Raw genomic sequence first — 66,936 nt, 5'->3', positions numbered from 1 at the left:
AGAAACATAAATGAGAAGCATCATGTATTTCTTCTTGCTTTTTTCTGGCTAATGGAGAAATTATACCACATCTTAAGCTGACTTCTGTATAATTAATCAGTTGCCATTTTAAGTGATAATCCACAGTTGTGCAGAAATTAGAAAACTGACCCACACAGAGAAACTAATTGTGAGAACAAATATCCTATACCAAATTCATTTGACAACTCCCAGAAAAGTGATAGGTTGATTGCTGTGTTTGCTTTTCTTAAACACATAAAATGGAAAAGTTAACCCGTATAGAATGCAATGGTAAAATAAGTGACATATCAGATCCAGAAACTAATCAATTTTCAATTAGGAGGGAGTTGAGGTAGGTTGTCTGTGCTATTGAATGTACATAAATCAACGGTTCCTTAAATGATTAACAATAAAGAAACAACAGTTAGTATAATAAAGAAAGCCCAGGCAGGACACTGTGGCTCATGCCTGTAATCCTAACACTCTGGGAGGCCGAGGCGGGTGGATCACTCGAGGTCAGGAGTTCTATACCTCTGAGCAAGAGCCAGACCCCGTCTCTACTAAAAATAGAAAGAAATTATATGGACAACTAAAAATATGTACAGAAAAAATTAGCTGGGCATGGTGGCACATGCCTGTAGTCCCAGCTACTCGGGAGGTTGAGGCAGGAGGATTGCTTGAGCCCAGGAGATTGAGGTTGCTGTGAGCTAGGCTGATGCCATGGCACTCTAGCTTGGGCAACAGAGTGAGACTCTGTCTCAAAAATAAAATAAAATAAATAAAAATAAAAAAAAAGAAAGCCCAGAAAGAGAGCTAAGTTTTGTCTTATAATAAAGATATATTCTCAAAACATAGGTGAATAAACCCATATACAGTGAACAAATAATTAAGATTTTGAATAAAAAACAAAAAATTAGATTTTTTTATACATAGAAATTTGGATACATACATTCTAAAATAAATTAATTAGATGAAAATATTTTTAAATTACACCATAAAATAACTTGTAAAAATATAGACTAAATTTATATAATTGTAACATAAAATATGCAACTTTAATCAAGGAAGCAAAAGCAGAAATCTTAAAAGAAAGATTAGATTTTATGAAATTAAATATAGATTTTCAAAAACTAAAGGCAAAAGAAAAGTGGAAATAAAATGTGTGCTTCATATATGATGTTAAATAAATATGAATAATAAGTCATTATATTAATAAGCACACCATTTAACAATTTAAATGACATACATACCATATATCTGTAACTGGTAATTAAATTTATGTAACCTCAAACAAAATGTCATTGTTGGCTATCATCAAATATCAAAATGATTTGGATTAGGATGTGGTGAAATGGGTATTCTCATAATAGCTTACAAAAGTGTTCATTGTTAAACCTAAGGTGCGAAACTATTAAAATTCTAGAAGAAAATGTGGGAAAAACTCTTTTTTTTTTTTTTTGAGACAGAGTCTCACTTTGTTGCCCAGGCTAGAGTGAGTGCCGTGGCGTTAGCCTAGCTCACAGCAACCTCAAACTCCTGGGCTCAAGCGATCCTCCTGCCTCAACCTCCCGAGTAGCTGGGACTACAGGCATGCGCCACTATGCCCGGCTAATTTTTCTATATACATATTTTTAGTTGTCCATATAATTTCTTTCTATTTTTAGTAGAGACGGGGTCTCGCTCTTGCTCAGGCTGGTCTCGAACTCCTGACCTTGAGCGATCCACCCGCCTCGGCCTCCCAGAGTGCTAGGATTACAGGCGTGAGCCACCGCGCCCGGCGGAAAAACTCTTATAGACATTGAGCTAGGCAAAGAATTTATGAAGAAGACCCCAAAGGCAATCACAGCAACAACAAAAATAAATAAATAAGAACTGATTAAACTAAAAAGCTTCTGCACAGCCAAAGAAACTGTCACGAGAGCAAACAGACAACCTACAGAATCGGAAAAAATTTTCACATGCTACCCATCCAATAAAGGGTTGATAACTAGAATCTATAGAGAACTCAGGAAAATCAGCAAGAAAAAAATCAAACAACCCTATCAAAAAGTGGGCAAAGGACATAAATAGAAATTTTTCAAAAGAAGACAGAAGTATGGTCAACAAACATATGAAAAAATGCTCAACATCTCTAATCATCAGGGAAATGAAAATCAAAACCACAATGAGATATCACTTATCTCCAGTGAGAATGGTCTTTATCAAAAAGTCCCAAAACAATAAATGTTGGCGTGGATGCGGAGAGATAGGAACATTCATATACTGCCGGTGGGACTACAAACTAGTGCAACCTCTGTGGAAAGCAATATGGAGATACCTTAAACAGATACAAGTAGACCTACCATTTGATCCAGCAATCCCATTATTAGGCATCTACCCAAAAGAACAAAAGACATTCTATAAAAAAAGACATCTGCACTCGAATGTTTATCGCAGCACAATTCACAGTTGCAAAGATGTGGAAACAACCCAAGTGCCCATCAATATATGAGTGGATTAGTAAAATGTGGTATATGTATACCATGGAGTACTGTTCAGCTATAAGAAACAATGGTGATATAGCACCTTTTGTATTTTCCTGGATAGAGCTGGAACCCATTCTACTAAGTGAAGTATCCCAAGAATGGAAAAATAAGCACCACATGTACTCACCATCAAATTGGTTTCACTAATCATCACCTAAGAGCACATTTAGGAATAACATTCACTGGGTGTCAGGCAGATGTTGAGGGGGAGGGGATGGGTGTATACATATATAATGAGTGCGATGTGCACCATCTAGGGGATAGACACCTTGAAGCTCGGATTGGGGGGTGAAACGGGCCAAGGGCAATATATGTAACCTAAACTTTTGTACCCTCATAATATGCTGAAATAAAAAAAAAAAGAAAATCCACCCAGGGAACATTTGAGTTTAGTAGAATATAATTATGTGATACTCTTCTGTGTATATTAAGTTATTGCTGGCCTTCTGTATGTAGGATAAACCCATCCCTCCCTGCAATTCCAGAACCAATTTGGTTTTCTTTTACTTGCCTGAAAACAAATTCTCTCATCTTTGGGGCTTTGCACTGGCTGATCATTCTGTATGAAACTTTTATCCTTCATGCTTTGCCTATTAATGTCATTCTTCAGTTCTCAGTTTCATCATTTTACCAGGAAAGCTTCCCTGCATGTGCCTGAGTCCAGAAGAGCTCCTTCCTCTATATATTACTCTAGCACTACCTATTACCACTTTTGTAACATTAATCACACTCATAATTTCTTATTCAATGTAAGTCTTCCTCATTGCATTTTAAGTTCCATGTGAGCAGGACTGTGTCTGTCATGCTCGCTGCCATCACATCATAAACCTAACAAAGAGTAAAAACTTTGCAATGTGAATAATTTATTGAATTGTGCTTCAACTTTCTTCTTACATTCAATCAAAGGTCAAGTGATTAAAGAACTTCTTTCTCTTTTTATTCTCTTTTCTTTTCTCAATTACTTTCTTGTGCCTCCATCTTCTCCAAGTCTCTGGGGTGAAATCCATGGATGGGTTCCTTTTGCAGGTTTAGGCTAATTCAAATCTTCAGCCAATATCAGCTGAAGCAGCTTGTAAATTATTTATCTCAGTCCTCTCTGGTACTCCCAGGTCTCATGAACCCTACATTAAAAACCTCAGCTCCTCTCTTGTCCCAGAAGACATCTGCTGCCAAACAAACCCGTGATCCATGCCCCAGGAGAGAACCCTCAAACCATAGTATGCTCTGTACCTGGCTGGCCAACTCCCTAGGACTTTATTTCTGCCTAGATTCTCCCTCATTCATCTTAATATGCTGTTCTGCCTGCTACCTCAGTCTTCCACTTAGAACAGACACATCAGGACAGGAGCACATTTTCACTGGAGAATGATTTTTAAGGCTTTGTATTGCTCGCTGCATTGCAGAAGAGACAGCTGTGAGAGCAGCAGGAGAAATTTCCCTCTCATCTCCTAAGCACTTAAACTGTTTTACCTCATCTTATGCACACAATGATTTGTGTAGCTGACCAGGCATCCTTATTTTTTTAATATTTCTGCCCACATTATCCTCCAGTTTTTATCTTGCTTATAAATTTTTAGAATGTCACTATTTTTCAAAAATTAATATTGGATCAACCAACACTTCTCATTCTAGTTCTGTTCTAAAGAAAATAATTTCCTTCATTTCTGAGCAAGAAAAAATGAAATGCAGCTCTAAAACCAATACAATTTTAAACCAAGGTAGGAACGCTGCCACTTCTCGGCCTCCATGATAACCTCAAGATTAGAGTCTCTATGTCTGCACATCAGTGATGAAGCCAGGCTTCTCAGTGAGATTACCAAACTTGTCTCAGTGGCTCAAAACAGATCCTCCCCCCAGGTAAACATACTGCCGTTACAAATAACTCCCTTTGGTTTTTTCGTTTTGTTTTGTTTTGTTTTTTCCTTTATGTTTTCTCAAGATCTCTGAACAAATTGACTCAATAAACTACAAGTTTTAATTGTATTCAATCAACTCAGGAAAGATAAAAGTCAAAAGCTTTCAAGGAGACCTTCGTCCCCAACACCCTAACGTTTGGGAACACAAGTAGGCATCCAGAGGTAAACATTTGCTGTAGTTGATAACAGGAGGAAGAGCCATTTATTCCCCTGTTGTCAATTATAGGCACTGTATTTACAGATCAGAGGTTCTAGATTTCTTCAAAAGTGAAGGTATGTCTGAATATATTTTCACTCCCTCAACTCAATCATTCCCAGCAATTCATACTCTAAAATTATCCACCCTAAATGGAGATTATTTTATACTGGCCAACAGAATACCTCAAAATCTTCCTCTTTCCTTTTGTTTCATCACCGGGCAGTCCTTTTGATATTTCTCTCTTGGGGAAACCAATGTGACTCAAAGATTTGGTCCCCAAGAGAAATTAAAAATGGGCTGGTTATTGGCCATCCAACAGCATCAGTGGGTCACTCTCCCGTGCAGCTAATTAGCTTCTTTCCCATGATGAAGGATCCTATATATAGCTTTGTTTTCAGGGTTATTATTTACAGAACTGAAGACTAAGCTATCTGAGTTTCTCCTTCTAAAAATGCACATTCTATGACTGAGCAGACAGGTAAGAGAGATGCTTTTAATTACAAAACTGCCCCTGTCATGGTTGCTTCCTTCTTTCTGTTGCTCTATACTCCCTTTCAATTTCTGCCCTTCTACAAAATATTTGTGTCCAAGATTTTCTCCTTTCTGAAATACTTTTGTCCTTTCATTACACACCATCTCCCTTTCATTTTCAAATATCAATCATTGCATTGTATTGTGTCTTATAAAACTTCCCTTTGATATTTTTAATTTGTCTTCTCAGTGTGAAGATTTTTTAAGATTCAGGTGTTTCTGACTTTTGTGCTCTCTGACTTAATATAGACTTCATTTTCCACTGTGCAAAACAGACATCTGGTCTCAGCTATTCCTACCCTATTTGAAAATGAGATTCTGTTGTAAAACTAGAGAAAGTAAATCTCAAATTTTGACCTCTAATATTCTGGTGTGATTCATTCTCTTTTTGTATTACTTTTCTCCACATTTGAAGGCTCCAGCCAGTGCCCAGGCTGAGGGGCTGTGCTCAAATTCAAAATGATTCTAGCCCCATGCCAGGGAGTGGTATAGAGTAGCTGACAGCTATGAGTTCCGAAATGGAACTGTTTGAAGACTGGCCAGTTTGTTTGAAGAAATGAGAAAGGGAATTGGGAAAAGCAATGTCCTGTGAAAAAGAAGAAATAGTCCTTCAGGAAGAGAAGGCCAATTTTACTTTAAAACAAATAAGAACTCGAGGAATAAGAGAGTCCTACCAATAGGTTAAAGTGATCCTATCAACCAATAATACTTCTAGCTTGTTTATGGCTGTTTCTACTAATAGGTGTAGAGCATTGTTGAGGAAGACCAATGGACTGGATTTTGGGGGTCTGACTTCTGATTCTGGCTCTGTGAATGTATTGCTATGAGCACTCTGGATGCCATTAACCTCACTGGTTGTTTCTCTACTTGCAGAATGAAGGGACTGGATGAATTAATTTCAAAGTTCTTTTCTGCTTCTATACAAAACTATAATTCTGATAATCCTTTCTGTTCAATACTTGTCTGCATATCCTGTTTATAAATATGTCTCCCCAGACCCTGAATTACTGAAAAATTTTAAATCACCGATAGGAAAGATGACAAACTTTATGGGGACTGGGCTTCTGAAGAATTCCCAGGAGCTTCACAAAGTCATCAGTGTTTCCTAAGAAGGCAGAGAAGCCAAACACGTGGTCTTTTTCTCCAAACAATCTCTCAAGGCATGAAGATTTCTTCAATAATAATACACCATAATTCCAGATATTTGTAATAGAATGGGTGGGACCTTCTTCACTTATTTAAATACTCCTTTTTTATATGACTGAGTTATCAGGAAGTACAAGATTGTGGAGAAGTATTATTAAATACAACTTTCCTATTTATTTGTGAGAGCTACTATTTTGTTTCTGATATGAACAATTACTACCCATTTTTAGAAAATTCATCCATCAAATATTTCTTAAGCTTTTTCTACGTGCCAGCTACTGTTTTATGGCATTGGTAGTAATATGGCATTGGACAAAGCAAAATTGTTCCCTGCACTCATGAACTTTAATTTTACATTTATGAAGAACTATAAATATTAGAACTAGGGTAAATAAAATACTGCCTGGGGGCTAAAGGCATATTTTTATTAGTTACTTCCTAATTTTTTAGGAGATGAATTACCTGTCAGTTAGCTGAACCACCACCAGGGTGTTCAACTACCCACTCCATCCCACCATTCCTTACTGTCACATCTGTTCACTAATATGCTTAAACTCTTAATTTTCTTTATATCAGTGAACTTTTGCTACAGCTTTTCTATTACTTTTTACTCTTCTGGTTACAATATATATAAACAGTGTATGAAAACTCAATCAAAGTTCATTCTCTCAGGTATTCATAATGTATCAATGTGTATTGATTGCTTTAAAGCATGACAGGTAACCTAAGCAAAGTGTACAATGTTCCACCAATGCTTCCTCTGATCATCATTTTATCTTCCTTGTTTGTTCTTTAGGATTCTTCCTTATTCCTCCTCCTGTCCCTCCTTTCATTCTCTAACACTTTCCAATTCATCTTCATTCTTCTTTTTTCTTTAGGTGTTCTTTCCTGCCTGTTCTTTAACCATGCTTTAGACTCTGCCTCCACCACATTGTTACATTCACAGTTCCATATTTTGGATTGTAATTGTCCCAATTTAGAATGATTAAAGGTCATGAATAGATAAAATTACATGTTATAATGGAATTTTTTAGTCTTTAGACTAATAAGATCATGTAGTTTGGGATTTCCCGCTTTGAAAAACTTAATTCTCACTCATACTCCAAGAAAAACACTATTTCAGCAGTAATAACCTAATAGTAATAGGAGTTTCCAAATCTGACAAAGTAATTCAGAAACTTGAATTGCTTTTAATTGTTTTAAAATTGCTCTTATTAAGATGAAATTCCACTTTCATGATGAGAGTGCTAGAGTGCTTGGTTTGTATATTGTGTCTTAGTTAAATAGGGAAAAACATTTGATCTTAAGCAGTCAACATGATTCTTCAGCTTCAACTTTATTTCTTCATAAATAAAAATTTATGAATTGGATGCTGAGCTTAGTAAGTCACCAAACACCTTCTGCTCAGCAAAGTAAAGGTCATTGCTATGAAAACTCCCAGGGATGATCTTATTAACTGTATAATGCTTCCCAGATTCAGTTCCCACCATCCAAATCCTTTGTCCTTACACCTCTATGACCTGGATATCTAAATATGGGTGAGAAGTCTAAGTATAGTAGTATGAATGAATTGAAAGTGTTAAAAGATAGAAAAAAAATATGCAGATAGAAAAAAATGTGCTCCTTGACTTATTATGGAGTTATGTCCTAATAAACCCATCATAACTTAAAATTATCATAAGCTGAAAATGCATTTAATACACCTAACCTACCAAACATCATAGCTTAGTCTAGCCTACCTTAAATATGCTCAGAACACTTACATTAGCCTATAGTTGGGCAAAAACCTAACACAAAGCCTATTTTATAATAAAGTGTTAAATATCTCATGTAGTGTACTGAATACTGTACAGTTTCTACTGAATGTGTATTGCTTTCTCACCATTGTAAAGTCAAAAAAAAATAAGTCAAGACATCACAAGTCAGGGACTGTCTGTATACAATTCATTGAGAAAGTACTAGAAAGAGTATTTAGGAGAACACGTAGGTGGGAGAAAGTAGGAAACAATGAAGAAATTCATTGAGAGGCAACAAAAATAATTGCAGATTGTAGAAATGGAAAAGGATTAAAACCTATGTGTCTCCACCTACTATATTCTTCCCAAAGAATTTTATATTCTTCTTATCCATTGGACCTTATTGCCTCTATTTCTTTGACCATTTATGGTGTATCGCTTCATATTCCCACTGAAACATTACTAACTTAACTCACTCTCAACTTGATAAGGGCACCAAAGAATCTGTTTTCCTTATAGTTATTTCATGATGACCAGATTCATTCAGCCTGGCCAACCCCGGCCAAAGTAAAGCAAGGGAGATGCCTTGCACACTGCCTGGATGGAATATCCTAAGAAGTTTCAATTTTATGGTAGTTTTATACAAAGTCCAAGAAGTTTCCTCAGGACACTTTACATATTTAAATATATCTCCCTGAGAATCTCTTGTATGAAAAAAATTCTAGCAGTTTATGAAAATGAGTGATTGGATGAGGGAAGTAGTGGAGTTCTTTATTCAGTTGGTTTGTCCTCTTATAAGTATGAGTCAGTTCTGGTTTTCAAACATTCTTCCTTCAATTTTCTGTGCCATTCAATGTTTTATCAAAAAACCTAATATAAATATGTGTACTGAAAGATATCTCAAAATCTAAAAGGAGAGCTTTGGAGCTTTTAAAAGCACACACACAAAAAAGCAACTATGCAATTTGCTTACCTTTATTACATTTAATATTCTAAGAAAAGTATTTCTAATGCTATATAAGCACTTCCATCAATATTTATTACTGTATTACAGTTAATTATGTACATACTTTATAATATACTTAAACCTAATGTTTGGTATTTAAATTATTTCAAGGTTTTACCACGGTTGATACAGTATGATGAACATTTTTGTGCTGAAAACTGCACAAATAGAATTCCAGAAGGAGTATTATTGTACCAAAAGGTATGAATTCAAAATTCTTAATACATGATTTCAAAATGCTTTCTTTAAGGTTTAAATCAGTCTCTATTTCTTCCAGCAATGTATGAGAGTGACTATTTCACTAAGCGTTTGCCAATATTGGTAATAATAATGTAAAACTTTTTCTGATTTAATAGGAAAATAATAGTATTACAGTTTATCATATTTCTTTAATTTCTAAAACACACAAACATATATGCACACGCACACATATAGCCTAAATTTCTTAAGTCTCCCTTCATATTATTTGTTCATTTATTTATTAGGGCTTGGAGGTTTTATTGAATGGTTTGAACTCTTTCATATGTTATGAAAATATCAACTTTTTGTCTCTCTACAGCATTCAAATTCAAGTATGAGTCATGTGTTAGTTGGAGGCAGATTGTTTTAAGCACCTTCAGAGGTGTCTTAACTGTTATTATGCACTTATGTTCTCATTTCTAATTTTTAATTTTTTTACTTTTGATTACATTTTTAAAGGTCATCTATTTTTTATTCTTTTGAAACCCATTTGATATGTTTGCATACAATCTTCCAATTTTATGCCTTTTCACATTTCTTTATTTTTTAACCTTTATTATTTCTTGCCTGAAATTTCTTGCATTTATTTTATGTATTCTTTTCTAACTTCTTAAGTTGCTACTAAGTTCACGTATGTGAGCAAATGAGAGCATTTAAAGCAATACGTCGCCTCTGAGTGTAGCTCTGTCCATACTACATTAATCTTTCATATGCTGCGTTCCCATTTTTTGTAAATAGTCTACTATCAGTTAAATGAGAGATTTGTTAATATAATCCATTTTAAATTGTTAACATTTAACACATTATTTTCAGTGCCTCTAAGTTGATTCCTTCCTTCTTTTCCTTCAGGTCACTTCAGAGTCTTCCCTTCCTTCTGAGTCAATGGGCCACGTAAATGACTCTGTGGTAACTGAATTTGTATTACTGGGACTTGCACACTCCCTGGGAATGCAGTTTTTCCTTTTTCTCCTCTTCTCTTTATTCTATCTGGGAATTATCCTTGGAAACCTCTTCATTGTATTCACAGTGATTTTTGATCCTCGCTTACACTCCCCTATGTATTTTCTGCTGGCCAACCTATCACTCATTGACTTGGGCCTTTCATCTACCACAGTCCCTAGGATGATCTCTGATCTTTTCACTGATTGTAAAGTCATTTCCTTCCACAATTGCATGATACAAATGTTCTTTATCCATGTTATGGGAGGAGTTGAGATGGCACTGCTGATAGCCATGGCATATGACAGGTACACGGCAATCTGCAAGCCTCTCCACTATCTAACTATTATGAATTCCAAAATGTGCGTGCTCTTGGTAATAGCTGCTTGGGTCATTGGAGTGATTCATGCTGTGTCTCAGTTTGTTTTTGTTATAAATTTACCCTTCTGTGGCCCTAATACTGTGGAGAGCTTTTATTGTGATTTTCCTCGGGTTATTAAACTTGCATGCATGGACACTTACAGACTAGAATTTGTAGTCACTGCCAACAGTGGCTTCATATCTATGGGCACCTTCTTTTTCTTAATTGTGTCATATATCTTTATTCTGCTCACTGTCCAACAACATTCTTCAAATGATTTATCCAAAGCATTCTTCACGTTGTCGGCTCACATCACTGTAGTGGTTTTGTTTTTCGCTCCATGCATGTTTCTCTATGTGTGGCCTTTCCCTGCTAAGTCATTGGATAAGTTTTTTGCCATTGTGGACTTTGTTGTCACCCCTGTCTTAAATCCTGCCATCTATACTTTAAGGAACAAAGATATGAAGGTGGCAATGAGAAGGCTGAGTCGACAGGTTGTAAGTTCAAGGGAGATAACCTAACAGATTTCCTTAATAAGAGCCCAAGATGAATGTCATGAACCATCAAGACCCCCATGGTCACCGTCAACACTACAGAATGTGTACGTTTTTATTATTGCCTTAAAAACTGAGAACTCTTCAGAAAATGCAGTATTGAATCTAAGAATTTTATTTCAGATGAAGTTGCAGCAATTTTTGTTAATCATAAAAAATAAAGTGTTATATATTTCTATCTAACCTGCGTACCAAATTGTAGTTACCAACTATGTCTACATTCACTTATAATGTGGTTATTTTATATCTATATATGAATATATATGCATGTATAGAATTTATCTCTATCAGTATCTTTATAATAGACACCATTGGAAATTAATAAATATTTCTTATGGAAATTATGTGGATCCAATGGATAAAATATGGGTTTATGCAAACCAGCAGATTTAAAATCAAGGAAGAAACAATCCTTATTTTAATTGTACTTTAAGTTAGATAAATAGGATGATAGACACTATGTTACAACTCTGTTTTTGCTTTCAGTTTGATTGTCAATATATTTTGTACAATGTTATTTTAGAAATTGACTCTAGCACTTTGTATTATGCAAAATTTATCTATGTTCCACTTTTTTAACAACACAATGCTATTTCCTTTGCAGCTTTCCTCAAACATTTCTTGATTCACTCTAACAAAGCATCTATAGTTCTAAAAGTATTTGAAGGGACTTATTTCCTAAAGGAGGGGACCCCATTGAGATCTCAAAAGCTTACTTAATGTGCCTGCTCTTAAGCTAAGGTACTTAGGACAAAGAAGATGATTGACATCTTTCTGATAAAACCTGGAAAACCCGGTGGTCAAAGAACACAACTGAGACATCATTTGGATGTATTTCAAGAAACATTGATTGTGGTGAATCAGCTCATTTTTAACTACTGCATGGTAATTGAAGCTACAAAATAAAATGACATTATAAGACATGATACTTGAGGTATTTTTTATTATTGGTTAAAGTATTTTTCCTATATTTTCTCCACAAACTGTTCATCAAACTTCTAAGCTATCCTCTTTTTTATAAAATCTAAGTATTATTTACTATCTTATTAACCTATTTGGATTTTAATTTTACAACTTTATCTTATTTGTTTTACTAAAATTCTTTTAAAATCACCGTTAGACTCAGTGAGACAGTAAAAATATCTAAATGGGCCGAGAAACTGCAACAATATTCATTAACTCAAGATTCTGTGTGTTTTCTCTAATAGCCAAGGGAAAACTTGGGAGACTATAAGAGTTAGTTTCAGTACTCAAAGCTCGGGCTGACTATTCCCAGATCTCTTCACCTGGTCACTTTCATAAAGGGCTCTCAATTAACCAAGTGGTTTACCAAGGAGAACAACTCACATAAATACTGTTCTCTTGAAAATTTTATGCTTTGAGAGGGTACAAATAAAAAGGAAATCTGTACTCCTCTTTCTCTGCATAGCTGTAATCTCTTCCAGTTATGAAGAAGGTAGGTGGAATGATGAAACTAAAATATATTAGAACTAACCAAACTGTAGCACTTCATTGACAATGAGATGCTTCTACTGGTAGGAATCCATTCTGCAGAATTCAATTATGTGTTTATCTTCAGGGAAAATGGACGGATCCTACAGAGTTGGCTTAAATACTTAGAAGAATTAATATTAATAATGCTTGTAAGCATAACCCTTATTAACGAGTTACACTGGCAACAATTGTCAAATCCTTTGCCCGACTCTTCTGGGTTAATTTATTCTTTCCTCTCTATGTAGTGGTCTTTTTCCCCATCTTTCCCCAAATGCATTGTTTTCTTGCCCACCTTTTCCCCTCCTTTTTGTAATCCAATGAAACCTGGTTTTGAATATTTCTTTCACATAAAAGTCCAAACCATATTTTTAGAATTGTGGAAGTTTTGAGAGTTTTTGATGAAGTGAACTCATTTTTTAGAAAACAGAAAAACTGAGACCCACAGACTTTTTGAGTGACATGCCCAAGATCACATAGTGAATTTGTGCTAGACCCCAAGTCCCTGACTTCCACCTCAGTGAGACTATAGAGACAAGGGTATTTTTCTTTAAGGAGGGGTAAAAGGTGTTTAAAGAAAGCATATAAAATTCTGATGGTTGAATTCCAAGCTTACACTAGGGCATGGGGAAGGATTTTCTTTTTCAGTTGTGGCTGGCTCTGCATGGTTGATACAAGTGTGTAAGATTCTGGAGAACTCCTTTAATAAACCTAAACTTAATATTCAACCTAGAATCAATAACAATTCTTCTAAAACTTATTGAATCATTTTTAAAGAGTTAGAAAAGAGCTTTGAAAGGACTGTGGTGGTGAAGAATTCCTGTAGCTGAGGATCCTATATTACCACTCTCCCCTCAGCAGTATAAACTCAGGATATGAGATGTCCTAATTAAGTGAGCAAGAAATTCCTTTTGCTGAAGTATAGCATTCCTAAATTCTTACTTGCTACCTTGATAGAAAGTCTTTTTGCTACAGATGAGAAGAACCCTTGGGTTAACCATCATTCTTCATATATTTCCTATGGAGATGTAACTTCAAATTTGTCCTTCTCTATTGGTGAAATGAAATGGTTTTATACCACAAAATATCTAAGGTCTATTCTATTACATACTTTGATTCTAAAGAAACATCTCAACCAGTCATATCAGAAATTATCTCACAACAGGAATCCTATCTTCTGAATTTTTAATAATTAGTATGATTATATTTATAGCTGCATTAAGCAGAAGGGAACTAAAGTGAGTGTTCATGGCTTATTTCACTATTAGACTTCTCTTTATTCTTGGAAAGAAATTTAGAATCACTAAATTTTTATAGGATTTTGAAAACAGTAATGTGGTATTTAGGGTGAGTAGGCCTAAGGAATGAGGTTCAAGGTAATGAAGAGAAAAGTATAATTTCCAAGGGCTATGGAATAACTGCGATTAAGAAAATGTCAACTCTATAGAGCTGGAACCCATTCTACTAAGTGAAGTATCCCAAGAATGGAAAAACAAGCACCACATGTACTCACCATCAAATTGGTTTCACTGATCGTCACCTCAGAGCACATTTAGTAATAACATTAATTGAGTATCGGGCAGATGTGCGGGGGGGAGGGGATGGGTGTATACATACATAATGAGTGTGATGCGCACGATCTAGGGGATGGACATGCTTGAAGCTCTGACTTAGGGGGTGGGGGGCAAGGGCAATATACGTAACCTAAACTTTTATACACATATAATATGCTGAAATAAAAAAAATAAAGATGACCCTTAAAAAAAAAAAAGGAAAAGAAAAGAAAATGTCAAAACAGGCCGGGCACGGTGGCTCATGCCTGTAATCCTAGCACTTTGGGAGGTCGAGGCAGGAGGATTGCTTGAAGTCAGGAGTTTGAGACCAGCCTGAGCAAGAGCAAGACCCCGTCTCTATTAAAAATAGAAAGATATAGAAAAAATTAGCCGGACATGGTGGCACGTGCCTGTAGTCCCACCTACTCAGGAGGCTGAGGCAGTAGGATCCCTTAAGCCCAGGAGTTGGAGATTGCTGTGAGCTAGGCTGATGCCACAGCACTCTAGCCCGGGCAGAGTGAGACTCTGTCTCAATAAATAAATAAATAAATAAATTATTAAAAAAAGTCAAAACAAATAATAATATTCTTCAAAAAAATTTGGCAAGTATAACTCTGTATACCTTCATGTCTCCCATAGGACATTATCCATCAATTTCCACTTCTCTCTTTTACATCTTAACTTTCCCTTAACTCTTACACCTAATCCGGATATTAAGTATTCTCATGGCTATGCTTCACCTTCAAAATACCTTTCATGTGCTACTTCATTTCACTGTAAAACTTTTTCAAACAGTAGTTATTGTCTCCTCAATGCACCAATGAAATGACTCTCTCCACTCATGTCCAACAGTCACTGTTCAACCTCTCTCCTAACTACTAGCAACCAACAACGATGTTCCACAAATACTGCCACATGTCTAAACAATTATCACAATTCTTTACCTCCTTCTTAATTTATTCCTGCTCCTAAAAGTGATCTGTGCATTACATATTTTATGCTAGCACTTGTTATAATTATAATCAAAGTTAAAGCCATCAAATGCTAATTACTCAGAATAAAAACATTGGAATATTTTTTAATCTTCCACATCTTGCTGATAAATTTTCTGTTATCACTACCTTAATAATGGCTATGATATATTGACCACATACTATGTGCTAAAAAATTTTTATACATGGTGACATCCAATCCTCACAGCACTCCTATGAAGTGGTATAATTATCACTCATCTTTTCCAGATGTGGCCATAAGATTCAAGCCATTTAAGTGACTTGTCCATGGTCATCCAGCTACATAGTGAAGCCAGGGTTTGAACCTAGGCCTCCTGGGACACAAGCTCACATCTTAACCAGTATAATGTGTTGTTTGATGGTCCCTCACAAATCTTCACTCACCCCTTTCCTGTTCACACAACCACAACCTTCAGTCATTACCTATTGTTGAGCTTAAAACAATCACTTGGCTTTATTTCCAAGCTCCCCTCTTCTAATTCACATTGTGGCCAGAGTTAATTTATTAACCAATTGTTTATAATTCCTCAATAGGTCTTTATTGTGTCCATAATAAATCACTTACAAGCCATTCCAGAATCCCTTTCCAATTTTAACCCCTATTAACTCCTTCACACTTTCTCTCATGTAAACTTTGTTGGGTTTTTCTCACTCTACCTTTGAATTCCCATTCTTTTATCCTCTCTCACTTTTTCAATCTTATATTTCTGAAGTTTAATTTCTTATTGTTCTTTTCATTTTTTATCTTTCATTTTGGCACTCTCTTTTCCTCCTAAGAATGTTAATATCACCAAATGACATAAGATACATGCTACAGAATATAAACTGTCTTGAAGTTCAGAGAAAAAGGAGATTAGATGAAGGATTATAGTATAGACTTAATCTGGCAGACAGGATAGCATTTTTTAGGAATAAGCCTAACATGAGTGGAGACACTGAGAAGACTGGGGTAACTGAACTATAAAGCATAGCCAAGTATGGAATAGTATGGAATAAAATTATGAGTTCAGGTTGTTGAATTTTGAAAGCTTTTATGTAATGAACCATAGAAAGTCATTATAAGAGTGAGCAGAATGTTACAAAATGAGGATTTGAATTTGAATATAATAATTCTGATTTCCTTCTCATTCTCTTCTCTAAGGCAACTGCAGAGGCTATTTCCTGGAATGAATCATTGAGTAAAACAAATCACTCTATGGTGTCTGAGTTCATTTTACTGGGACTCTCCGATTCTTGGGAACTCCAGATTTTCCTATTTGTGTTGTTTTGTGTGTTCTATGGCGGAATTGTGTTTGGAAACCTTCTTATTGTCATAACAGTGGTTTCTGACTCCCACCTTCACTCCCCCATGTACTTCCTGCTAGCCAACCTGTCACTCATTGATCTCTGTCTGTCTTCAGTCACAGCCCCCAAGATGATTACTGACTTCTTCAGTCAACGCAAAGTCATCTCTTTCAAGGGCTGCCTTGCTCAGATATTTTTTCTTCACTTTTTTGGTGGCAGTGAGTTAGTGATCCTCATAGCCATGGCTTTTGACAGATATGTAGCGATCTGTAAACCCCTACGCTACACTACAATTATGCGAGACAACGTATGTGTTGGCATTGCCGCTGCTGCTTGGGGAACTGGCTTCCTCCACTCAGTAAGCCAGTTGGCCTTTGCAGTGCACTTACCCTTCTGTGGTCCCAATGAGGTTGACAGCTTTTATTGTGACCTTCCTAGGATAATCCGACTCACCTGCACAGACACCTACAGGCTAGAACTCATGGTCATTGCTAACAGTGGTGTGCTCACTGTGTGCTCTTTTGTTCTCCTCATCATCTCCTACACTATTATCCTAATGACCATCCAGTATCTCCCTTCAGGTAGGTCGTCCAAGGCTCTGTCCACTTTGACTGCTCACATCACAGTGGTTCTTTTGTTCTTTGGACCTTGTATCTTTATTTATGCCTGGCCATTCCCCATCAAGTCATTAGATAAATTTCTTGCTGTGTTTTATTCTGTGGTCACTCCTCTCTTGAACCCAATTATATACACACTGAGGAACAAAGACATGAAAACTGCAATGAGATGGCTGAGACAATGGGATGTGAATTCTGGTGTAAAGTCTTAGATCTTATATAACTATGAGATTAATCTGAGATAGTGACATATAGGGAAGTTGGTAAACTATTTAGTAAAGCTCATGAAATGTGTACCTTCCATTCTCATATAACTTAGTAAGTGTCAAAGAGCTTTCACATATACTGCCTCAATTTGTCTTTCAACAATGTTATATGTTATGTTTTTGGATATGGATGCAAAGTTAATGCCATGCTTTCAAAATATTACCTCATTTCTCAGAACAATGAAAGGCATAAATATGTTAGTAGTTGTCTATATCTGTGCTTTCTTGGGTGATCTTGTGTTTAACAGAAGAAATAAGTTTCTACTAGCTGGCTTATAAAATTTTTTAAAATTTTATTTGGCTCCACCAGCAGTGTATAAGTGTTCCTATCTCTCCACATCCATGCCAGCATTTGTTGTTTTGGGAATTTTTGATAAAAGTCATTCTCGCTGGAGTTAGATGATATCTCATTGTGGTTTTCATTTGCTTTTCCCTAATGATTAGAGATGTTGAGCACCTTTTTATGTTTGCCGGCTATTATTCTGTCTTCTTTTGAAAAATTTCAGTTCATGTCCTTTGCCCACTTTTTGATGGGGTTGTTTGATTTTTTTTCTTCTTAATTTTCTTAAGTTCTATATAGATTCTTGTTATCATCCCTTTAATGGATGTGTAGCATGCAAATATTTTCTCCCATTCTGTAGATTGTCTATTTGCTGTAATCATAGTTTCCTTGGCAGTGCAGAAGCTGTTTAATTTGATCAGGTCCCATTTATTTATTTTTGTTGCTGCTGTGATTGCTCTGGGGTGTCTTGTTCATAAATTCTTTGCCTAGGCCTATGTCTATAATAGTTTTTGGAGATATCTCAAAGATATCTTTGGAGATATCTCAAAGAGGTAAAAATACAAATACCATTTGATCCAGAAATCCCACTACTAGGCATCTACCCAAAGGGAAAAAAAGACATTCTATGATAAAGACATCTGCACTCAAATGTTTATGGCAGCACAATTCACAACTGCAAAGATGTGGAAACAACCCAAGTGCCCATCAATACTTGAGTGGATTAATAAAATGTGGTATATGTATACCATGGAATGCTACTTAACTACAAAAAACAATCGTGGACTAGCACCTCTTATATTCTCCTGGATAGATCTTGAGCCCATCCTTTGAAGTGAGGTATCACAAGAATGGAAAAACAAGCACCACATGTACTTGCCATCGAACTGGTACTAACCAATCAACACTAAGGTGCTCACATGGAAGTAATATTCACTGGGTGTCGGTCAGGTGGGAGGCGGGTGGAATGGATGTGGAACGCACTGTATGGGGGAAGGGCACACTTATAGCCCTGGCTTGGGTGAGGCAAAGGCATTATATGTAACCAAAATGTTTGTACCCCCATAATATTCTGAAATTTAAAAATTAAAAAAATAAATGCTTTTCTAATATAGCTTGTATGAAATATTTTTAAATAAAATCTTATCTTTTTTACACATTAAAAAAATTTATTTGGCTCATTTTCTTTAAAAATTTCAAGGAAAAAAACTGCCACATGCTTAACTCAAAAATATATTTAGTGATAGGGTGATATATATGTCTACTTTTAAGAAGTTTAAAAAATAAACTCTTCTCATTGCAACAGTGTATGATTCATCTCCTACCACCATAGCAACCCATTAACCCATGAGTGCATTACTAGGAGTGATAGGAAGAATAAATCTGCCAACGTGAAATTTGCTGTAGGCACTTGACATCTTGTGGTATATGAAAACTCCCCATAAGCAGTAAAAAGAATTTATATTCATCCAATCTCCTTGGCACAAGGTGTATCTCTTGGATCTATGTCATTTTCTGCAGTTTACTTTTAAATGCACAGGCTTTACAGTGAAGAAAAAAAAGTTGAGTTTAACTCTATTTACTCCCTATTAATTATAATTTTGGGTAATTACTCAAATTTCATAAGCTTTAGTTTCCATATTTGTAAAAGGGAGATAATAACACTTATTACATATGATTATTATGAGGGATAATGAGACAATAGATATAAATCAGATAGTACAACTTGTGACATATCCAGCACCCAATAAATATTAAGTACTATTATAATTATTATATAAATCCTATATATTAACAAAGCCAAAAGTTCTCAACATTTATTTTTTTCCCAACATGCTTGTGGGTAGGACACATTCCAATCTTAACACATGCTCATTTGGGGGCATTGTAGAAGATTAAATATTCTAAGGGGGGAAAAATGTAGTTTGTGAAAATGTGGCTTCAATTAATAGATAAGGAGAGTCAGATGATAAGAGGTCTAAAATAATGTTTACTCCAGGAAAAATAAAATAGAAAATATGAGTAGATTAAAATACATAAGAAAATTAGTATATGATAATGACAGTATCTCAGATCAGTGGGAAAAGGAAGGACCTATTAATGTGATGGTGGAATAACTGGATAGCAATATGGGAAAAGATACATTGAATCTATTCATCATGCCATATGCCAGGGCAATTTCTAAATGAATTAAAGACATAAATCTTAAAAGAAACTATACAAGTATTAAGAGAAAACATGAGTTATTATCTTTATAATCTGTAAATATGGTAAAGATTGATAGCATTGACTATATCAAATTAATTTTTAAGTGCATGCTAAAACTATCAAAAAATAAAAAGGAAAATAAGAAGTATTTACAACTCATATCACAAAGAGTAATAGTTGTAATATATTAAGAATTTCTTTTAAAAAAAACCAACAAATAGAAAAGTGGGCAAAGATATGAACTTCTAGCTCATACATAAGGAGATGCAATTTTAAATAGATGAAAAAATGTTCAAGCTCTCTCATGTTAAGATATATGCGAAGTAAAATGATATTTATATATCAGTTCCAACCTATTAAATATCAAATGCCTGGCCTGAATATTTGATAATACAACCTTTTTATGAAACTGTCCAGAAAGAGGCACTCATGCATTTTTGGTGAGAATACAAAATGGTACAACCTGTTGGCAATATCTAGAAACATTAACATGTTACTAACTTTTAGTTGTAGCAATCTTCTATCCTAGAGATACATTGGCAAAACTACAAAATAACCGATGTATAAAACTACTAATCGAAACATTGTTGTTGTTTTTTGACAATTCTTTTTTTTTTATTTCAGTATATTATGGGGGTATAAATGTTTAGGTTACATATATTGCCTTTGCCCCACCCGAGTCAGAGCTTCAAGAGTGTCCATCGCCCAGAAGGTGCACACCACACGCATTAGATTGAATACACCCATCCCCTTCTTCCCTCTCCCCAACACCCAATGAATTTTACTACTATATGTGCACTTAAGTGTTGATCAGTTAATACTAATTTGATGGTGAGTACATGTGGTGCTGGTTTTTCCATTCCTGTGACACTTCACTTAGTAGAATGGGCTCCAGCTCTCTCCAGGATAATACAAGCCATATATGACAAACCCACAGCTAACATCATACTGAACAGGGAAAAATTGAAAGGATTACCACTTAGAACTAGAACCAGACAAGGTTGCCCTCTATCACCGCTTCTGTTCAACTTAGTGCTGGAAGTCCTAGCCAGAGCAATCAGACAACAGAAGGAAATCAAGGGGATCCAATGGGGGCAGAAGAGGTCAAGCTATCGCTCTTTGCCGACAATGTGATCTTATACCTAGAAAACCCCAAAGATTCTGCCATGAGACTACTGGAATTGATAAACAAATTCAGCAAAGTCTCAGGTTACAAAATCAATGTACAGAAATCAGTAGCATTCCTATAAGCCAATAACAGTCAAACTGAGAACCAAATCAAAGACTCAATACCCTTCACAATAGCAACAAAGAAAATAAAATACCCAAGAATATATTTATTTTTTATTTTCTTTTTCTTTATTTCAGGATATTATGGCGGTACAAACATTTTGGTTACATGTTATGTCTTTGTCACATCCAAACCATGATTTAAGAAGTGCCCTTCTCCCCTACAACACACACCATGCCCATTAGTTCTGAGTTTACCCACCCCAACCCTCCAACCCCCAAAGAATATTACTACCGTGTGAGCACCTTAGTGTTGATCAGTTAGTACCAATTTAATGACAAGTACATGTGGTGCTTATTCTTCCATTCTTGTGATACCTCACTTCAGAGGATGGACTCAAGCTCTATCCAGGAAAATATAAGAGGTGCTAGATCACCGTCTTTTTTTTATAATTGAGTAGTATTCTATTGTATAAATATGTCATGTTTTATTAATCCACCCATGGATTGACAGGCACTTGGGTTGTTTCCACATCCTTGCAATAGTGAATTGTGCTGCAAAAAACATTTGAGTGCATGTTTTGAATGAGTTATATTGTATTTGCATTTCATTTTCATTTATTTATTTATGACTTTTGCAATTTTACTCCTCCTTTCCTCATTCTTTGGATTAATAAAGACTGGGAGAGGCTTTGGAGTGGTTTTACTCCTTCGTTTTTCTTTCTTTTTTTTTTTTTCTTCTTTTTCTCTATTTAGTTTTCTTTTTTGCTTCCTAGCATTCAAAAAAATCTCTTTTGAATCACTAAATGAACACAAGCTACAGGAACTGAGCCTTCAGAGATCAAACATAAGAAAGAATAAAGATACTACAAAAATAGTTTAGAAAAATTACTAAGCAAAAAGACAGCTATGTCCTACAACAAATTAGGAATATAAATAAGATATAGAAATTATAAAAAGGAACCAAACAGAAATTCTAAAGCTGAAAAGTATGATAAATAAATGAAAAATTACTAGAGTATTTCAATAGAAGACTTGAGCAGGTAGAATAAAGAATCAATAAACTTGGCAGATCAAATGAAATTATACAGTATGAGGAGGAGGAAGATAAAAAGAATAAAGAAAATGAACAGAACTGTGTAACAACACCAAGAATGCCTACACACAAAATCCCATAGGAGAGGAGAGAGAAAGAGACAGAAAGAATATTTGAAAAAAAGTAATTGAAAACTTCCCAAATTTGATTAAAGACACAAATCTACACATTCAAAAAGCTCAATGAACTCCAAGAAGGAAAAATGCAAAGACATTCACACTGAGAAACATCATAATCAAATTATCAAAAGACAAAGAGAGAATTTTGAAAGCAGCAAGAGAGAGGCAATTTATCAACCATTCCCAGTTTTAAAAAAAAAGAAGGAGAAAGAAAGCAGAAGAAGCTCATGTCTAGGAGGCTGCACTTCAAGATATGCTAAGAAGAGTCCTTCAGGTAGAAATGAAAATACACCAAAGCCACATGAAGAAATAAAAAACTCCAGAGTGGATTAATACAATCTTGTATATGCATACCATGTAGTACTACTCAGCCACAAAAAACAATGGTGATCTAGCACCTCTTGTATTATCCTGGATGGAGCTGGAGCCCATTCTACTAAGAGAAGTATCATAAGAATGGAAAAACAAGTACCACATGTACTCACCATCAAATTGGTATTAATTTATCAACACTTATGTGCATATATGGAAGTAACATTTGTCAGGTATCAGGTGGGAGAGGGGAGGAGGGGATGGGTATATTCACACCTAATGAGTGTGGTGTGCACTATCTGGGGGATGGACACACTTATAGCTCTGACTCAGGAGGGGCAAAGGCAATACATGTAACCTAAACATTTGTACCCCCGTAGTATTCTGAAATACAAAATAAAGTAAATAAAAGTCCATATTATCACATTCTTTGTAACTCCTTTTTTATGTCCTATATGATTTAGAAAATAGATGCATAAAATAACTATAAATCTATGTTAGTGGGAAACAATGCTTAAAGATATAATTTGTGCAATTAACAACATAAAGAAGGTGGTAAGAAGCTGGTAAGAAGAGAGATTTTTGTATGCTATTGAAGTTAAGTTGGTTTCAATTTAAACTAAATTGTTCTAAATTAAGAATATTAATTGTAAATCCCCATGGTAACCACTAAGAAAATACCTTAAAAATACAGAGAAGGAAAATCAAAGGTAAACACAATGATACACTACAAAACATCAATTAAACACAAAAGAAGTCAGTAATGGAAAAAATTAGAAACAAAAGTGGCATAAGACATACAGAAAACTAACAGCAAAATGGTAGTAGTAAGCCCTTCCTTGTCAGTGATTGCATTAAACACAAATGGATTAAACTCTCCAATCTGAAGAAAGAGATTGACAGAATGAATTTGTTTAAGTGATCCAACTATATTGTCTACAAGACACTTTCTTTAGATCAAAAGACACAAATTGGTTGAAAGTGAAAGGATGGGAGAACATATTCCTTGCAAGTAATAACCAAGAGATCTGAAGTGAATATACTCATATCAGACAAAATAGACTTTAAGTCAAAAACTGTTACAAATACAAAGAAGAACATTACATATTGATTTTAAAAATTAATCTGGAAGATATAACAAGTATAAACACATGCACACTGAACAACAGAACACCAAAATTTATGAAGCAAGCATTGAGAGAATTGAAGGAAGATATAGACAGTTCTACAAAAATAACTGAAGCCTTCAAAATCCAACTATCAATAAGGGATACAACATTTAGAAAGAAGATGAAAGAGGAATTCTGCCTCAATTGAAAAAACTGAAAAAGTTGGCAAAAGAGATATACACTCCCAAAACAGATATAAAAATATATCTTAAACATATAAAAAATTTCATCTTCATCCATAATAAGATAAAGGCAAACTAAAACCACAATGAGATACCATTTCTCACACAGAGGTTGCTAAAAATGTCAAAGCTCTTGGCAAGACTGTGTAGAAACAGTAAGTTTCTCATGAGAATGCAAAACAGTTAAACCCCTAGAGAGGGGAAGTTGGCAATATTTAACAAAACTATGTATGCATTAGTCTTTGATTCATAAATCCTACTGTTAGGAATTTACCCTGGAGACACACCACCAAAAACACAAAAATATATATGAAGCAATGATTGCAAAATATTTAAAACTACATAAATGTGCAAATATTAGAGATATAAGTTGAATAATCTATTAAACATACATATAATGGAGTACTATGCAGCTACAAAAAAATCAAGAACTGATAGGGAATGACTTCATAAGTGAAAAATACACAGTGCAAAAGAGTATGCATAGTACTCAAATTTTGTTTAACACAAAAGGATAAATAAGAAAACATATTAACTTACTCATTTTTTCAAAAAAAAAAGCAGCAAAAATGTGCCAGAATCTGATAGCATATGTTGTCTATGAGAATTGGGAGGGAATTTGGCAAAAGGGATATAGGAGAATGGGACAATCCTTTAAGAATGCTTTTATGTATAATTTTAAATTTTTAGTTGAATTAATCTTTTGTATATTCAATATTTAATATTAAGCAAATATAAATTGTTAAAACACTCAAAAATTGAATGTAAAGGGAAACAAATGAATTGAAATATATTTCAAATTAATTAATGGCGTAATCAAACTGAAGGGGAAAAATAAGAATTAATCTAATTAACTTTTTAAATTGTTCTTTCTTTTATTTCAAATTCACTTTTGAACATAGTACTTTGTATCCTATTCCTTAAAAAATAAAATAATTGCAAGAAAATTGTTAAATCTTCATGTTAGTTTTCTTTTCTTTTTTATATTGGTATGGATATACCAATATAATCTGAAATAATTGTATGTGCATTTCAGGATTAAGCCAACAAATAAATATATTTATGCTGTTAGGATCCATGGTTCTTACTGTGAAAGGACAGAGATACAAATATGGAATAGAAGAAGACAAGAATCACCCCACTGGATTGGATTAAAATTGATGTTGTCAATATAAACATACTTTCTCTCTCATTCACTCTCTCTTTCTCTCTCCATATATATATATATATATATATATATAGTGAATATATTATATTATAATATATATTATATACTATATATAATATTATAATATATATTATATGTGTATACACATATTGAGCATTAACAGGTGCTACTAACAGAGGAGAAAAGTCATAATTAAATCCCCTAGTGAATGAACATACCACCACCTATAATCCTATCAAAAATAGAATCAAATATATATCTAGTCAAACCTCTAGATCCAAATGCTATTTGGATAAAATACAAAGGTTAGTGGAAATGTTGCTTTTCACACAGAGTCTGTAACCAGCAAAATTCAGAGTGTAGGAAATCAGGTAACAAAAAAAAAATTTTTTCAACAAATAAATTGTATGGAAAAGAAAAGTTTGGAAGGGAAACTGTGTATTAGATGAGATGTAAAAAAAGCATGCCAAATAAAAAAAAAATGGACAAGACTAAATGATAGTGTCTTGGAATACACAGTTGAAAATGCAAAAAAGTCTTTACTATAATCAGGATCATATAATCGTTACTTTTGAAGAGAAAGGTGGTTACAATTAGGAAGAGTCACATAGACGATTTTTGGGATGGCTGGCAAAGTGCTAAATCTTGACGTGGGTGATGATTACAAAGGTGATTACTTTATAAAAATTGATTGAGCTATAAATTTGTTTTGTGACATTTTCTGTATTATGTTTTATTTCACAACTTGAAAATAATAAATAAATAAAATCAAAACCAAAGCTTTTTGAACAGGTGGCAACACAAAGTCTCCAATCCATAACTACCTTGTCTGGAGGCCTACAGGCAACTACCATTGTCAGACGCTAATCCTGTGCCCTCATACTTTTACACTGAAACACAATAAACAAGGGAAATTTTGCTCCTCTGACTCACGGTATAAGGCAACGGCATCTTCAGGGAGTCAGAACTACTCACAAAGTTTCTCTCTGTTGCATAATCCTCCCCTGTGCAAAGAGTTACACAAAATGCTGCTGTAGTTAATTAACACCACTAATTGTGCTTGGGTAGTGACCAAATGGAACTTCAGAGACCTGCTATTGCCAGCCAGAAATCGGTCTGTTATGGGAATTGTCTTCTAGAATCATGCTGGCTTTCCCAAGGTAACTAAGGGGAAAAGTGGTTAATGGGTCACTTGGGGGGTGCCATCTTTTTCTGTAAATTACCTTTTCTTTCTCCTATTAAGAATTTTTTTTTTTTTTGTTGGCCATGAAGCCAAAACACAGCCCTCAAATAACAAGGAAAGTAGATTATAATTGAATAAAATTAACAGAAAGAAAAACTGTGTGAACAATTTTATGCTTTTAAAACTAACTCTACACTATGAAATTCCTTACTAGGAATATAAACCATAGCCTCATCACATGCATCTTAATACACTGAAGTAGTCCACACAATCTATTGCTTTGCCTAGCTATCCACTTAGTAACTTCTGCATGGACGGGGGTGGGAGATGGGGGATGCAATAGAATGAATACAATGGAAGTTACAAAACTCTAGATGGGAGAAATACTGATGACCTGTTAGTCCATAAAAATTTTAATTTGCAAAGTATAAACACCAATGAGAACATTAATACAGATCTTAGAAATATTAGTTTTACTGTGAACAGGACCATCCAAAGGTTGATTTTCTTTTTTTTTTTTTCCAAAGGTTAATTTTCCATAGTAACAGTTTTAAAAGAAAATGTTGGATCTAGTCCAAGAGAATACAATGAATGAAAAAAATACAAATTAAGAGTAAACATAAATTAAGAGGGAATAAACATCTAATATTCAAACACGGCCAAAGAGACAAAAATATCTAGATAATCATTTAAGCCCATGGTTAAAAACACATGTAAATATGGTGGCCAATGTTTATTGAGTAATTTATTTGTGTCAAGCAGTGTATTAATGCTTTATTTTTATTTTTCATTTAATCTTTGCCCTAACCATAAAGTTGGTGGAGCTCACATTTGAATGCAGGAAATCTGTACCTCTAACCACTTTTGCTCATATTTGTTCCCTGTGCATTTTTGTAAAATATTTGTTACACACACACACACACACACACACATATATACATACATATATAGAAAGGGAGGGGAGAGAGAGAGAAAGAAATATAAACAGAGACAGAGAGACAGAGTGACAGAAAGTATGTAAAGGTGATTTACGGAGTTTGGTGTAACTTCAGGATAATTATAATTAAGTAATTAACACAGAGAGTTTTTTCAAATCATTTATATCAAATAGAAAAATAAATATAGGCATCAGGAGACTGACCCTGTCGATCTGTAATATTTCCATCATAATACTACAGTCTCAAGTCAGTGCCCCCAAAATACTGTTCAGTTCAACAAATATTGACTGAGTGGCTATAGGGAACCAGCAAATATACTGGGTGCTCCAGATACAAAGATGAATGAGAAGTCACCTGTGTGGTCCAGAAGCTTGCATCTACTGGGAGAGCTAGACATACAAAGAAAGTAATCTAATAAGTGAAAAACCAGATTAATTAATAAAATGATACAAAATCACAGAGGAAGTGGTTCAGGGAAGGCTTCCAAAGGCAATGATACCTCATATGAATCCTGAAAGTAAACAAGGATTAACCAAGTGAAGAAATGTGTGAGTATTCCAAACAAAAAGGAACAGCATGAGCAAATGCAAAGTGGTAAGAAATAAAGGGAAGTATAAAGGGGTGTAAGCAGCTTTGTATTACTGGAAGATAAGTAGAATATTGGGAGTAACAAGAGCTGGAGAAAAAGTGTCCAGGTTATGAGAATTTTGCTTAAAATATGAGAAATTTTAAATATAAGGGATAGGGAGATTATGAAATATTTTAATAAAGATAGTGTTTTAGGTTGATCACTCTGGCTGCATTGTGGGGGGAAAAGATTTAAGGACAAGACTGGAAACAAGGAGAATATTTAGGAAACTACAGCTACAGTACAGATGAGTGGTAATCAAGGACTGAACTGAGTAGTGAAAATAGAAATAAAGAAGCAAATTCAAGAAATGTGTTTGGAAGTAAAAAGAACATGACCTGGTGTTTGATTGATTGTGGGAAATGAGGAAAAGTGATGAATAAATGGCAGATGATGTTTATTCCTACAAATGACTCCATTCCACTCTTATGACAGGAGAATGTGTAAGCTTTCCTATATCATAGAATTTATATGATCCCCGGAGAGAAGGTAAGAAGGGGAAGGGAATAAGGAATTACTCTGAATTGACTGGAGAAAGGGAAGTATTCCACAGAGAAAAGTATGAAAATATGTACTTAGTGTTTAAAGATTAACAACAAAGTGAATGCCTGTGCATCCACCATACAGGATATGAAACATTACATTACTAGTGCCTTGGAAGCAACTTTGGGTGCCCCTTCTCAATTGCGTTTGAAACCAAGGGGTTGATCAGGTCTGCCTGCCTTGCTTGCTCTCAGTTGCTTGTTTTTTTGGGGTTTTGTTTGTTTGTTTCCTTATTTCATGAAGCCGAAGCCTTTGTGGCTGAAAGCTGAAACTTAAGCTTCACTGGCTACTTTATGGATAACCTTTATAAGTCACCCTGGTGCTTGGGCTGTTTTTCAGGAACTTGGGCCAGCCCCTGTCCAGTTCAAACCAGTTGAGACCACCCACCCTCCACGGGGCCACCCTTTTCCCTACATATGTCCTACAAAATGCCATGAACCCTGACCACGCTTGCACAGAATAAACTTGTGACTTCATTTGTCCCCACTGCCAATCAATCACCTTTCTCCACACCTTAGACCTCCCCACTTCCCTAATCTATAAATATTTCTAAACCTTATCTTCAAGAAGCCAGATTCCAGAGCTGTTCTCCCAATTCCTGGCCTTGAAATTAAATCTTTTCTCTTTTACAAAACCCACGTCACAGTGATTGACTTACTCCGTACAGGCAGAGACCTGGACCTGGCTGGTAACATTGTCCTCTATCTTCTACTAAAAATAACCACCATCCTTCCATTCCATTGTGTGTGTGTTTATAGACTATAACCCACAAATGGATCCCAACTGATGCATTATTTAGTTTTTCTCTGTTTGACTCTTATGTAAATAGAATCATATTGTAGAAGTTCTTCAAGTACTTTCACTTTATTCAAAACTAAGTTTGCATATTTCAACCATGTTGCTGTAGTTCATCCACTCTCATTGTTATCAACATATGGTATTCTACTGCATAAATTTCTCAGTCTTCATTCATCAGGTCTATTGTTGATGGACAGTTGGAATTTTTCCAGTTCTTAACTATTACTAACAATGCTGCCATGAACATTCTTTTGTACTTTCCCTGGTGCACATATGCAACAGATTCTCTAGGATACATACTTAAGAGTGGAATCGTTTAGGTATTCAGCCTTACCATGGAGTGCTATAATGTTTTTCAAAGTGGTCCTACCAATTCACACTCCCACCGCCAATAAATAAACATTACCATTGCTCCTCATCCTTACTAACATTTAATATTGTCAGACATTTTAATTTTTCTCAATATGATGAAATGTTATCACCACTTTGTTTCAAATTTGCGTTTCCCTGATTGTTAATGAGGTTGAACATATATTTTCATTAATTTATTGCTCATTTGAGTTTCCACATGTGTAAGGGACTATTCAAGTCTTTGCCATTTTTCAATTAATACATATATATCTCAATATGTATACAAGCATATGTATACACACATTACACACACCCTGAATTAAAATCTTTCATCATTTATATATACTTTATCATGAAAATATTTTCTTCAATTTGAGATTTTCCTTGCCACTCCCCTCAGAGATTTCTGTTGTTGTTAAGAAGAACTCTAAATTTTGATGCATTTAAGTATCCCAATCTTTTCCATTATTCTTTTTTTTCCTTGTGTCTTCTTGGGGAAAAAAAAAGTTCTTCTCTAGTCCAATGTAATGAAGATATTCTCATAATTTTATACAAATTTTATAGTTTTTCCTTTCAGTTTTAAATAATGTTTTTAATTTTTTATTTTATTTTTTATTGGATTTGCATTTTATTTTTATTTTTTTATTTCAGCATATTACAGAGATAAAAATGTTAAGTTATGTATATTGCCTTCACCCCACCCGAGTCAGAACTTCAAGCGTGTTCATCCCCTAGATAGTGCACACCTCACCCATTAGGTGTGAATATACCCATCCCCTCCTCCTCTCTCCCACCTGCCCGACACCTGATGAATGTTACTATCATGTGCACATAAGTGTTGGTCAGTTAATACCAATTTGATGGTGAGTACATGTGGTGCTTGTTTTTCCATTCTTGGGATACTTCACTTAGTAGAATGGGCACATTGTCTTTCTTATGATTAGTGATTCCATAGTCTATTTTTTTTCATCTTGTGCTTTTAGTCACAATTATAGTTTTAAATAGTCTTATATTTAAAAGAATCTCTTGTGAATAATATGCAATTGGCTCTTGTATTCAGTTTGATAATTTCTTTTAAATGGAGTGTTCTGAGCATTTTTAATTTAATGAAATTATTAATATGTATGGATTTAAGCCTATTATAATACTATTTGTCTCATCTTTGTTACATCTCTTGTTTGCTTCTTGGTTCCTCCTTTCTTGCTTCTTTTCAGATTAGAGACTCAAAAAGGAAAGGGTGGGAGTGGTTAAGGGATGAAAAATTACCTGTGGTGTATAATGTACACTATTCAGGTAATGAGTACACTAAAAGCCCAGACTTTACCACTATATGATATACACATATAACAGAATTCAACTTGTACCCCCTAATATATTAAAATTTAAAAATGCAAAAAGAATGTATAATGGTGTAACTACAATTTTCTTATGTTGGCCTTTTACATAGCTTAGAGTTGGGCAAAATCATCTAGCAAAATGCCTATTTTTATAATAAAGTGCTGAATATCTCATGGTATTTATTGAATCCTGTTCTGAAGATGAAAAAGCAAATGATTGTATGGATACTCATTATTAATGTACAAAGCGCAAAGCACACTGGGCCTGAAGAATGCTTGAAGCATTAAACTAAAATTAATTCTGGATGATGCGGATACTACAGCAACAGGGTCTTCAATCTCTCTCTCTTCTGATGTGGCTCAAGAATAGCTGGTAGAAGGCACTGAGGCATTGACACTTGATGGTTTGCCAGGCATAGTGTTCTTCAGGAAGTATCAAGTTTTGACTGTACAGTTTGTTTCTTCTCGTTATTACATAGTACAGTTTCTACTGAATTTGTATCACTTTCTTACCATCCCTAACTCAAAACATCATAAATTAAACCATCATAATTCAGGTACCATGTGTATATTATTGTTATTATTATTAAGTTATTGTACTATAACAGGTAATGTTTTTTGCCTCACCATGCATTTTATCTGATGTTGTGTCTAAGCAAGTTTTTTTGTACATAGACTGATCATCTTCATTCATCCTTTTATTTTTCACCACCTCTCTATCATGGTGTTTTACATGTCATATAGAACAGCATTTTAATACAATCCAACAAACTTTGTTATTTAACCAGAACATTTTGTACTTTGAAATTTATTTTACTTACTGACATATCAAAATTCACATCTATCAACTTATTTTATTTTTCTATTTGTTTTATTTTTCCTATGTTTCTTTTGCTTTCCTTATTGCCTTCTTTTGGAATAATTATATCTGGGTTGTTTTTTATCTTTTAATTTGGAAAATGTCCAACACTTTTCCAATTTTTAATGGTTATCTTAGGAGAAGAAAATTCAGACTTAACATTTTAACATAGAGAAATAATCAATATTTTTACCCTCCTCCTAAGGAAACAGCATAGAACACTCTAAATTTATTTCTCTTTTATTGATTTACACGCTGTTTTTGTCATATATTTTATTTCTATATTTTAACTCCTAAAATATTATTATTGTTTTATATAGTCAGTTATTTTTCTACTTATTCACATATGTGTCACTTTCTTTGCTCTTTATTTGTCTTAGACTTAAACCTTTCGTATGAGATGACCGTACTTCTTTTTATAGAATTATTTAAGTGAGTATCTATTAGTGGCAAAATCTTTGTTTTTGTTTATTTGAAAATACTTCTGATTTTACTTACTCTTTAAAACTATTTGTTATAGAATTCTAGACTGAAAGTTATTTTCTCTAAGAAAATTGAAAGTATATTTTACTATCTTCTGGATTCCTTTGTTGCTGATTAGAAATCAGATGTCAGCCTACTTTTGCTCCTTTTAAGATAATCTATCTTATCTCCATGGCTACTTCTATGAGATTCTCATTGTACTTGATGTTATAATTTCACTATTATATCTCTAGGCAAAAATTCCTTTTGTATTTATTGTTTTTTAATTCATGTGGCATTTTTTATCTATGGCTTGTGTCTCATATCCTCTAAGAATATTTTAGCTAATGTCTTTCCAATATTAACTCTGATTCATTCTCTGCTTCTTCTCTTTCTGAAACACCCTTTAAACATTCTTAGAACTTCCCTCTCTAGCTTCCATGTCTCTTAACTACATGTTTCTTATTTTTAATTTCTTTCTTCCTGTGTGCATTCTGGATAGCTTCTTCTGATCTATCTTGCAATTTACTAATTCATTTTTCATTTTTCAGCTGCTTCTAACATACTAATGTTTTGTTAAATGCATTTATTCAGGTTTTCAATTTCAAGTATTTTATTTATTATGTACATTCTATTTGTTTTCTTTCAATCTTCTTGACCATTCTCTAGAGTTTACTATTCAATAAAAATATTTTTAATTTTTTGGTTTTACTTTAAACATACTAAGCATAGTTATTTTATTGTGTTTTCTGTATCTGATACTTTCAACATCTGGGGTCTTTGCTAGTCTTCTTTCTGTGCTCTAGCTCATGGTATTTTTATTCTTTTGTTTATTTTAATAATAATGAAAAGAGAGAGAATAAAATGAAAGAGAAGGGTGAGAAGGGATAGAGAAATAAAGGAAGTTGGTTCTAACTTTTGTCTACCAAATGGCTCCAATGGAACACTCCCACCTTGCGGATTTTTAGATTATTAAATTAATCTAATTCCTAGATTAACACCTCTTCACCCAAATGCTTTAATTCTAGGCTTTTCATCTCATTCCTCCCTTTTTAGTTATTCTACATATAATATCTTCAAAACACTGTCACTTTAGATCATTCAAACTTTTCTCTGTTTGAATACCATCAAAATGTTTTTCTCGTTCCTAATGCATTCTTTCTCTCTCAGCTATGAATATCCGTAAACCCTCATTTCAATAGATCTTTGGCAAACCCCTTTGCTCCCTCTTGTTCAACTACTTATTTCCTCAGAAACTTTATGTTCCTTTTTCTCCACAAGTATGCCATATGTTTTATATTTTTTCTTCATTAAAAAGAAAGTACTTTACACTATGTTTTGAAATATATTTTGAAATCAGGCAATATGATCTTCAGCTTTGTTCTTTTGATCAAGATAGAATTGGCTATTCAGGGTATTTTGTAGTGACATATACACTTTAAGATGGTTTTTTCTATTTCTGTGAAGAATGGCATTAAAATTTTGATAGGGATAGCATTGAATCTATAGATCATTATTTTCTTTCTGTAAGATTCAAAATAATCCATCACATACCACACTTGTTATAATTATTATCAGTATTGAAATGATCAAGTACAAAAGTCACTTACTTTATTTGGCACTTTAATACAACCAATCCAGCTATTCATAATGCTGATGCTTTCTAGTGATGGGATTATTAACATCCCCATTTCACACTGGGAAGGAGCTCAGTACTGTGATTAGTCCCCAAACGAGAACAAGCCAATTCCAAAACTCCATATCTGAGGGTCTGTTTCCTAGGACCAATGCTGTTATAAACTTCTATATAAGTCAGTGTTCAGTCAGGAATCAGAAATTATACCAGTAGTTTTAATACAAAATAATATCACTGAGAGATGAATAACTAGGTATTGAAGAATGTCATATAAACGAATAAAATTCTGATACATGCTACAATATAGATGAACCTTAAAAACATTGTGCTACCTTAAAAGGCTAGAAACATAAAAGACTTCATATTTCAATTGGATTTATTTTCTCATTGTTAAGCTGGGTTTTCTTATTTCAAAATATTAGGGGGGTACAAATATTTCTGTTACTTTGATAGCTTTTATAATGCTTAAGTCAGGGCTATGATTTAATAGTGTGCCCATCACCCAAATAGTGTTCATTGCACCTATTAGATAGATTTTTACCTCTCCCTCCTGCACCTCCCCTTTACTGATTCCCAATGACCTTTACTTTTCCCTGTGCCCATGTGTGCCCATCAATTAGTTCCAAGTATTGGAGAGTATATGTTGTGTTTGTTTTTTCATTCTTGAGATACTTTACTTAAGATAATGGTCTCCAGTTCCATCCAAATTTCTAAAAAAGACATTAATTCATTTCTTCTTATGGCTGAGTAGTACTCCATGGGGTGTGTGTTTGTGTATGTGTGTGTGTATTTTGTTAATCCGTTCATGAATTGATAGACACTTGTGTTGATTACACATCTTTGCAATTATGAATTGTGCTGCAATAAACATTCGAGTGCAGGTGTCTTTTTGATAAGATGACTTCTTTTCCTTTAGGTATATACCCAGTAGTGGGATTTCTGGGTCAAATGATAAGTCTACTTTTAGTTCCTAGAGAAATCTCTATACTGTATTCCATAAGGGTTGTACTTATTTGCAGTTCCATCAACAGTATGTAAGTGTTCCTTTCTCTCTGTATCCAGGCCAGCATCTATTGTTTTTTGACTTTTTAATAATGGTCATTCTGAAACTATCATGATAGCAAACAGACAACCTACAGAATGAGAGAAAATATTTGCATGCTACACATCCAATAAAGGGCTGATAACTAGAACCTATACAGAACTCAGGAAAATCACCAAGAAAAAAATCAAACAACCCTATCAAAAAGTGGGCAAAAGACATAAACAGAAACTATTCAAAAGAAGATAGACTAATGCCCAACAAACATATTAAAAAAATTCTCAATGTCTCTAATCTTCAGGGAAACACAAATCAAAAACACCATGAAGGATCACTTATCTCCAGCGAGAATAGCCTTTATCAAAAAGTCCCAAAACAATAAATGTTGGCATGGATGCGGAGAGATAGGAACACTCATATACTTCTAGGGGGACTGCAAATTAGTACAAATTCTGTGGAAAGTAACATGGACATACCTCAAAGAGCTACAAGTAGAACTACTATTTGATCCAGCAATCCCATTACTGGGCATCTAACCAAAGGAACAAAAGACATTCTATAAAAAAGACTTCTGCACTAGAATGTTTATAGCAGCACAATTCACAATTGCAAAGATGTGGAATCAACCCAAGTGCCCATCAATTCATGAGTGGATTAACAAAATGTGGTCTACGTATATTATGGAATACTACTCAGCCATGAAAAAGTATGAATTAATGTCTTTTGTAACAATTTGGGTGGAATGGGAGCCCATTCTTCTAAGTGAAGTATCTAAAGAATGGAAAAACAAATACCACATGTACTTGCTATTAAACTGGAACTGCCATAAACATTCAAGTGCAGGTGTCTTTGTTACAGAATCACTTTTGTTCCTTTGGGTAGATACCTAATAGTGGTATTGCTGAATCAAATGGTAGTTCTACTTGTAGCTCTTTGAGGTATCTCCAAATTCTTTTCCCCAGAGGTTGCACTAATTTGCAGTTCCACCAGCAGTGTAAGAATGTTCCTATCTCTCCACATCCTCACCAGCATTTGTTGCTTTGGGATTTTTTTCATACAGGCCAGTCTTACTGGAGTTAGGTGATATCTTATTGTGGTTTTGATTTGCATTTCCCAAATGGTTAAAGACGTTGAGCATTTTTTTTATATCACTATTAGGTATCTACCCAAAGGAACAAAAGTCATTCTATAATAAAGACATCTGCACTCGAATGTTTATGGCAGCAAAATTTATATAGCAAGGATGTGGAAACAACCCAAGTGCCCATCAATCCATGAGTGGATTAATAAAATATGGTATATGTATATAATGGAATACTACTCAATTATAAGAAACAATGGTGATCTAGCACCCCTTATATTTTCCTGGATAGAGCTTGAGCCTATCCTGCAAAGTGAGGTATCACAAAAATGGAAGAATAGGTACCACATGTACGCGCTATCAAACTGGCACTGACTGATCAACACTAAGGTGCTCACACAGTAGTAATATTCTTTGGGGTAGGGGGTTTGGGGGTGGGTAAACTCACAACTAATGGACACAATGAGCATTGTAGGTGGGAAAGGGCACGTCTCAAATCATGGTTGGGATGTCGCAAAGTCACATCATGTAACCAAAATGTTTGTACCCCCATAATTTCCTGAAATAAAAAAAATAAAATAAAAAATAAATTCCTGTAAATTGGAACTAACTGATAAGCACACATGTGCACAGAGGGAAGTAAAACTCAGTGGAAATCAAGCAGGGGGGAGGGGGAGGAGGAGATTGGTGAAAACCTACCTAACGGACACAATAAACACTATCTGGGTGATAGGCACACTTGTAATCCTGACTCAAGCATAACAAAAGTGATCCTTGTAACCAAAACCATTTGTACCCCTGTAATAATTTGAAATAATAAAAAGATAATAAAAATAAAGGCATTAGAGAGGCAGATTAGCTCAAAAAAATCTATTATAGTCCTACATGCTAAATAAACAATTATAAATTGAAACAAAAACCAATGCCATTTAAAAGAGCATCAAAAATATAGAATACTTAGGAATAAATAAAAAAATATATATGCAAGACCAGTTCACCAAAAACTACAAAACATTGCTGAAAGAAATTAAAATCTGGGCTAACATAGATGGAAAGATGTACTGTATTCATGATTCATCACAAAACATAAATATATTCATCAGATAAGAATAATGTTACAGATCTAATAACACTCAAATCATTGATGTCTGAATCTAAAATATCAAAGAAAGAAACACATAGCTACATCATGATCAATGAGAAGGCCTTATCACATCATTTATGAGATCTTTCTGTAAATGATTATCTGTTTGCATACTCTCTTCATTGCTGCCTTCATCTCTTTATTCCTGAATGTATAGATGACTGGATTCAGCAAAGGAGTGATAACTGCATCAAAAATAGCAAGAAACTTGTCCATCTGTGAATTAGGGTGTGGCCATGTATACACAAACATGGTTGGACCAAAAAACAAAAAGACCACAGTGATATGAGCTGAAAGTGTGGAAAGGGCTTTGGATGAACCACCTGAAGAATGTTTCCAAACAGTAAACAGGATGGAGATGTACGAGATGAGAAGTATAAAGAAAGAACCCACACAGATAAACCCACTATTGACAGTGACCATGAACTGTAATCTGTAGGTATCTGTACAGACTAGTCTGAGAAGCCGAGGAAGGTCACAGTAAAAGCTGTCCAATACATTCGGGCCACAGAAGGGTAAATTAACAAGAAATGCCAGTTGGAATAGTGAGTGACTGACACCAAGGGCCCAGGCAGCAGCCAGAAACAATATGCACATTCGAGGGCTCATGATGGTCAGGTAGTGGAGAGGCTTACATATGGCCACATATCTGTCAAAGGCCATGGCTATGAGCAGCACCATCTCCACTCCACCAATGACATGGATGAAGAAGATCTGAGCAATGCAGCCTCCAAAGGAGATGACTTTGCGCTTTCTGAAAAGGTCATAAATCATCTTGGGGGAAGTGACAGAGCAGGCTCCCAAGTCAATGAAGGAGAGACTGGCCAGTAGGAAGTACATGGGGGAGTGTAAGTGAGTGTCAGTGGTCACAGAAAACACAATGAGGATGTTTCCAGTCATGCTTGCCACATAAAGCATAGACAAGAACACCAGGAGGAAAAGCTGGATCTCCCAGGAATGGGTGAGTCCCAGAAACACAAACTCAGACACTACTGAGTGATTCCCTTCATCCATTGATCCAGCCAACTGGGCTGTGGCTGAAATTATGAGAACTAAGAAAATGAGGAGAAAATTGTGATTATGGAGATGATAATATGTATTGAAATCAATATTTCAGTTTTCTTAGTATGAGTGAATAATATAGTTATCCAGTTCCTCAAATATAAAAAATAACAAAAATCAACATAATGTCATCAAAACATGTGAGCTACAACATGATTTAAACTTATCACCAACACTCTTGATATAATGTCTGTTCTCAAATTAACAGATCAGTCAAGAACAAAAGATTCATGCCTATCTGTGACATTTATCAAGTGTTTAAATCACCTGTGATATTGACTATTCCTTATTTACAACATATTCTATATTGCATTTATGCATAGTCTCATAATTCCCTTCTGTCCCCAGTTTGCACTCACAATTCTCTGATAGAAAGTAAGGATAAGAGGAACATGATAATTAACAGTGGGAGTGAAAGGTATCTGAGACGGGCTGAATTAAGGTAGACTATAGACTAAGACTTAATAAAGACACGGGGGTATGTGGAATTGGAGAGCCCACAACTGTAGTAGAACAAGGGAAATATGTGGACATGCATAAAAATTAGAACAACACTATTATCCATCATGTTTTCTCATGTTCATTGCTATCTAAGTAGCTCCACGTTCTACACAACCTTTCATAATTACAACATCCTAAGTAGCTTCATACCCTGTAAGGACTTCATAAGGAGCTTGTGCCATCTGTCATGCAAGGCTTTTTACAGGCCTAATAAATGTGTTTGGGGGGATTTCACCAGAGTTTCTACTAAGGCATATGCCTAAAGTGACCACAGAGGATGTAATATATCCCTGCAAACAGTTTCTCTTTGTCCATACACATGAATGTATTGAGGATCAGTACTTGAAATAGCTGAGATTTTTTTAATTCATCAATGTCTCAGCCTCCCCGTGGTACCAGCTTTTATGTCTATTAGTATTCCCCACCCTTTAAAGTACTCAGTACCTCTTGCATGGTAACCTATTCTGACATTTGATATTACACTTAATTTGACTGAAATCCATTCAGATATTTTATCTTCCAGGAAATTTGTAATTTTATACTTTTAATTCATGATTATAAAATTAGATGAGTATCAAGCATTAATAAGTCACATTTTAGGAAGGCACACAAGCTTTCTTATTAACTTTGAACTATAAAGTAAAAACCGTGACACTGGAGATTTCGTCCTTTAACACATATTGTATTTATATGTGAGGTAGACGGTGAGCAGAAAACACTGTTATATTTCTCTGTGTCCAGATAGATACTCACCTCAATCGTTCTCCTATAGTAGAAAGCAGCTCCTGAAAACACTTAATACAGGTATTTTAGAAGTTGCTCAGGTACAAAGAAAGCCAGTATACTGATGTCCTACATTTTTGCAGCAACAATTCTAAACCCTCTCATACAAAGAGCCATCTGCTTGGTGCCATTATTCATGCTAGACCCCAAAACTCACAGAGGCACATACGGTGCCCTGACTCCAATCCTGAGTCACCACCAACAGCACGAGTCTCTCTCTCTTCTCATCTACACACAGTAGAGCTAACAGTCCAGAGCTAACAGTCCACAGTCTCAAGGTGTATACTTTTTATAACCAAAAACCTACGGCCTGTGTTAGGGAGCAAAAACAGCCACAGGTACTGCCGATCAGGGTAAGGTAAGTCAGCGTGGAAGACTGATGAGATGAACACACATTGGGAGGTGATGAGGCACTGGGAAGGAGGGCAGGAAAACTCAATCATTGTTGAAAAAGATCCGAGGCCTTGGTGAGGAAAAGCACATGTCCCCAGTGTGATGGGATGAAATGCATATAGAATTTTATAAAAACCATTTTATTAAAATTGGTCATAATTCAGATGAAAAACATCAGACCCAGAAAAGTAATCTGAATTTCCAAAATTCAAACAATTGGTAGAACGGGGACCCAGGTCTCTTGATTCCTATTCCAGAAAGACAAATAGTAATAATAATCAAATAAAATGAGCAAATAATCAAGTAAAATACAATCAAATAAGAAGAGCAAAACTCAAAACTCAAAAAAGTGATTTTTCCTGCTTAAAACCAACACTAACCAGAGATTTTCATACAGAGTATCCATTATTAATACCAAATTATACAGCAGTATAACAATAAATAAATAATACATAAAATGTGTACACAGTTAAAGATTAACTAGTACAATAATAGTAAATTACATTTTGGAAAATGATTGTTCATTACTATCGTGATTTGTGTACTCATTCTTTGTATTTTGCTGGCTAACTGGTTGCTAAACCTGTAAAAAAATTAAAGGTCATGTTTCTGTGAAGTTTATCCTTTTGGCCTTTCTAAATTTTATTATCCTCAAAGGTCAACTAAAATCTCAACCTCTTCCTGTATTTTTACTAATAATTCTCCTTTGTACTGATTTGTTCTTTCTCTAATTCCTGTAAACCAAAGAACCCCCAAAACAGTTGAAAAAACATGACTTGTACATGTAACAATGTTGTATACAATACATATTAAGTGACTAGTAAGATAAACACTTGGTGAGCTCTGGGGGAAAAAGTGCTATAGACATTCGAAGGCAGGAGATGCTAGTGCCACCATAGCAGGTGGGGTAGGCTATGCCAAGGACAGAAACACTGATCTAGCTCTTTAGAAATTAGTGAAAATTCAATAGGAGAAGGATGAGGTATACAATGTGTGTACCTTAAACAATATAATAAGAAAAGACTTTTTAGAATCAATTATCATTACTCTTGTCTATATTACCCATATTGTATACCCAAGTACATACAGAAAGTGGGTAGATAGTGCTTAGTTGATAAATTAGATTAATAAGCCTAGCCTGTAGTAAGGCCATGCGTCAAGTCAGTGATCTTTATTATTCCTGTCTCTCTTCTCTCCATCATCTTTTTCAATAATTTTAACATACATAAAGGAAAATTTCTGAAAACTTATAGTAGCCATCACTAATGGTCTCTCAGTGAGAAGGCACCTAAGATTTACAACATATTACTCGCTAGAGATAAGACACCATTTAATCTCCAAACCAACAGTCAGCATTCAACTTATTTTTCCAAAGTCTATGGAATAATCTAAGACACAGAAAACCGAAGCAGAGATAAAGAAAAAAGAATGAAGATTAAAAATATGGGAATAATAAGCCAGTCACAGAAAGACAAATCTTGCATGTTCTCACTCATATGTGGAAGCTAAATATCAGAACAATTGATCTCATGGAGACAGAGTAGAATGATGTTTACTAGATAGGAAGTGTAGTGGGGAGGGGGGAATAAAGTGGGGATGGTTAATGGGTGCAAAAATAGAGTTAGTTAGAAAGAATGCACAATATTTGATAGCACAACAAAGTGACTATAGTCAACAATCAGTTTCTGGTATACTTTAAAATAACTAAAAAGTGTGATATTGGAATGTTCCTAACACAAACAAAATGATAAATGTTTGAGGTGCTAGATGCCACAATTACTCTGATTTGATTAATATGTATCATATGCCTATATCAAAATATCACATGTACCCTATAAACATATACAACTATTATGTACCCATAATAATTAAAATTTTTTAAAAAGGAAAAAAGGGGAAAAATGGGGAAAAGGAGAAATTAGGAAAGATATGCACAATGACAAAGAAAAAAGAGAGCCTTAAGGAAAAAGAGAAAGAGCTGAACAAGTCTCAGACAGTATGAAATATGGTAGTCTCTGTTTCTGAGAACACAGGTAAGTTAAAGACAACATAAATAAAATAAGTTTCTCACCTTTAATATACTGATTCAGGACTGCTCCTGACTTTGACATTTGATTGCATTTAAAGGAGAAAAAAAAAAGTAAATGCTCCTATTACCTGCCCTGTCAAGCTCACAGAATTTCTGTGAAAATTACAGATGATAATAATGGAAATATTGCCTTTTATACTGCACAGTGATATACACACATGCAATTCACTGTAAGAATAATTGTTATTATGATTTGAGGAGCCTAGCATACACTAATCAGGAGAGGGACATGTACAGAACAACAGAGATCAGGCACATGAAATTCTCCCCAGTGTGTGTTTTCTCTGTGTCTTACCACTCCAGGAGTAGCTTCTGCTACTGAGGGTCACAGTAGTTATTTCCAAAGGCTGTGGTTCTTCTACATGGTGGACTTATCCCACAGCTGTTTGCTAACACTCAAAATTCGAGAAACCATGTCCAAATTTTCATCTCTCTCTTCTTCAATCCTAAAAATGCAAAAGTTCACAGACTTACTTTCATGCATTATAGTAGAATGGTTAATAACTTGGATTTTGAGGTCAGTCAGGCCTGACTTTGAATCCAGGCTCCGTTAGACATTTGCTATGTAAGCATAACAAAGTTATTAGACTTCTCTGAGCTTCAGTTTTCTCATTATTAAAATGGGTATATACAATGAGATAGAAAGAATAATTTCTAATATTCAATAGTATAACAAAAAATGATAATTAACAATAATTTATTATATATTTCAAAATAGCTATAAAAGAAAAATTATAGTGTTCCCAACACAAAGAAAAGATAAATATTTGAGGTGATGGATATTCCAATTACCTTGATTTGAACATTACACATTGTATACATGCATCAAAATATCACATGTAACCCCAAAATGTGTTCAACTATGATATTTAATTTAAAAAATAAAAGAAAAAAATCAAAAATAAATCAATAAAATGAGAATAATAATATTTCCCTTGTTTGCATGTTCCCTTATGAGAAATAAATTATATATGTAAAAATATCTAAGCTAGTACATACCACATAGTATAGCACAATAAATGGTATATATTAGATATTGAGGGCTCTCTACATGAAAGTATAGTACATTTTCAAGTATAGGAAATTATTCTTCAAATTCTGAATCCTCCATTATGATATGGTAAATAGACCTGGCTTTAAGTAAATCTCTCATGTTTATATTTGCATTCAATCACTTAAGTATATTTCCCCAAAAACAATTTTGCTCCTCAGTTTAGACACTAATCAAAGACTGCTTGTGTGACACAGGAAGAAGATTTGTTCTCTGATCAGACTATACTTCTTCCACAATGGTAAGCCCTACAATTCAAAGCCATAAATTTTAATTCCCCACATGAAAAGAAAAAATTGTATCTTTTCTGACTACTTCTGATAACATAGAATTTTTCTCTTGTCAATAAGAGTGAGAGACAGGAAAAAGGCAGAAGGGTCAGGGTAAGTGCTTGAAGGGATTTCTGAAGACCACACCCCACCCACGTATAAATTTGTGTTGACCAGCCAAGGCAAAGAAGTCAAACCATTCAATACCTGTTACTCAGGAAAACAGATTTATCCCAAACTGCCTTATTTTGTAAGAAACATAAAATTCTTCAGTTTCAGCTTCAAGTTAAATTTCACAGATGGAGAAAACAGGTAGTTATGCACATTAGAAAATCAAATGGCTACTCAAGACCCAATTCCTAGTCACAGTTATGTTCTATTTCCACTCTTACCTTCTCACTTATTCATTCTGTTAATTTAAAGTAGATTTGATTACTGTGTCACCTATCAAGAAAGACTAATGTTGTACAAAGCCAATCCTTATCCAACATGCATATAAATACACATCGGACATTGTGTGATGCATGTCATAGAAGTGGAACAAATCCTCTAAAGCATGAATTGAATAAAAAGAGATAGCCACAGTGTTGAGAGAAGGCAGCATAGTTATGTGGCATTTGAGTACAGCTGTAAAAGTTGATAAATATTAAAATATACAAATATAGGGTCTAAAGAATTCATTTCAAGCAGATTATAAAATATGAAAGCCAGTAAGTTGGGTGTACACTGAGTTAATGTTGAAGCATACAGATTCATGTAAATTGTTTTGGAGAAGAAAGGAAAATAAGATTAAAAAGGTGGTCAAGATTCATTTTTGCCTATCATTGGGAAGGTCTCAAAGATATACAGGAATTTTTAAATAAATTTAGGGAGGCAATGAAAATGTGGGTACAAAGAATTAATGATGAGCCCAGTAATTAGGGAAGATTCTGTATCTGTAAGTGTGATAGGTTCAAATAGAAGAAAGAGAAAACACAGAGAAGGAGTCCACTTAAGAGAATGTTGATTTTGCTAGCCCAACAGGGAGAAAAGAAAAAAAAAAAAAAAGAGAGAGAATGTTGAAATAGAGCAGATCTGAGGAGCTACACAGAAGAATTGGGAGTACATGGTTCTAGTTGTATAACATTTGTACCCCCATAATATTCTGAAATAAAAATAAATGAAAAATAAAAGGAGCCTAATTATGAGAACAGCAAGGGCTGAGAAGTGGAATGGTAGGAAAGGCAGAAGGTCACAAAGGAGTGAAAGGTTTCTAGGTATTGGGCAGACCAACCAGGTGGCGGGGCTGACCATAGAGCACAGGCCACACAAGAAGGCAAATGAGACTCCCCCCACCCTCAACCCCCCGCAACCCAAAAAAAAAAAAAAAAAAAAAAAAAAAGTGAGGCTAAATGGTTGGGAAAACTCGGAAAGGAGGAAGAGTAGTTTTAAAATAAACTCTGATTCTTCCCTGACATTCTTCTACAGCTTTGTTCTCATTCTTTGAGGGCTGATGTTCACTTTCCCCTGCTCATACCCTTCACTGCCATACACAGCATCTTCCCTTCACAGTGCCTGATTCCTGCTCCTTTCTGCTTCTCTAGTGCCAACAGCAAATTGCCACACAGAAGGCTGACATCACACCTACTTGAGGAAAACTTAATTTCCTCATTCCCAGACATGGACCTTGGCTCACTGATTTACTCACTATAGATTTTATTTCTGTCCCTCTCACCTACCTGTTTTGCCAAGGGAACTAAAAAAAAAAAAAAGCATTATTAAAGATCAGATAGATATAGTTCCCACAAGATCAGCCAGATCCAATATAGAATCACTACAGACACACACACATAGCTGTTTAAACAATAAGGGACCTGCTAGTTACAGCCCCAGAGGGCAGTGACCAATGTAATGCAGAAATCTGGGATTGCCAGACTGAGATCACATGGCCTGGGGAGTTATTGCCTGTGGTCGTTCTGGTTTTCCCAGAGTAGCCAAACACAGAAACTATTAATTAGGAGAAATACAGGGTATTTAATTTTCTTATGGCAAAAAGGCCTTCTGCCATTTTCTAGGGATACTTTAAATCTTTATTTTATGATGACCAATGGGTGAATTACAGAGCAACATTAAACATTGCTCTTTTAAATTTTTAATGATGTAATCATTTCTATTATGATTACCATAATTATAGTCAACTTAACCACAGAATAATATTTAAAGGTACGAGATTGACATAGGGACATAAAAGCATATAATTTTCCATGAAAAAAGTAGAGAGAATATAAGGGCAAACAGGTTTAAAGTAACATCAAAAATAACACTCTATATACATAATCTATTGAATCCTCACAACGACACTGTGAAACAGATGTTATTATTGCCACATAATCACAAATTATTTATCATCAAAAATTACACATATATTAAAAAGTTAGGCCATACATGAATTTAGGACTCTTTCAAAAATTTCCTCTTTCTCCTACACCAAACTTCTTTAAATTATAGAAAAGTCACAATGCTACCCAACAGGTTCATGAGGCACATATGACCTTGAATACAAATTTCAGGCAAATACAACAGCAAAAATAAAACTCTAGGTCAATCTCAATGATGTAAATAAATTCAGACTTCCAACCTAAGTTTCCCAACTTAAGATGCTTTTTTCTCTTTCTTCCTTTAAACCTAGAGAAACAAAAGCGTGAACTACAGCCTTACAAAGACTAGGAAATGTCTGCAATTACAAGCCACAACACATGAAGAAAACCTTATGTACAACAAAAATTGAGATAGGACAAACCTGAAAAACAAAATAAAGTGCATGTTTCTAAAGATCTTGAGCTAGTCAGGAAGCTCAGCAGTCTCTACAAAGGTAGATACACTGAGGACAAAAACCAGTCATCTTTATTTGGAACAGAAACATTGGAGCATATGACCCTCACTCCACAGAGTGACAGGGGAAAGGAGCTTAAAGAGAAACGTGGGGACTTATCACCTTTGAAATAATTAGGACTTGCGTGCGCGTGTGTGTGTGTGTGTGTGTGTGTGTGTGTGTAATGGAAGAAAAATCAAGGCAAGAGGAGGGGGAAACAGCCATATAGACTAGACAGCAATACCCATTATATAATGAAAAAAAGGATAAATCACAAGACACATGACAAAACTAACAAACATGTCTCCACTGTGAGCCAGTAGTTAACCCGGTAGCCCAGGAGAGTCATCCCAACAGATAAAAGGTGTTTTGGAGACAACATTCCAACACTCAGCAGCCTTCTATCATACCTCACTGTCATCCCTAGCTCCTCTTCACAATATCCTTTCACAAATATCTAGAATATTCAAAGACTAATAATAATATTGTACAACATAACTATGTATTATAATTTTATTATAAAAATAAAACAGGTGATGACCTATGTAAAAATACTGGAAGAAGAAAGAAAAGGGAAAATTACATAAGGTACAGAGCATACACATAATAGAAGATTATACCATGAAGTTAGTGAAAATTATAAGCAAATTTTCTAAGTCTTTTTAAAATATGCCTTTTCTAAATATATGTTCTCTGAAATGACATTTGGAAGACATGAGTGAAAAGAAATAAATAATGGGAAATATAAGGTGATAAAAAATAATCTGGCAAGGCTGGGCTCGGTGGCTCACGCCTGTAATCCTAGCACTCTGGGAGGCCAAGGCAGGAGGATTGCTCGCGGTCAGGAGTTCGAGATCAGCCTGAGCAAGAGCAAGACCCCATCTCTACTACAAATAGAAAGAAATGATCTGGACAGCCAAAAATATATATGGAAAAAAATTAGCCAGGCATGGTGGCACATGCCTGTAGTCCCAGCTACTCAGGAGGCTGAAGCAGAAGGATTGTTTGAGCCCAGGAGTTTGAGGTTGCTGTGAGCTTGGCTGATGCCATGGCACTCTAGCCCAGGCAACAAAGCGAGACTCTGTTTCAAAAATAATAATAATAATAATAATCTGACAAAATTCAATGTGCATTTAATCAAGATAACCACAATAGAAATAAGATCAGTAAAAGCAGGAAAAAACAATAGGGAGAGAAGAGATACTGCTAAAAATATGGTCAGGAACATAAATGGCAGACTCAAACATCCTGAGCAAAATGAAATAGAAAACCTAAAAGTTTAAGATATTAGAGAGAAAATATAGATTAAAATCAAATCCAACCAATGAAAAATTAGTGTTCCTTAAAAAAAAAAACCTCACAATATTTGGTTAAAAAGTATTCAAAGACAAAAGAAAACTTTTCTGAAATGAATGAAGCATTGAACCTAATGATTAAAGGGCTTATCTTGATTTAGAGAAAAAAGTGTTACAATATAGCCACATCAAGGCAGATGCATCTGAAGTTACCACACTTCACACACACAACATAAACAACCCACCCCCAAAAAAGGAAAATGGAGTTTCCATGACATTTTAATAAAGAAAATGATTAGAGAATAAACCACTAATCAAAAAGGAATAGAGATAACATTGTAGTAATGAGTATTATGAAGCCTAATATCAAACATTCATGGGGCTCGTGGTTAAAGAACAGAAAAGAAAGAAATGTTACAAACCATAGCAGTATAAGGAATAATTATATTAGTAACAAAAATAAGAAAAGAAGGATAGTAGAAATATATTCTGGTTTCTTCAATTTTCACAGTAGGAGAGAATCAACAGATTAAGTGTGATTAACTATTATTTTAAAAGATAAAGGTAATGATCAGAAGTACTAAGAATAATAAAATCAAATAAAGTTAAGTAACAAAGAGGGGAAAGGGAAGTGGGTTAAAGGGTTAAAGTGAGAGTATACTAACTTCTTTCTGTTTCGCAGTGGAGAGTCCATGGATACTACCCTTGGAGGTAAGACAAAAGTTTAAAGGATTAACTGTGTTTTATATAATGAGTAATTAAAATGAACTATAAATCTTCTAAATTGTTAAAACATGTACATACAAAACAAATAAAAACATTATATAGAGATAAATATTAATACAATGAAAATATTAAAGTGAAAGCATAAAATTCATTCATTTACTAAATTTATTGAACACCATTGTGCTGAATGCCAGTAATACCTAGTTCCTGCATATGGAGTTTTACAAACTAGTAGGGAAAGATCAAACAATCACACAAACAAAGGTAATATTGCAACCATGACTATTACTCTGAAATAAAGTAGAAATTACTATAAGAGAAGGATTTGATGTAAGTCAAGGAAGGTTTCCCTAAGGAAATAACATTGGAGCTGAGGTCTAAAGGATAAATAGAAGTTAGCTAAGAGTGGAGGACCAAGGATTCCCTGCAGAGAGAACAGTCTGTGCTCACCCGTGAGGCCAGAGAGGCCACTGGGAGTTGTGCCTGGAACCACATTGTGAGAAAGTGAGGGGAAGCGTTGTACAGGATAAGGGTGAAATAAGTAGTAGGAGACCATTCCTAATAGAATGAAGAGGTCAAAAAGATTTTAAGCAGAATGGTGATTTGACCAGACTTCACGTGTATAAATATTACTCTGGTTTCAGTTTACAAAATGGATTTGAAGGAAAGGTATAGGCAGCTGCCTACATAAGTATCGCTCTTCTCTGAAGCAGCATTGTGAAATCACAGAAAGGCAACAAACACTCAGAGTGGAAAACAAAAATGTGACGGGGTGATACAAATAACAAGATCAGAGAAGGCCCCGGGAACAATAGGCGGATAGACAGAGCACTGGGGCTCCGCACTCGCTGTGCTGGCACAGTGCAAACTGAACTGCAACTGGGCTCTTACCACCCCCACAGACTGCTTGGTTGTGCAGCTGGGGACCTGCCTGGAGTCTGTGCAGAGCTGTTGCACCAAACAGTCACGGTGGGGATCAGGCAGCAGTTAAAGACATCCTGAGCTCTCTGGTGCAGCGCTCCAGATCTGCACTGGGCTGTGGAGGGCGTGCACTGACTTGTGGCTTCTCTGAGCCATACCCGGTGACTTGAAGCCAAGCGCTTTTCCCCTAAAGCAAAGGGATCTGAGCATGGGAAATGACCCGGGAGCAGCAGGCTCTGACCTAAGAGGCTTTGGGCTACTGCTTCAGCAGGCCCTGGGTGGAGAGTGGAGAACTCCACAGTCCCTGGGCTGCAGGAACTGACACCTGCCCACCTGACTTGGCATCTGCAGGGCCCCTAAGCCTGCGGAACAACCTGCCAAGTGCGCGCCCAACTCCGCCCTCAAGGCCCCTACTTCCTTCTGGCTGGTTGGCCCTGATCCCGCCTTCCAGGTTGGATCAGAACTGCCATCCGATTCTGATCCACTTGGCCCTGCTTCTGGCTCCTCGGCCCTGCTCAGAAGCTCTGCTCCTGGCTCCTCCCCAGTCCCAGCTCTGAGGCTTTCACGTTGGAGCCCAAGACTCCACCTCTGTGCATCCAGAACCCCCACCAGGCCCGACATCATCCCCAAGTCTCCAGCACTGAACCTGGACCCCAGGACCCCACCCCAGAGCCTCCACCACTGTTGCAGGGCTGGAAAAACTGCTCCAAAGTCCAGTGCCCTGCCAGGGACCCCCCAGCCTCAAGTCACCAGTACACTGCTACCTGGTTTAAGCAAACGCACACAGCCTGAGAACCCAAGCACGTCCAGCCGCTGCTGTTACCTCTATGGAGAAACCCTGGGTAGAGCAATCCCCACAACACCAGCCTCAGTAAAGAGAGTCTCACCAGGCTCACAACTCAAACATCCTACCAACACTCAACTCAAACAGCATTCAGCACAGGCTTGAGCAGAGGCAATCACAGGTGAACAGAACAAATGAGAACAGCTGCCTTACAGGCTTCTAGTGCACACACCCCTCCTCTGCCAAGTCAACATTCCAGAGTAGGGGGTGAAAAGAGCGCCATCTAGTGACCGTCCCTTACTCTAACTAAGCAGGAGAGTTTCCAGCAAGGAACAGGAGCCCTGCAAACCTATAAGCCCTGAGTGGAGAAAAGAGGTCTCAGGTGATAAGAAACCAGCAAAAGAACCCGGGCAACATGAAAAATCAAAACAGATAAACACTCTGAAGAGATCACAGTGGAACTACAGAAGTGAACTCCAACTACAAGGAAATTGTCAAAGTGACTGAAATGGAATTCAGAATATGGATGGCAAATAAGATGAATGGAATTGAAGATAAAGTTGAAACCCAACAAAAAGAAATCCAAAAAAAACTCAGGAAATTAATAAAAAAAAGTCACTAAAGAACTAGACAAAATTAGGAAAGATATTACAGAACTTAAAGAAATGAAAGCGTCATTCAGAGATTTCTAAAATGCAGCAGAAATTTTCAGCAACAGATTAAACCTAGGAGAAGAAAGAATCTCAGAGCTTGAAAACAAGGCTCTCAAGCTAACTCAATCATTTAAAGAGGCAGAGAAGAGAACAACAAAGGTAGAGCAATCACTTAGAGAGGTATGGGACTATGCTAAGTGAACAAACATACAGATTATAGGTATCCCTGAGAAAGAACAAAGCACTAAAAGCCTGGAAAATCTATTTAAGGGAATTATTGAGGAAAACTTCCCTAGTACCACCAGATATTCAGACATCCAGATACAAGATGGTAATCGAACTCTGGGAAGATTCATAGCAAATAGGACATCTCTAACACACACAGTCATCAACCTGGCCAAAGGAAAAATGAAAGAGAAAATTCTACAAAGCAGCTAGACGTAAGCAACAACTGACCTACAAGGGAAAACCCATCAGGATAACAGCAGGCGTCTCAGTGAAAATCTTACAAGCCAGCAAGGAGTGGGCCCCCATCTTCAATCTTCTTAAACAGAACAACTGCCAGCCTAGAATTTTGTATCCTGCAAAACTAAACTTCTCCTGTCTACCTTTTGCCTGCCCAAAACAGGACTCTAATCTGATTGTGGGTCAAAAGACCATCATTCCAGAGAGGGCCCTGCCCTATATCCTAGAAGAAGGAATCCTGCACAGAGAGGCCAGGAAGGATCTGAACAGACAGGCCTTCCTGGGTTTGGAAGGTGTACTTTCTGTTCACATTTCTACACCGTTGTCAACGATGCATATATAACAAAGCCTCCATAAAAACCCAAGAGGACAGGGTTCAGAGAGCTTCCCGATAGCTGAACAAGAGGAGGTTCCTGGAGAATGGCCCTGGGAGGGTATGAAAGCTCCATATCCCTTACCTTGCCCTACACATCTTTTCAACTGTATCTTTTGTAATATCTTTATAATAAACCAATAAGTGTGCTTCCTTGAATTCTGTGAGCTGCTCTAGAAAATTAATTGGACCCATGAAAAAGTTGTGAGAACCCAAACTTCTTAATCAGTCAGAAGTTCTGTAGGTCCACACTTGTGACTGGTGGTGGGGGGACGGCAGTCTTGGGAACTGAGCCCTCACCCTGTGGGATCTAACGCTATCTCCAGGTAGCTAGTGTGAGAAATGAATTAGAGGACTTCCAGCTGATTTCAGCTGCTTGTTGTATGGGAAAATAAACCCCTGCATTTGGTCACAGAATAATTTTTCTGTGTTGATGATTGTTGTGCTGCAAGAGCAGAAGAAAAATACGCTTTGAGAGTTTTCCCCAAATAGCCTGGGTTTAAACCCAAATCTACCATTTACTAACATTAGGCAAGTTATTTGACTTCTCTGTGCCTCCATCAACCAATCTGTACAATGAGGGTGATAAAACTATCCATCTCAAGGACCACTGTGAGTACAAATGAATTAATACTGAGAACAGTGCCTTACATATAGTATGTACTCTGTAAATATTTCTCTTTTTTTTACCAATGACATGAAGAAGGAGGTAGTAAACTATAAAATCTTTAGTTCTGCGGGTGACGCAAAGCAATGAAAATACACACCAGAATACAATGAAAAGATAAGATCATGGAGACACATTATAAGATACCTTTGTGAGTGTATAAGACTTTTAGAAGATAAAACAAACTTTATTTTTAAGTTGATTGACTTTTGGAGTCAATCAACTGTAACAATGGTAACTGTAACAAATGGTTACAGTCAAGGAAAGGAACCCTGACTAACTTAAATTGAAAAAGCCTTTTCAAATACCATCTCATTTAAGTGTCATCATAAACCTATGAGTTCTATTGCCACCTTTGAAGAAACCGAATTTCAGAGAGTGTTAAAGTGGCTTGGTAAGATAACACACTAAGTGAGTTAATGCTATTGGGACCAGAATCTCTGTATTTTAACTGAAAATTTTGTGCTATACTATACTGCCTTTCATTTTGGACTCTTGTTATAACACCAAGAATGTGATATTTGGGGAAATAGACAAATCTATATGTTTGGCACAATCTACTTCAGGAATTAGCAAATTATAGCCATTGGGTCAAATATGGTCTGCCTCCTGTTTTTGTAAATAAAGTTTTATTGAAACTCAGCCATGCCTATTCATTTATGTGTTGTCTGTGGCTATTTTCACATTACAACAGCAGAACTGAGTGTTTGCAACAGAGGCCATGTAGCCCACAAAACCATGGCTATTTGAAAACCTGCCCTTTTAAGTAGAAAACACTCTCTAACCTATGGAACAAAGCATGATGTGTGGATTAGAAGTATAAGTGACCACAAATCCTAAAGATGACTGCTACATTTTACTCGTATCCAAAAGGCCGAGATAATAATGCAGAACAAATAAAAAGGGAAGTATGGGATGCAAACAGATAGTAAAGCATGATGTTAACAAGTATATCAGTTATAGGGCAGGACAGCTTGAAAAGTGCAGTACAGTTATACTGAGAAACAAATTTATTTACAACATTATTTAATATATGTGAACAATATTATTAGCATGGTTACTGGGGAACTGAAAAGTAAGAGGTAATATAATCTTTGATTTCTACAGGTTGTATAAAAAAATCCTTCTTTCTCTTCAAGGAAAAATGTCACACATTTTTCAGTGGGAACAAAATAGACCCACCATATGGCAATGATGGTCTGTGAACAATAAAAGTGATGCATAGTAGAAAGTCCCTTCTTTATGAGGTTTGCCTATTATGAACTTTCAATAGTCACTTGGAAATACTGTGTTTCAATAAAGCCATTTAAGTGATTATTCTAAAACCCATAAACTGACTGAACACTCTCCTAATTGCTATCTTCATCTCTCTGTTCCTGAATGTGTAGATGACTGGATTTAGAAAAGGAGTCAAAACTGCATCAAATATGGCTAGAAATTTATCCAGAGGTGTTGAAGGAGATGGCCACATATAGAAAAAAATCAGTGGACCAAAGAATAAAACCACAACAGTAATATGAGCTGACAGAGTGGAAAGAGCCTTTGATGAACCCTCTGAGGAGTGTTTCTGAAGCATGGCCAGGATGAAGATGTAAGAGAGGATAAGCAAGAAGAAAGCACCCAAGGAAATGAACCCACTATTAGTAGTTACCATGAACTCCAGTTTATAGGTATCTGTGCAAGCAAGTTTGATGAGCCGAGGTATGTCACAATAAAAGCTGTCCAATACATTAGGGCCACAGAAAGGCAAGTTTACAACAAAAGCCAACTGAATGAATGAGTGAATGAGACCAATGGCCCAGGCAACCACTAAAATCAGAATGCACATTCGCGAGTTCATGATGGTCAGGTAGTGGAGAGGCTTACATATAGCCACGTATCTGTCAAACGCCATGGCTATAAGCAGCACTATTTCTGTGCCCCCAACAGCGTGGCTAAAGAAGATCTGAGCTATACAGCCTTCAAAAGAGATGACTTTTCGCTTCCTGAATAGATCACAAATCATCTTGGGTGCCGCAATGGAGCAAAATATGAGATCAATGACAGAGAGGTTGGCCAGCAAAAAATACATGGGGGAGTGCAGGTAAGGGTCAGAGGTTACAGTGACCACTATCAGGAGGTTTCCCATGATACTGGACACATACAAAAGACAAGAAAAGAAAAAAATGAAAATCTGGATCTCCCAGGAATTTGAGAGTCCCAGGAACACAAATTCAGACACTACAGAATGGTTGGCTTTATTTATTGGCTCATTTGGGAGGTTCACTCCCATGTTGCCTAAAGAGGAAAAAATGAGAAAATTAAAATTAATCATATTATATTAATAGTATCTATTTAAAAGTATATAAAGTATAGAAGTCAAACATTACCTGAGCACTGAATAACATTTTTTTTGGCCACTAATGCCATTGTTACATATGACAGTAAGTGAATTGCCACTTAGGCTTGCTAACTCCGAGCTATTTTTTGCTCTGGGTAAACTGAGCTTGTTCTAAAAGGACGCTTTCAATCTTTTGTTCTCTAAGACTTTCCTCCACCATGCTTTCTTTTGCTTTTCTTAATTAAAGGACATTAAAGTTACAAACTATGACTCTGTTGACATTTGCTCTCTACACAACATAATTTCTGTTGCAGATTCACATGGATTTGGTCAGTCTCCCAGAAGAGCTTCTTATACATTTTAAAGTTTAAGTTGAAGAAAACAGAGAAAAAGAGTGTCCTACTAATAAAGCCACAGAAATAAAATAGAATTTCTGATCCAGTCACATCAGTAGCATATCTAAATTAGCTAAGACATGATACTTGAGAATTCAACATTTCTCTTTTTTGGCCATTCTTATGCTTCATCATTCGGACAATCCAAAACTTCTTCCCTGCTCCCAACTGAGCTTTCTGATTCTTTGTTTTAAGCCTACATCCACTTGTCTGTTTCTCTATAAAAGTAAATATACAAAAAATAAAAAAATAAAATAAAAGTAAATATACAAGTGTTATTAGGAACCCTCTCATATAAATCCTTACTGTACTTGAATTAAATAATCAGACTAAGTTATCCATTCCTTTCACCTTTCCTCTAAGGTCAATTTCCATGCCCCTGGATTCCTAAATTTGTTATTTTTTCCTGAAACTTATCTACTTCTATTTTACATTGTAGTGGCCAAAATCAGAGAGGAAAAAAACACAATTAAATGCCCAATAAATATACTATCATAGCATAAGAATTAATTCCCCCATCAATACCATTCTAGCAGTGTTTCTTCATCACAGCTGAAAATGATGATAGGTCTGCAATCAGGCATGCAAGTGAGGGCAGGTGAGCTCTTAGAAAGACAGTTTACCAGTCAATCCTTCTCCAAATGCTGTGTATATAATTTGGTTTTGGTCCCAAGAAATGCCATAACACACTAGTCTCTAACGGACTTCTTCCTGTTTTAACTTTTCTGCAAAGACAGAAATAAAACAGAGCAAGTGGTATTGACTTTTATTGATGTCACTCTTATTAAACAGGTTAAGGAGATAAAAAATTAATAAATCCTTTTCTAAGTCATCATTTGAACCCCCAAATCCCTTGCCTATGCTGAAAACACTGTATTGTGCTGATCTTGACTCTCCTTCATAGTCTTAGTTTCACCCTGGAAACTCATGATACATTTCCAAGATCACGTAAAAAGCAAAGTCAGTTATTTGCCTTTCTCCACAGTCTGCAGCCCTTTATGTACCACCTAATGTGACCTCTTCCTTCTTCCCTACACTATAACCTACCCAACCACAACCAAAAACTTATCTAATAGCTATAAATGAAAATTCTGCCACTATACTATTTTCTGAAACTGAATTGAATAGATCAAGTCACTTTTTTCCTGTTGTTATCTTGACTTTATATCTTTCACCTACCTCTTTGGAGACCACAAAATCATCACGTAATTAGAGTATCTTGGTAACTGAGCTTCTGCTTGTGCCACTGCTATTAAATAAAAAGCTGAAAGAATAAAAAAAAGTAGTTAATTAACAGCACAGAAGAATAATGACCAGGTACTGCTGTAGAAACCGGATTTGCCAACTCTGCTCATGTGATCAGGGAAACTGTCCCTAGAACCTGATTGGCTTGGTAAGAACAACCAAAAGAATAAATCTTTTAACAAGTCACTGGGGAGGAAACAAAACTGAAATTAGATGTTTTAGGAGCATCACCTTTAGCAATTTTATCTGCCAATTCTGACTTGGTCATTGGTGGTTTAAAATAAAGCAGAATGCCTGGGGAGTGTGAACACATTTAATCAAAATCATGTGGATTTCACTACAAATTTCAATCAGGTTAAGCACACACAAGGCAGAATAGGCAGTAGAAATTACCTGAATCTCTTTCACATTTAAAAAATGGCATATAATGTACAATCTCTAAAATGACAACAAAAGTCAATTAAAAAAAAAAAGCTCAAATGATTGTGAGTCCCTTGATAGCTAGGACCTAGAAATGAAGTTTATTCGTTCAGCCCATTCTTGACTATTACCCATATGCCAGTCCCTGCCCAAGTAGCTTAGAGCTCAGGAGGCATATACATACAAATGAAGTATGAATCCAATCTGATAATAGCTCTACTAAAGTCACATTCAATGCTGTGGGTAGGAACACAGAAGAAAGAACCCCTAAATCTACCTGGGAGGAACTAGGTAGATTTCCTAGGGAAAGTAATACTTAAGTAGAGGCTGAAGAGAAAGAGTTATGAGGGGAGGAGGGGTTAATTACAAGAAGAACTAATAGCATGCAGAATGAGGTGCAGCATGCTATGGCATGTTTGAGAAACTATAGTGGTTTAGTACTAAAGGAATATTAAGTACAGGGTAGAGAGTGGTAAAAGAAGAGTCAGATATGTACACCTGAAACTGTGAAACTTCTAGAAGAAAACATTGGGGAAATGCTCCAGGACATTTGTCTGGGCAAAGATTTCTTAAGTAAAACCTCAAAAGCCCAGGCAACCAAAGCGAAAATTGACAAATGGGATTGTATCAAACTAAAAATAAGGTTCTACACAGCAAAGGAAATAATCAACAAATGGCAGAGAAAACACACAGAATGGGAGAGAATATTTGCAAACTACTCATCTGACAAGGGATTAATAACTAGAATATGTAAGGAGCTCCAACAACTCAACAGAAAAAGAATCAAATAATCTAACATGTTGGCGTGGGTGTGGAGAGATAGGTACACTCATACACTGCTGGTGGGACTGTAAACTAGTGCAGACCCTGTGGAAAGCAATGTGGAGATACCTTAAACAGATTCAAGTCGACCTACCATTCGATCCAGCAATCCCATTATTAGGCATCTACCCAGAAGAACAAAAGTCATTCTATAAAAAAGACACCTGCACCCGAATGTTTATAGCAGCACAATTCACAATCACAAAGATGTGGAAACAACCCAAATGCCCATCCATTCATGAATGGATTAGCAAAATGTGGTATATGTATACCATGGAATATTACTCAGCTATTAGAAATAATGGCGATATGGCATCTCTTTGGTTCTCCTGGAGAGAGTTGGAACCCATTCTATTAAGTGAAATATCCCAAGAATGGAAAAATAAGCACCACATGTACTCACCAGCAAACTGGTTTCCCTGAGTGCACATTTGGGAATAACACCAATTGGGTATTGGACAGAGGTCAGGGCTAGGTGGAAGGGATGGGTGTATACCTACTCGTTGAGTGCAATGCGCACTGTCTGGGGAATGGACATGCTTGAAATTCTGACTGGGGGGGATGGGGTGGGGGGAGGGGAGGAGTGCACACCTACATGATGAGTGTGATGTGCACTGTCTAGGGAATGGACACAACTGAAGCTCAGACCCGGGGGGATGGGGAGGCATGGGCAATGTATATAGCCTGATCTTTTGTACCCCCATAATGAGCTGAAAAACAAACAAAAAATAAAAAAATAATAATAATAATAATAAAATGGGCAAAAGATCTGAATAGACATTTCTCAAAAGAAGACATGCAAATGGCCAACAGGTATATGAAAAAATGGCCAACATCATTAGTCATCAGAGAAATTCAAATCAAAACTACAATGAGATATCATCTCACTCCAGTTAAAATGGCTTTTATCAAAAAGACAGGCAATAACGAATGCTGGCAAGGATGTGGAGAAAGAACTCTTGTACACTGTTGGTGGGAATGTAAAATAGTGCAACCACTGTGGAGAACAGTATGCAGGTTCCTCAGAAAACTACAAATAGAACTACCATATGATCCAGCAATCCCACTGCTGGGTATATACCCAAAAGAAAGGGAATCAGTATATTGAACATATATCTACACTTTCATGTTTATTGCAGAACTATTCACAATAGCCAAATATGGAATCAACCTAAGTATACATCAATGGATGAATGGATAAAGAAAATGTGGTATATATACACAATCAAATATTACTTAGCCATAAAAAAGAATGAAATCCTGTCATTTGCAACAACATGGGTGGAACTGGAGGCAATTAAGTGAAATAAGCCAGGCACAGAAAGGCAAATATCGTATGTTCTCACTCATATATGGGAGCTAAAAAATTGATCTCATAGAGTTAGAGAGTAAAATGTTTATCAGAGGCTGGGAAGGGTAGCATGGAGGGGGAGGTAAAGAAAGTTTGGTTAATGGGCACAAAAATACAGATAGATAGAAGAAATATGATCTAGTATTCAGTATCAAAATAGGATGACTATAGTTAATAGTGATTTATTGTGTATTTAAAAATGTCCAGAATAACAAGGAAGAAAAAGGCAAAAAGGAAAAGAAAATAGTCTCAATTGCAAAATAATAATAATAATAATGTGTCCAACCAGAGCAACTGAATCACACTCTCTGGGATGTGGGCCAAAAGTCTTAGTATTTTTCAGAAGTGCCTCAGATAATTCTCATGCACAGCTATTGCAAAAAACCACTACTCCACTCTCTGCTCCTCTTTATACTCCCATAGCATCTTTTGCATACTTTATCACTACAGCCACCTGTGATATTGAAACTATCTGTCTCTCTCTCCATGTCCTGCAGATGGAAGCTCTTCAAGGACAGAAATGTTGCCTTATTTTCCTCTATATCTCCAGTGTCTTGTACATTTTCTGGCACATATTAAATATTTGTTTAACTGAACAAAGCTGAAATATAAAGTATAAAATTAGGCCAAAGCTAAAATGTAAAAAAAAGGGTAAAAATATTTTTAAAATAGAATTGTAGGAAATGACTATGAGAGGAACATAAGCAAATGTTAAATATAAGGAAATTACACAGGTACGCCTCAAATATGTGAGCCAACTAATCCAAGACATCATACTAAGGAGCTATTTCTTGGGGCTTGTTCATGCACAAATACTCATGTCAGGGTCCCACCAGGAAAAAAATACCACATTCAAATGGAGTCAATGAGGAAATCTAATCTACAATGGTGCAGACAGCATTAAAGGAAATCAACAAGGAATAGCAAAGTATCCAGGACTAGCTTACAACAGGAAGCCATTGCTATCCCCAATGCTGAGGGGCAGTGGGAAGAAGCAGTACCAGAAACCAGAGAAAGAGCTGCAATAGCAGAAGAAGGCTACCAACGAGAGCTAAGGGCTTTGGTTAGAGTACTTGCTAACACAAAGCTCGGATGGGAGGAAACTGGGGGAATAAATACCGTGATTTCGCTGTCTTCCAGTCCTCCAAATTTCTGCCATAGCCTCCATTAGCTACACCCAAGCAAAAGCCAGAGGACAAGAGCCACCCATTGATTTAGTCCATCAAATTCAGTATTACAGGGCACAGAGCAGAACAAACATTGTGAAAATTCGATATGGAAGAACGAGTAGAGAACGGCCATCAGAATAGTTTATCTAACCATTCCTCCATTAGTGAATGTGTTTACGAATTTTTACCTTTACAGGTAACAATAGACAAATTTCTTTACACGTCTTCTTGTACACATGTGTACGTTATTTAATACTTCCAAAGGATATATAATGAGAAGTAGAATTGTTGGGAAATATTTTTAATGTATACTACTAGTCTCATATGAAAGTGCCCCCCATGACCACAGGTGCTATTTAATTGGTCAACAGAAAGAATACATTCACATATTTACTTGTGTGAGATACTTACCAATTAGGGCAAAGGATAAATTACATTAGCTGGTGGACATAGCTTATTGATAACTTCCTTTCTGCTGGGTTGGTGGATTCATGACCATTAAAGAGTGGAACTATCAGACCTAAAGAACACTGAATGTCCTCATTCTAGGGCTTATATCCCGCATGAACCCAAGAATATTTCATCAGCATCTTAGTCAAAAAATCTACACTCTGTCATGTCACTTAGACCTTGTTTCCAGGTTCCAAGAGTGAAATCTCGCATTTTGTCACAGAGCTGAGGAACTTTCCAATCCATGTCTTGCAAACAATATATCATGTCCCACCCAGTATATAGGCTTTTAGCCTAGAGAATTGATTTAATTAGAAATTCCCTGATCAAGTTAATAGTAAAGTTGAGCAATGTTCATATTGATTACTTCTTTATTTTAAAGTTTTGTTGTTTTTTTTGTTTGTTTTTTTTTTTTTTTTTGAGACAGAATCTTGCACTGTTGCCCAGGCTAGAGTGCAGTGGCATCATCATAGCTCACCAGCAACCTCAAATTCCTGGGCTCAAGCAATTCTCCTGCCTCAGCTTCCCAAATAGCTGGGACTACAGGAGCATGCCACCACACCAGCCTAATTTTTCTATTTTTTGTAGACATGGGGGTCTCATTCTTGCTCAGGCTGGTCTCCAACTCCTGGCCTCAAGCAATCCTCCCTCCTTGGCCTCCCAAAACTGCTAGGATTATAGGTATGAGCCACCACGCTGGCCCCCTTAAACTCTTTAAAATGTCTCAAAATATAGAATGATTCTATATCTTTTGGTTTTGGGTGGGGTTTTTTGGGTTTTTTTGTCTTTAAGGGACAGAGTCTTTAAAGGGCAGAGTCTTACTTTGTCACCCAGGCTGGAGTACAGTAGCATAGCATGACCATAACTCACTGTACCTTTGACCTCCTGGGATCTACGGCTAATTTTTTTTTTCTTTTTCTTTTTCTTTCTTTCTTTTTTTTTTTTTTTTTTTTCTTTTTTAGAGACAGAGTCTCATTATATTTCCCAAGTTGGTCTCTAACTCCTGGCCTCAAGCAATCCTCCCACCTTAGCCTTTCGAATTGCTGGGATTAAAGGCATGAGCCTACACATGGATCTAAATCTTATGTATAAAATTCTTGTATCGGTTAGGATCCCAACAGGAAAAAATGGCACATTAAAAGAGACTATATGAGAAAAATCTAATTTACGAAGATGTAGAGCATTTTTGTAAATAGGCACAATCTAACTCTAGATTTTTTCCTTGGGTTTTGTTAATGAACCCACAAGAGGGGTGGTTCAAAGTTGCTGGCCACACAGCCAATTACAGAGACAATAAGGACTGTCAAAGAAGAAAGAATTTATTTCAGGAGATGCATCTACTGGGAGGAGGGAGGTATGAACTGTCTCCCTGATCAACAGGGTCAGGGGTTTTTTTGGAGGTAAAATGAATAAGGTACAAGGGGAGTGAGCATCATTACATGTTTGGGGTGAAATGCAGCGCACACAAGTACGGTAAGAAATCATGCTAGTACATACATCCCATGATCAAAAAATGGTGGATAAGTCCCTCCCAGGGTGGGGATTTTAGTATTATAATGAGCTAGGGGTTAAAATTGGTCATTTTTTCAGCCTTATGCACAGGCTATGTGTCTTGGGCACAATCTTTGGTAGAGAATCACTTCTCTTCTCTGGACAAATAGGTAATATCACCTAAATGCACATTTGGGAATGACACCAATTGGGTATCAGACTGAGGTAGGGGGTGGGGAGAGGGGATGGTTGTATACCTACATGATGAGTGCGTTGCGCACCATCTGGGGAATGGTCACGCTTAAATGTGCTGACTCGGGGGGATGGGGGTGGGGGGAGGGGATGGGGTATAACTACATGATGAGTGCAATGCGCACTGTCTGGGGAATGGACACGCTTGAAGCTCTGACTCGGGGGGATGGGCGGTACATGGGCAATATATATAACCTGAACTTTTGTACCCCCATAATAAGCTGAAATAAAAAAAAAATAAAAATAAATAAATAAAAAAAATTTAAAAATGTATTATAGCAATAAAATTTACATAACATAAAATTTACCATCACACCTTGTTTTAAATTAAAGAAAATAAATTCGTGAAATGTGAAAATTGAGACTCTTAAAAAAAACAAAAAAAAAATAAGACTTTATAATTATCGCTTGACAACAAAGAGGCTCCACTGTTTCTAAAAAAAACTAAAAAAAAATACATCAATACAACAAAAAGTTATAAAATTCTAGTCAATAAATCTTACTGACCTAAAAACTTAAAACATAAAAAAAAAACTACAAAAAAACCTATCAAAAAATGTTTTCTTATTTATACAGCCAGTTACAGTTTGTCTCTTAAAAGATTCAAAGTGTTCACTGTGCTTCAGCCCATTTATGAAACATTGGCACAGTCAGAATCACGGAATTGGTAAAATAGAGAGGTCTTGAAGAGCATTTCCAGAGGAATTCATTCAGTCCTAGAAACTGAATTCATCAAAACATAATTGGAACCAGCTTACCATCTTGCTGGTTCCCTCAGCAGTGAGATAAATGACACGTGATAACTTTATATGAGCTGTGTTTTTAACTTTTTAAAAATTATATTTTGACCACTCTAAAGATCTCATCAGAATATCCAGGTGGACACATCTTCTGGAGCCAATTAAATGTGTTTCCCAAACAATGCACCTTGTGGATTGTTTAAGCTCAAGCATATTTCTTCATGCTTCCCATAACAAATATCAAATAATAGCAAAACTTTACCTTCACTGACACTCTGATTTCTGTTTTGTTTTTCTTGCTTTTGGCCAAATTTAATTCTGGTTCTGATTTGTACATGTCCAATAGGTAATTCCTCATTGGTGACAGCAAAAATTACAAATTTGATTTTGTGATTTGATCATGTGGTAATCTCTATAGGAATAGTGGAGACTTATTGCCTATTAGATGAGAGATGATCGAGAATGTGGTTTGTTAGTTTGCTTTTTTAAAAAATCTGTGTGTTGTGCAAGGATTTCTCTTGACTTAACTAAAAGTAGAATAGCTCTTAGAGGACCGGTGTGAGATTTTATGTATTTGTCTATACTTTCAACTTTTTTGTAAATCTGAGTCTTGAACTGTAGCTGAAGTTGTAGAACTAAGACTAGGAGATTTATGTGAGACTGTATTTCATAACTGAGAAGACTTTTTCTCTCAAATGTGTAATGTGAAATATTTTCCTACTCCAAGGATATACTAATAAATTAGATATAAAACCTCTTCAAGGATCTCTGTTAGTATTTCTTTATAGAAATGAATAAGTGCTTACTTAAATCTAATATTCCCTAAATTCCCAAGAAATAGAAGAAAACTGAATGTCTACTATTCTAAATATGCCAATTTTTTCAGAAAAAAATTCTCACAAGAATTACCAGCTCAGAGCATTTTTATATAAGAATCCAAATTCAAATAATCAAAATTGGATAGCATAGACGATTTGATAATATTTTTATATAATAGCTATAGGTCTTCTCTCTGATATTATCATAATGGAGTTTAAAGCAAGCATTTAAAATTATCAAAAATGTAAAATTATTTGTTTAATCAATTAAAATTATAAAAGTTTTATAGCTTTTCCACTGAGATACAACTTCTAAGACCATTACTTGTCCTAACACTTTGTTTTGGTGTTTTATACAGTAATAGTGGATAGTCATTGAATGATTTTTAAATAAGATTGCATGTGAATATTGAAACATTGATCATGGAGGAGCAAGTATGTGTGTGTGTATGTGCGTGTCACTTTATTTATACCTTTATAGTGTATCTATATCTTCAAATCATGTTATCATAGTAAGTATATTTATTTTTGCTACTTTAAGAATAACATTTACTGCCTTTAAGAAGATTCAAATAGGGTATCTATGGCAGTAAAGAAAGGAACACTTATATACTGTTGGTGGAACTGCAAATTAGTACAACCTCTATGGAAAACAGTGCAGAGATTCCTCAAAGAACTAAAAGTTGACCTACCATTTGATCCAGCAATCCCACTACTGGGTATTTACCCAAACAAAAGAAGTCATTTTATCAAAAAGATACCTGCACATGTATGTTTATTGCAGCACAATTCACAATCATAAAGATGTGGAATCAACCCAAGTGCCCATCAATTCATGAATGGATTAACAAAATATGGTATATGTATACCATGGAGTACAACTGAGCCATGAGGAAGGATGACTTAATGCCTTTTGCAACAATTTGGATGGAACTGGAAACCATTATCCTAAGCGAAGTATCTCAAGAATGGAAAAACAAACACCACATGTACTAATGTTAAATTAGAACTAATCGATGAGCACACATGTGCACAGAGGGAACTAAAATTTAATGGAAATCAAGCAGGGGGGAGGGGGGAAGAGGGAATGAGTGAAAACCTACCTAATAGGTACAATGATGAGCACACTTATAACCATGACTCAAGCATTATAAAAGCAATCCATGCCCAAAGGAAAAAAAGACATTCTAAAATAAAGACGTCTGCACTTGAATGTTTATGGCAGCACAATTCACAATTGCAAAGATGTGGAAACAACCCAAGTGCCCGTCAATACATGAGTGAATTAATAAAATTTGGTATATGTATACCATGAAATACTACTCAACTATAAAAAAAACAATGAGGAACTAGCACCTCTTATATTATCCTGGATAGGGCTTGAACCCATCCCTCGAAGGGAGGTATCATAAGAATGGAAAAACAAGCACCACATGTACTCGCCATCAAATTGGTACTAACCAATCAACACTAAGGTGAGCACATGGAAGTAATATTCACTGGGTGCCCGTCAAGTGGGAGGCAGGGATGGGGGTGAGTAAACTCACAAATAATGGTGTGGTGAGCACTGTATGGGGGAAGGGCATGCTTGTAGCCCTGGCTTGGGGGAGGCAAAGGCATTACATGTAACCAAAATGTTTGTACCCCCATAATATTCTGAAATTTAAAAAAAAGCAATCCATGTCACCAAAAATATTTATACCCCTGTAATACTTTGAAATTTTAAAAAAGAATTATATTTTGAGTGCTCATGAGTTTTGCTGGTCTACTAAAATAAGTGAATATGTCAGACAATTCTCAATTTTCCACCTTTGAGTGGACAAAGACTCTCTCATTGACCAAAATTTAGTCAGACTTTTCTAATCTTTCTTCTCAGCTAACCCTCAACCTTGGCCGTCTTCCCTACTGGACCTGCATAATGCAATTTTAGCAAGAATTCTGCTAAGTCAGTGTAGAAATAATCCTTCACATTTCATATCTGATTACCCTAGATGGCTGGTCAAATTCCCAACCTCACCTTTGCCTGACTGCAGCAAGAATCCGGTTAGGTCTGTTTAGCAAGAATTCTCCCTACCCTTGATGTCTCCTATTAATAATTTTTCATCCATTGACAACACAACCTGCTCCTTAGCCATAAATCCCCATTTGTTCTTGTGTTGGGAACTGAGCCCAATCCTATACTAAGGCCTCCTTTCCCCTATCATAATTCCTGAATAAAACCATTTTTATCACATAACTATTGTCAGGCTCTAGTTTTCTTTAACAAGTACTCTTTATGAGATAAAAGTTAATTTTTTTGATTAAAGTCATAATTAATATGGTTGATTGAAACCAAAAGTAATAGCCAAAACACATGACTAATATGCAACGAAATAGGATCTGGTTTTCTTTATCCAGGAGAAAAAAAGGTAGATTCATCCAAAAATAAAATGTCTTGTTATTCCCAAATGTGAAAGTGAAAGTCAATAGCAAACGACAAGACCCAATGGATAGAGAAAGATGTAGAAGGTTCAGGAAGTGAATTCTATTTGCCCTGATTACATATATACATTAACTTCAAATAATGAATCTGAATAGAAGTAATGACATATGTTAAAATTTTGACAAAGTTTACGCAGCTTAGCTTTGATGAGCCTACTAAAAAATCTTAAGAATGCTTTATTGTCAAATATTACATTAACACAAGGCTAGAATTTGATTTTCTCTCTATTTGAATGACATGACAAATTTTTTCTTTCTTCTTTTAAAGATGCAGTAAATATTATTCTTTGCCTTCTGTGTAATCTTCCCAGTAGTCAGAGATTCTATACTTCACAGGAATAATTTTTTGTGCTTTCTATTGACTTTATATGCTCCGTTATTAAAAAAAAAAAAAAAAAAAGAATAGTTGTTTGCCTATGAAAAAGCAAAAGTTGCTTCTACTATGTTTATTTTAAATTTATTTTTACTCTAATAAATAGATAACTATAGTACAACCATTTCTGTTCTTATCTCACCTATACTACCCATTGTTCCGCTGTGGTTTGATTTGTGTCCAATAGGTATGCTGAGGTTCTAACACTGAGTACCTGTGAATGTGCCATATTGGCAAACAAGTTTTGTACAAATATAGTCAATTTAAGATGAGATCATACTTGATTATAGTGGATTAGGGAGAGATTTCTCCCTGTTCTGAAGGACTTAAAGTGCCTACCATCTTACATATTTCTTTTTTTTTTTTTTTATTTCATCTTGTTATGGGGGATACAGAATTGCAGGTTACATACGTTGCTCCTGTACCGCCTTTCCCCCCAAGTCAGAGCTCCAGGCGTGTCTGTTCCCCAGGTCGTGCGCATTGCACCCATCATGTAGGTATATATCCCTCCCTTCCCCACCCCCCTTCCCGAGTCAGCACCTTCAAGTGTTACCACTCCCCAAACGGTGCGCAATGCACTCAT

At 35.7% G+C, this 66,936-nt stretch overlaps 4 protein-coding genes across 4 annotated transcripts; 2 read left to right on the top strand and 2 right to left on the bottom strand.

Moving 5' to 3' along the window:
• The first annotated feature begins 10,181 nt into the window (after positions 1 to 10,181).
• LOC138377422 (olfactory receptor 4F6-like) lies at positions 10,182 to 11,120 on the top strand. The gene has a single exon (XM_069462318.1). The coding sequence runs from the start codon at positions 10,182 to 10,184 to the stop codon at positions 11,118 to 11,120; it is 939 nt and encodes a 312-aa protein (XP_069318419.1).
• Positions 11,121 to 16,405: 5,285 nt separating this feature from the next.
• On the top strand, positions 16,406 to 17,323 carry LOC138377411 (olfactory receptor 4F4). Its single transcript, XM_069462307.1, has one exon. It carries the CDS (start codon positions 16,406 to 16,408, stop codon positions 17,321 to 17,323), a length of 918 nt encoding a protein of 305 aa, XP_069318408.1.
• Positions 17,324 to 37,185: 19,862 nt separating this feature from the next.
• Positions 37,186 to 38,176, bottom strand: LOC138377401 (olfactory receptor 4F3/4F16/4F29). Its single transcript, XM_069462297.1, has one exon. The coding sequence runs from the start codon at positions 38,155 to 38,157 to the stop codon at positions 37,219 to 37,221; it is 939 nt and encodes a 312-aa protein (XP_069318398.1). The 5' UTR covers positions 38,158 to 38,176; the 3' UTR covers positions 37,186 to 37,218.
• A 15,156-nt stretch (positions 38,177 to 53,332) lies between these two features.
• Positions 53,333 to 54,265, bottom strand: LOC138377393 (olfactory receptor 4F15-like). Its single transcript, XM_069462284.1, has one exon. It carries the CDS (start codon positions 54,152 to 54,154, stop codon positions 53,333 to 53,335), a length of 822 nt encoding a protein of 273 aa, XP_069318385.1. The 5' UTR covers positions 54,155 to 54,265.
• Positions 54,266 to 66,936: the final 12,671 nt, after the last annotated feature.

This window comes from Eulemur rufifrons, chromosome 2, assembly GCF_041146395.1.
Source record: "Eulemur rufifrons isolate Redbay chromosome 2, OSU_ERuf_1, whole genome shotgun sequence".
Classification (NCBI taxonomy): domain Eukaryota; kingdom Metazoa; phylum Chordata; class Mammalia; order Primates; family Lemuridae; genus Eulemur; species Eulemur rufifrons.
This window is presented reverse-complemented; position numbering and strand designations above follow the sequence as displayed.

Coding starts and splice junctions, on each gene's coding strand:
- LOC138377411 (XM_069462307.1), top strand. CDS start 16,406: ATGGTGTCTGAGTTCATTTTACTGGGACTCTCCGATTCTTGGGAACTC.
- LOC138377401 (XM_069462297.1), bottom strand. CDS start 38,157: ATGGATGAAGGGAATCACTCAGTAGTGTCTGAGTTTGTGTTTCTGGGA.
- LOC138377393 (XM_069462284.1), bottom strand. CDS start 54,154: ATGGGAAACCTCCTGATAGTGGTCACTGTAACCTCTGACCCTTACCTG.
- LOC138377422 (XM_069462318.1), top strand. CDS start 10,182: ATGGGCCACGTAAATGACTCTGTGGTAACTGAATTTGTATTACTGGGA.